We start from the raw sequence: 72,089 nt of genomic DNA, 5'->3' as shown, positions 1-72,089 counted from the left end.
CCGGCGTGACCCTCCCTGTCAGAGAGAAGCAGTAGCAGGTTGACTTCAACCAATCCCATGCGTTTTCCTTCAGGGCAGAGCTTCTTCCAGAACAGGATTCATCCCAAAAAAATGTCAACCTGCGAAGCAGTGGAGTTATTTCCGCAGCGGTTATTAGTCTAACACACTGACTTAATGTGAAGAGACAAGTGTGTAATGGTTATTATTTGGCCACACTCTCCTGTCCTGTCTTTCAGCTGAGGAGACAGCTATGGAATGTGTCACAAATTGCCCGTCCGTCCTAGTCGGAATGTAGAGAGACGCTGCTGGAGCGTGTTGTTGTTTTGGAGGGCGGTGGATGGGTCTTTGCATTTGTGCATATGTGTCTGCTACAGATTCCCTGGATCATCTTTTCCTCTCCTTTCCCTACACTCTTTGAAGAAGAAAAAAGTGCTGTCTAGAACTTCTTCGGTTCTTCGGCTGTCCCCGTATGATAACCCTTTTTGGTTCCAGGTAGGACCCTTTCCCCAGAGGGTTCTAAATGGAACACAAGAGTTCTACCTGGAACCAAAAAGGGTTCTCCTATAGGGACAGCCAACGAACCCTTTTGGAACCCTTTTTTCTAAGAGTATAAGGTAGACTTTTTGAGCACCATCAGTGCTTTGCCTGGCCACTTCTGAATTTCTAGATAATAGATGGTTAAATAGATGGGTAAATAGATAATAGATGGGTAAATAGATAATAGATAATAGACGGCTCACCACCTCAAGCTGAACCTCGGCAAGACGGAGCTGCTCTTCCTCCCGGGGAAGGACTGCCCGTTCCATGATCTCGCCATCACGGTTGACAACTCCCTTGTGTCCTCCTCCCAGAGTGCTAAGAACCTTGGCGTGACCCTGGACAACACCCTGTCGTTCTCCACTAACATCAAGGCGGTGACCCGATCCTGTAGGTTCATGCTCTACAACATTCGCAGAGTACGACCCTGCCTCACACAGGAAGCGGCGCAGGTCCTAGTCCAGGCACTTGTCATCTCCCGTCTGGATTACTGCAACCCGCTGTTGGCTGGGCTCCCTGCCTGTGCCATTAAACCCCTGCAACTCATCCAGAACGCCGCAGCCCGTCTGGTGTTCAACCTTCCCAAGTTCTCTCACGTCACCCCGCTCCTCCGCTCTCTCCACTGGCTTCCAGTTGAAGCTCGCATCCGCTACAAGTCCATGCTGCTTGCCTACGGAGCTGTGAGGGGAACGGCACCTCCGTACCTTCAGGCTCTGATCAGGCCCTACACCCAAACAAGGGCACTGCGTTCATCCACCTCTGGCCTGCTCGCCTCCCTACCTCTGAGGAAGCACAGCTCCCGCTCAGCCCAGTCAAAACTGTTCGCTGCTCTGGCACCCCAATGGTGGAACAAGCTCCCTCACGACGCCAGGACAGCGGAGTCAATCACCACCTTCCGGAGACACCTGAAACCCCACCTCTTTAAGGAATACCTGGGATAGGATAAAGTAATCCTTCTACCCCCCCCCCCCCCGAAAGATTTAGATGCACTATTGTAAAGTGGTTGTTCCACTGGATATCTTAAGGTGAATGCACCAATTTGTAAGTCGCTCTGGATAAGAGCGTCTGCTAAATGACTTAAATGTAATGTAAATGTAAATAGATAATAGTTGGGTAAATAGATAATAGATGTGTAAATGGTTGAATAGATGGGTAAATGGGTGAATAGATGGGTAAATGGGTAAATAGATGGGTAAATGGGTGAATAGATGTGTAAATAGATGGGTGAAAAGATGAATAAATAGATAATAGCTGGGTAAACAGATCGGTAAATAGCTGGGTAAATAGATAATAGCTGGGTAAATAGATAATAGATGGGTAAATAGATAATAGATGGGTAAATAGATAATAGATGGGTAAATAGATAATAGATGGGTAAATAGATAATAGATGGGTAAATAGATAATAGATGGGTAAATAGATGGGTAAATAGATAATAGTTGGGTGAATAGATGAATAAATAGATAATAGCTGGGTAAATAGATAATAGCTGGGTAAATAGATAATAGAAGGGTAAATAGATAATAGATGGGTAAATAGATAATAGATGGGTGAATAGATGAATAAATAGATAATAGATGGGTAAATAGATAATAGATGGGTAAATAGATAATAGCTGGGTAAATATATGGGTAAATAGATAATAGATGGGTAAATAGATAATAGATAGGTGAATAGATTAATAAATAGATAATAGCTGGGTAAATAGATAATAGATCGGTAAATAGATGGGTAAATAGATAATAGCTGGGTAAATAGATAATAGATGGGTAAATAGATGGGTAAATAGATAATAGCTGGGTAAATAGATGGGTAAATAGATAATAGATGGGTGAATAGATGGGTGAATAGATGAATAAATAGATAATAGCTGGGTAAATAGATAATAGATTGGTAAATAGATGGGTGAATAGATGGGTAAATAGATAATAGCTGGGTAAATAGATAATAGATGGGTAAATAGATAATAGATGGGTAAATAGATGGGTAAATAGATAATAGCTGGGTAAATAGATAATAGATGGGTAAATAGATAATAGATGGTAAATAGATAATAGATGGGTAAATAGATAATAGATGGATGAATAGATGAGTAAGTAGATAATAGATGGGTAAATAGATGAGTAAATAGGTAATAGCTTGGTAAATAGATAATAGCTTGGTTAATAGATGGGTAAATAGATGGGTGAATAGATGAGTAAATAGATAATAGATAGGTGAATAGATGAATAAGTAGATAATAGCTAGGTAAATAGATGGGTGAATAGATGGGTAAATAGATAATAGATGGATAAATAGATAATAGATGGGTAAATGGGTGAATAGATGGATAAATGGGTGAATAGATGGGTAAATAGATAATAGATGGGTGAATAGATGGGTAAATAGATGGGTGAATAGATGAATAAATAGATAATAGCTGGGTAAATAGATAATAGATGGGTAAATAGATGGGTAAATAGATAATAGCTGGGTAAATAGATAATAGATGGGTAAATAGATGGGTAAATAGATAATAGATGGGTGAATAGATGGGTGAATAGATGAATAAATAGATAATAGCTGGGTAAATAGATAATAGATGGGTAAATAGATGGGTGAATAGATGGGTAAATAGATAATAGCTGGGTAAATAGATAATAGATGGGTGAATAGATGGGTAAATAGATAATAGATGGGTAAATAGATAATAGATGGGTGAATAGATGAGTAAATAGATAATAGATGGGTAAATAGATGAGTAAATAGATAATAGCTTGATAAACAGATAATAGCTTGGTTAATACATGGGTAAATAGATGGGTGAATAGACGAGTAAATAGATAATAGATGGGTAAATAGATGGGTAAATAGATAATAGATGGGTAAATAGATAATAGATGGGTGAATAGATGAGTAAATAGATAATAGATGGGTAAATAGATGAGTAAATAGATAATAGCTTGATAAATAGATAATAGCTTGGTTAATACATGGGTAAATAGATGGGTGAATAGATGAATATATAGATAATAGCTGGGTAAATAGATAATAGATCGGTGAATAGATGGGTGAATAGATCGGTAAATAGATAATAGATATCCTGTTTCCTGTTTCCGGTCACAACTTGCAGACTTGTTTACGCTGCTGTGCGTTTTTGTTGCCGATCTTACTTTGCTACCTAACGGTTTTTACTTTTTCATTACCGTATATTTTTACTTTTTACCCTCACTCAACTCAAAACCCCGGAGGTTTTATCTGGACATGGTTCGTCAGGACTTCAAACAGCCGAAGCTAAGTTACATTAACATGATGCCTTCTAATTGCAGTCGTTGTACTTATAATATACAGGAGAACGATCGCCTTACGGCAAGGATAGCTGTGCTGCAAGCCCAGCTTCAGACGCAATCGTTAGGCAAGGGTAATTTCAGTGTAGGAAAGGATAAAACAGCATCTGTGCCACCAGCAAATACAGATAGTAACGTTAGTATAAACCCCCTCGCACGGTCCCCGCAGCCGGACAACTTTCTCATGGCTTCTGGAGGGAAACGCTGTAGGAATGCTCAACCGGTGTCGCTTATTCAGCCGACAGAAACTTTCAACCGGTTCTCCCCATTAAGTGAGTCGGAGGCCGAGCCTTCTCTGGTCTCTACTCCTCCCGCTGTGGGGTCTGAGACGCCGACGGCTCCCACCATTAGCTCTGACAAATTGAAAACCCTAGTCATTGGCGACTCCATTACCCGCAGTATTAGACTTAAAACGAATCATCCAGCGATCATACACTGTTTACCAGGGGGCAGGGCTACCGACGTTAAGGCTAATCTAAAGACGGTGCTGGTTAAAGCTAAAACTGGCGAGTGTAGAGAGTATAGAGATATTGTTATCCACGTCGGCACCAACGATGTTAGGATGAAACAGTCAGAGGTCACCAAGCGCAACATAGGTTCAGCGTGTAAATCAGCTAGAAAGATGTGTCGGCATCGAGTAATTGTCTCTGGCCCCCTCCCAGTTAGGGGGAGTGATGAGCTCTACAGCAGAGTCTCACAACTCAATCGCTGGATGAAAACTGTGTTCTGCCCCTCCCAAAAGATAGAATTTGTAGATAACTGGCCCTCTTTCTGGGACTCACCCACAAACAGGACCAAGCCTGGCCTGTTGAGGAGTGACGGACTCCATCCTAGCTGGAGGGGTGCTCTCATCTTATCTACGAACATAGACAGGGCTCTAACTCCTCTAGCTCCAGAATGAAATAGGGTGCAGGCCAGGCAGCAGGCTGTTAGCCAGCCTGCCAGCTTAGTGGAGTCTGCCATTAGCACAGTCAGCGTAGTCAGCTCAGCTTTCCCCATTGAGACCGTGTCCGTGCCTCGATCTAGGTTGGGCAGTATTAAAAATGGCGGTGTTCGCTTTAGTAATCTCACTAGTATAAAGACCTCCTCCATTCCTGCCATTATTGAAAGAGATTGTGATACTTCACATCTCAAAATTGGGTTACTTAATGTTAGATCCCTCACTTCCAAGGCAGTTATAGTCAATGAACTAATCACTGATCATAATCTTGATGTGATTGGCCTGACTGAAACATGGCTTAAGCCTGATGAATTTACTGTGTTAAATGAGGCCTCACCCCCTGGTTACACTAGTGACCATACCCCCCGTGCATCCGGCAAAGGCGGAGGTGTTGCTAACATCTACGATAGCAAATTTCAATTTACAAAAAAAAAAAACAATGACGTTTTCGTCTTTTGAGCTTCTAGTCGTGAAATCTATGCAGCCTACTCACTCACTTTTTATAGCTACTGTTTACAGGCCTCCTGGGCCATATGCAGTGTTCCTCACTGAGTTCCCTGAATTCCTATCGGATCTTGTAGTCATAGCAGATAATATTCTAATTTTTGGTGACTTTAACATTCACATGGAAAAGTCCACAGACCCACTCCAAAAGGCTTTCGGAGCCATCATCGACTCAGTGGGTTTTGTCCAACATGTCTCTGGACCTACTCACTGCCACAGTCATACTCTGGACCTAGTTTTGTCCCATGGAATAAATGTTGTGGATCTTAATGTTTTTCCTCATAATCCTGGATTATCGGACCACCATTTTATTGCGTTTACAATTGCAACAAATAATCTGCTCAGACCCCAACCAAGGAGCATTAAAAGTCGTGCTATAAATTCTCAGACAACCCAAAGATTCCTTGATGCCCTTCCAGACTCCCTCTGCCTACCCAAGGACGTCAGAGGACAAAAATCAGTTAACCACCTAACCGAGGAACTCAATTTAACCTTGCGCAATACCCTAGATGCAGTTGCACCCCTAAAAATTAAAAACATCTGTCATAAGAAACTAGCTCCCTGGTATACAGAAAATACACGAGCTCTGAAGCAAGCTTCCAGAAAATTGGAACGGAAATGGCGCCACACCAAACTGGAAGTCTTCCGACTAGCTTGGAAAGACAGTACTGTGCAGTATCGAAGAGCCCTCACTGCTGCTCGATCATCCTATTTTTCCAACTTAATTGAGGAAAATAAGAACAATCCGAAATTTCTTTTTGATACTGTCGCAAAGCTAACTAAAAAGCAGCATTCGCAATTGGAGGATGGCTTTCACTTCAGCAGTAATACATTTATGAACTTCTTTGAGGAAAAGATCATGATCATTAGAAAGCAAATTACGGACTCCTCTTTAAATCTGGGTATTCCTCCAAAGCTCCATTGTCCTGAGTCTGCACAACTCTGCCAGGACCTTGGCTCAAGGGAGATACTAAAGTGTTTTAGTACTATATCTCTTGAGACAATGATGAAAATAATCATGGCCTCCAAACCCTCAAGCTGCATACTGGACCCTATTCCAACTAAACTACTGAAAGAGCTGCTTCCTGTGCTTGGCCCTCCTATGTTGAACATAATAAACGGCTCTCTATCCACCGGATGTGTACCAAGCTCACTAAAAGTGGCAGTAATAAAGCCTCTCTTGAAAAAGCCGAATCTTGACCCAGAAATTATAAAAAACTATCGGCCTATATCGAATCTTCCATTCCTCTCAAAAATTTTAGAAAAAGCTGTTGCACAGCAACTCACTGCCTTCCTGAAGACAAACAATGTATACGAAACGCTTCAGTCTGGTTTTAGACCCCATCATAGCACTGAGACTGCACTTGTGAAGGTGGTAAATGACCTTTTAATGACGTCAGACCGAGGCTCTGCATCTGTCCTCGTGCTCCTAGATCTTAGTGCCGCTTTTGATACCATCGATCACCACATTCTTTTGGAGAGATTGGAAACCCAAATTGGTCTACATGGACAAGTTCTGGCCTGGTTTAGATCTTATCTGTCGGAAAGATATCAGTTTGTCTCTGTGAATGGTTTGTCCTCTGACAAATCAATTGTAAATTTCGGTGTTCCTCAAGGTTCCGTTTTAGGACCACTATTGTTTTCACTATATATTTTACCTCTTGGGGATGTCATTCGAAAACATAATGTTAAATTTCACTGCTATGCGGACGACACACAGCTGTACATTTCAATGAAACATGGTGAAGCTCCAAAATTGCCCTCGCTAGAAGCCTGTGTTTCAGACATAAGGAAGTGGATGGCTGCAAACTTTCTACTTTTAAACTCGGACAAAACAGACATGCTTGTTCTAGGTCCCAAGAAACAAAGAGATCTTCTGTTCAATCTGACAATTAATCTGGATGGTTGTACAGTCGTCTCAAATAAAACTGTGAAGGACCTCGGTGTTACTCTGGACCCTGATCTCTCTTTTGAAGAACATATCAATACTGTTTCAAGGACAGCTTTTTTCCATCTACGTAACATTGCAAAAATCAGAAACTTTCTGTCCAAAAATGACGCAGAAAAATTAATCCATGCTTTTGTTACTTCTAGGCTGGACTACTGCAATGCTCCACTTTCCGGCTACCCGGATAAAGCACTAAACAAACTTCAGTTAGTGCTAAATACGGCTGCTAGAATCCTGACTAGAACAAAAAATTTGATCATATTACTCCAGTGCTAGCCTCCCTACACTGGCTTCCTGTTAAGGCAAGGGCTGATTTCAAGGTTTTACTGCTAACCTACAAAGCATTACATGGGCTTGCTCCTACCTATCTTTCCAATTTGGTCCTGCCGTACATACCTACACGTACGCTACGGTCACAAGACGCAGGCCTCCTAATTGTCCCTAGAATTTCTAAGCAAACGGCTGGAGGTAGGGCTTTCTCCTATAGAGCTCCATTTTTATGGAATGGTCTGCCTACCCATGTAAGAGACGCAGACTCAGTCTCAACCTTTAAGTCTTTACTGAAGACTTATCTCTTCAGTAGGTCCTATGATTAAGTGTAGTCTGGCCCAGGGGTGTGAAGGTGAACGGAAAGGCTGGAGCAACGAACCGCCCTTGCTGTCTCTGCCTTGCCGGTTCCCCTCTTTCCACTGGGATTCTCTGCCTCTAACCCTATTACAGGGGCTGAGTCACTGACTTACTGGTGTTCTTCCATGCCGTCCATGGGAGGGGTGCGTCACTTGAGTGGGTTGAGTCACTGACGTGGTCTTCCTGTCTGGGTTGGCGCCCCCCCTTGGGTTGTGCCATGGCGGAGATTTTGTGGGCTATACTCGGCCTTGTCTTCGGACGGTAAGTTGGTGGTTGTAGACATCCCTCTAGTGGTGTGGGGGCTGTGCTTTGGCAAAGTGGGTGGGGTTATATCCTGCCTGTTTGGCCCTGTCCGGGGGTATCATCGGATGGGGCCACAGTGTCTTCTGATCCCTCCTGTCTCAGCCTCCAGTATTTATGCTGCAGTAGTTTATGTGCCGGGGGGCTAGGGTCAGTCTGTTTCATCTGGAGTATTCTCTTGTCTTATCCGGTGTCCTGTGTGAATTTAAATATGCTCTCTCTAATTCTCTCTTTCTCTCTTTCTTTCTTTCTTTCTCTCTCTCTCTCTCGGAGGACCTGAGCCCTAGGACCATGCCTCGGGACTACCTGGCATGATGACTCCTTGCTGTCCCCAGTCCACCTGGCCATGCTGCTGCTCCAGTTTCAACTGTTCTGCCTGCGGCCACGGAACCCTGACCTGTTCACCGGACGTGCTTGTTGCACCCTCGACAACTACAATGATTATTATTATTTGACCATGCTGGTCATTTATGAACATTTTAACATCTTGATCATGTTCTGTTATAATATCCACCCGGCACAGCCAGAAGAGGACTGGCCACCCCTCATAGCCTGGTTCCTCTCTAGGTTTCTTCCTAGGTTTTTGGCCTTTCTAGGGAGTTTTTCCTAGGGAGTTTTTCCTAGCCACCGTGCCTTTTTCACATGCATTGCTTGCTGTTTGGGGTTTTAGGCTGGGTTTCTGTACAGCACTTTGAGATTTCAGCTGATATACGAAGGGCTATAAAAATAAATTTGATTTGATTTGATAATAGCTGGGTAAATAGATAATAGATGGGTAAATAGATAATAGATGTGTGAATAGATGAATAGATGAATAGATGAATAGATGGGTAAATAGATAATAGATGGGTGAATAGATGGGTAAATAGATTACTAGATGTGTGAATAGATGGGTAAATAGATAATAGCTTGGTAAATAGATGAATAGATGGGTAAATAGCTGAATAGATGGGTAAATAGATGGGTGAATAGATGGGTAAATAGATGAATAGATACATAAATAGATGGGTAAATAGATAAGGAGTGTGTGAATGTTTGGCAGATGAAAAAGGTTTACATTACAGTTTCAGATTAGATTAGGTTTTACATTTACATTTACATTTAAGTCATTTAGCAGACGGGAAAAAGTCAATGACTGTCACGGCCGTCGTAGTGATTGGACCAAAATGCAGCGGGGATGTGAATGCTCATTTTCTTCTTTATTAAATAAATGAACACTGAACAAAAAGAACGACGAAAACAGTCCTGTCAGGCACACAGCTAAACAAGAAACAACTACCCACAAAACCCATAGAAAAACACCCCTACTAAATAGGACCTTCAATTAGAGGCAACGAGGAACAGCTGCCTCCAATTGAAGGTCAAAACAATAAACTAAACATAGAAATAGAATAACTAGAAAACAGAACATAGAAATACAAAACATAGAACACTACCCAAAAACCCCGACAACACAAAACAAACACACCCCTGCCACGTCCTGACCAAACTACAATAACAAATAACCCCTTTACTGGTCAGGACGTGACAATAACTAAACATAAGTTGAAACTCATCTCTTTGTTCTATATTCAAATCGGCTAAACAGAATACATGTGATGTTTAAATATAATCAGTTTTCATAAAGCTGTCATAAAACTATCTTTGAAATTAAACGTAAAACTAGTAAAACATATTTGACACATTCAGCTGAAGATGTATTTTGTTTCTAGCCATGTTCAGTACACTCCATCTGCTGTAGTGTACACTGTAAAGCAATTTCAAGGTGCGCAAATTGTCTCACAAACTATCAGCCTTTCCGCTTTTGTGTGTTGACATACAGTGGAGTGAATATTAAAAATGACGCCTCAGGTAAAAAAAATATATAATTATCTTCGTCTTCTGTCTATCTCCACCCGATCCCTTATTTCCGTTGTTCATAATCAAAGATAGCATTTCCAGCTGTGAACTATTTCACTTGTTTCCCACTAGGGAAAAGCAGATGGGGTATGGGGCATCGGGATCAGTAATATGCTATTTCCCAGAAATCCACTTCACATCCCCTAACGGGCCCAGCTGTGATTTGGCGTGATGTATCACGTCTTGTAGCCATTTGTGGATGATCTGTTCTTTCCAATCAGAGGCTTCGGTGGTGATCTGTAGTCAGCGAATGCAATCAAAGGCCTGTTGAGGTAGCTTTTGTTGATTGTGTGTGCGTGCTTGCTTGCATGTTTTTCCATGATATGCCTTTCTGTTATAGGCTTTTACATGAACGACAACAACACTATTGTTGTCAGTGAACCATCAATGGCCATGTTATAGTAGTTTTAAAATAATTCAAACGAGTAAAAAAAATTGGGTGGGGGGGGGTCACTATTCTTTACTACAACTCAATATGTGACCTTTGACCAGTAATAGCTCTCATCGTATCGGATCATACGATATATCAGGAATGTCTCAAGGGGCATAATCCAGTAATCTTACCTACACTACTTCCCTGTGGACACCGGTGACACTGAGAACTGGGCAACCAAGCTAAATTGGTCTTGTGAAGGGACAATACCGTAGTTGAATGGAGGTGGCAACATGGGTGTAGTGAGTGATGTGAAACGTTCTTAACGTGGCAGATAGAAATAGACTGAATAGAGCTGACACGACTGACAGACAATCGCATCTGTTATCTGAACGTTCTGTAACCTTAAAATCCTCCACGTCACGCCTGGTAGAACGGATAAAGCCAGGACGGTGCACACTGGGCTCCACTGAAGCCCAGCTAGATAAACACCATTTTAGATCAGTGGTCGCCAACCTTTTCAAGCCTAAGATCACATCCCAAGTCCATATGTAAACCAAGATCTACCACTTGCAAAAAAATGACGACAAAAACAAGGACACAATGTAGTTCCACTTTGACATTCTTTATTTCTGTTACCTGTCAGTCACAAGCAAAGTATTCATTTAATTATACAAATAGTATAATCAGAAGTAAGTGCAACTATCATTCAACATTTTATAACAGTCATATTACATTTTTCAATATTTCCACAGGCCTATTACTCATTCACCATTCATATATAACCTCAATAATCAGTCAATTACAGGCCTAAGCCAATCATGTATTGTTTCACTTTCCCTTTTTAAACATCATATTTCAAGACACTTCAAAATGACAACACTCAAGTAAGTGCAACTAGCATTCAAAATATTATGACAACAGTCAAATCATTCAATTGTTCCAAAATATTTTCACACAAATCACAGCCCTACTACCATTCATTACCTCAATAATCAGTCAATTACAGGCCTAAGCCAATCATGTACAGTACTGTCTCACTTTCCCTTCTTAAACATCATACAACACAGATCATATCCTATTGTAAACAATTTAGCCTACAACACATTTCAAACTGGCAATACTCACTCAGGCTGTGGATGAGATCCCCTCCCACACTCACACATTCAATGTGATGGCTGTGATTTCACACTATCAGCAAGTGCTCTGTAGTCTGGCTCATTGTATCAGCCTTGCTGCGTCACACTGTCTGTGAGATGTCTAGTAGTTAGACAAGACCTGTTCTTTGACTTGATTATTTTCATCTGTGAGAAGGCCATCTCACAGAGATATGTCGATCCAAAGTAGGCCTTCGCCCTAAGTGCGCAGGATGAAAGGAGGGGATACATTTCAGTGTTTACAGGACCCCAAAAGTCACTGTCTCGTGATCTTGCTTTCAACTCGATGTCATTTTGCAATTCAATTATCTCCATGTCAACTCCGATTGGTAAAGCAAATACTTGCTGGAATTTGGCAGCCACCTCCTGAATCCCAATGGGGATGAAAGGGTTTGAGAGAAATACAACAACCTCCCCTATGTCATTTAACTCCTGAAAACACCTGTTGACTTCAGATGCCAGTTTCTCCAGGTGGGCACAGAATTCTTGCGGGAGAAAAACACCTTTGTTTCCGATGTTTTGCGACATTTTCTCCAGGTTTGGGAAGTGCACCAGCCTTCCATTCCTCAGCTGAGAGGCCCACACCCCCACCTTGGCCTTAAAGGCATTGACAGCGCTGATCATGTGTGCCAAGTCTTTGTCTTTTCCCTGAAGCTCATAGTTGAGCTCGTTCAGTTTGGCTGTTATGTCCGTGAGGAAACCTCGGTCTAGCAGCCATGCATCATCAGACAGTTCCTCATGCTCCTCATTTTGTGACTCCCGAAACGATTTGATCTCGGGCAACAAGTCAACAAATCGCTGCAGTACTTTCCCGCGACTCAACCATCTTACGCAAGCGTGGAGAATCAAGTCACCGTATGCGGCATCAAGCTCATCTAATAAAGATTTAAACAAGCGGTGCTGAAGTCCTTTTGCGCGAATCGAATTAACAATCATAATGACAAGTGTCATAACATGAGACAAGTCCACTACTTTACTAGCTAGTGCTTACTGATGGATCACACAGGGATAGTTCAAAAACTCGGAAATCGGGATCACGACTGCCTGAATGCACCCCACGCATTGCCGGTGCCCGTCTGTAGTGATCGCTACCAGCTTATGAATGGGAATGCTGTTATCACGCACATAACGTTTAAACTCGTTGTAAATGTCCTCACCTCTTGTCCTCCCTTTTATTGGTAAGACTCCTTAGTAGTTGAATCCTTAAAAGCCATGCGAACAAACACCATCAGCTGTGTCTGTCATATCCTGGGATTCGTCAAATTGCAGCGAAAAGCAATCAAAGTGATATCCTTGAGCACTTGTTGATTCACGCCCTCCAATAACAACTCTACCCTTCTTGTCAAAGTGGCTGGGCCAAGTGGCACACTTCCGGTTAGCATGTTTAATGTCCTCTTTGTTTTTGAATTCTTTGAATAACGTCTCGGGGGCAACGGCCATTGCCTCCTAGTATAGCTCTCCATCAGTGAACGGGTTCTTATGTTTAGCCACGAAGATGGCTGACATGGAAGGATGCCTCTGTTGCAGCCTTACTTTTAGTTGTCGGTTTGGTAAAAAGCGACTGCTGTGCTTTCAATATAGACTTGAGCTCGTCAACTTTCTTTGAAAGAAGCGTTCTCTTTAGCGGGTAGGTTTCTTTGAACTTGGGATGGATGGTGTTGTGGTGCCCTCCATGTTACCCCTTTTAGCGAGCACTACAGCCTGGTGGCAAATCCCTTTGTCCTTAACTACCGCGAACAGAAAATCGTATTCCCATTCTACATGAAAATTATTTTCAAAATGGCTTTTTCCGTTGTGCATCCGCCATCGTTTCGTTAGTTTGATGCTTCCAAGATCGGCTTGTCGACTGCGATCGACGGGTTGGTTACTCCTGATTTAAATGGAGATGGGGTTGTGGATCCAGAGTTCCATGGAGCACTAGATGAATGGTATTACATTGTATGTCTATAGATTGGCCACCCTATGTGCCCCTGTAAATCCTCTATATCAGTCGCCATCAAGGCCCAATCTGACCCAATCACCGGAGTGAACCCCAAAATGGCTGTAAAGACACATTGTTCCGTTCTACTGGCTCATGGGAGACCCAACATGGGTGACAGCTTCATCTGATTTAGCCATTATATTGATTGATCATTACAAGTCTATGGATTCAACAGGAGAATATGACAGTACTGTGATATTGCTTGGTCTGATTAACAGAAATGTTAATCTCCAGATATAATTCAAATTGAACCTAACCTCAGATTATGTACCCATCTGTTTATGTGGAGGAAAAAAGACAGTCGTACAACCATATTAAAATGAGTTGACTCATTTTAGGCCTTTATTCATCTTGAGTCATTTTATTTCCACTCAACTTCTCCTCTCCTGAATAAGTGACTTCTTAGATGATGAAGTTCTGCAACGTGAGAAAAATCTTCAGGTGCATTTAGGTAGAGAAGAGTGACTTTGCAGTGGCTAGCTACACACACCCCTTCGTCTCACGCGTCATTTCACCTACATAACAGCAGGTCTGTCGTCTAAGACCTTGGTCACAGCGCTACAAAGACGTTAATGAGACGTTGTCACTTGGACACTAAAGACAGGGAAAGAGACGTGATCATTATTCAACACAGGTGCAGCGGTTGTGTTCGCTACTTAAGAGGAGAAAGGAAGAAGGGGAAAAAGAGAAGGGGTGGATAGAGACAAAGACAGAAAGGAAGAGATGCTGACAGGTGAGGCAAAGCAACAGGCAGACAGACGGACCCATACCAAAAAAACCTATGCTCAAAAAATGTAACAAATATAACGTGAAATATACACTGAGTGTACAAAACATTAGGAACACCTTCCTAATATTCAGTTGCACCCCCCCTTTTGGGATGCTGGCACATGTTGACTCCAATGCTTCCCACAGTTGTCAAGTTGGCTGGATATCCTTTGGCTGGTGGACCATTCTTGATACACACGGGAAACTGTTGAGCGTGGAAAAACCCAGCAGCGTTGCAGTTCTTGACACACTCAAAACAGTGTGCCTGGTACCTACTACCATACCCCGTTCAAAGGCACATAAATCTTTTGTCTTGCCCATTCACCCTCTGAATGACACACATACACAATCCATGTCTCAATTTTCTCAAGGCTTAAAAATCCTTCTTTAACCTGTCTCCTCACCTTCATCTACACTGATTGAAGTGGATTTAACAAGTGACATCAATAAGGGATCATAGCTTTCACCTGGATTCAACTGGTCAGTCTTTGTCATGGAAAGAGCAAATGTACCTAATATCTTGTACACTCAGTGTACAAACAATAGTACTGTAACAACCCTGGGTTTATACGCACGGATATCGACTCTGCCGCTTGAGCATGCTTTTGCGGCACAGTCGATAGCGCGCTGGACTTCGGGCTAGAAGGTCGAGGGTTCAAGACCTGCTCCCTGCTGTTTCATTACAGTACGCAAGAATAAACACCATGGGACCACGCAGCCGTCATACCGCTCAGGAAGGAGACGCGTTCTGTCTCCTAGAGATGAACGTACTTTGGTGCGAAAAGTGTAAATCAATCCCAGAACAACAGCAAAGGACCTTGTGAAGATGCTGAAGGAAACATGTACAAAAGTATCTATATCCACAGTAAAACCAGTCCTATATCGACATAACCTGAAAGGCCACTCAGCAAGGAAGAAGCCACTCCTCCAAAACCGCCATAAAAAAGCCAGACTACGGTTTGCAACTACACATGGGGACAAAGATCGTACTTTTGGAGAAATGTCCTCTGGTCTGATGAAACAAAAATTGAACTGTTTGGCCATAATGACCATCGTTATGTTTGGAGGAAAAAGGGGGAGGATGCCTACAAACCTGACTTAGTTACATCAGCTCTGTCAGGAGGAATGGGCCAAAATTTGCCCAACTTATTGTGGGAAGCTTGTGGAAGGCTACCCGAAACGTTTGACCCAAGTTAAACAATTTAAAGGCAATGCTATCAAATACTAATTGAGTGTATGTAAACTTCTGACCCACTGGGAATGTGATGAAAGAAATAAAAGCTGAAATAAATCATTCTCTCTACTATTATTCTGACATTTCACATTCTTAAAATAAAGTGGTGATCCTAACTGACCTAAGACAGGGAATTTTTACTAGGATTAAATGTCAGGAATTGTGAAAAACTGAGTTTAAATGTATTTGGCTAAGATGTATGTAAACTTCCAACTTCAACTGTATATACATTTGTATATGTGAAATATAAAGAATATATTTCCATACAAATGTATTACAAATACATTTTAAATGTATGTTATACATTTCAAAATGCATATTTTTGTATCCTAAAATGCATCCCCCAAAATATATATAAAAAAATCTGTATGAGACAAAAATAGAACCAGACAAGAGTGATCGCTCGTTGGCATGTCCACCTGTACCTCCACATGGAGCTCCACATGGAGCTAGCTAGTAATGTGAGTCCACTACTGCTCCTCAGCTCTCTTTCTCTCTTCCCTTCTCTCTCTCTCTCCCAGCCCTGGCTGCCCGGCGTGTCATTTTTATACGATAACTGCAGCAATCACTCTGGTTGGAAAACCTGAGATGCTCATGCCAACATCAGAAGTGAGCATGCAGGACGAAAGCAGTTCAGGTAATACTAGCAGGGCGATTCAGGGAAGCTGACGTGTAGACTTGAGACAGAGGATTCAGGGAAGCTGAGGTGTAGACTTGAGACAGAGGATTCAGGGAAGCTGAGGTGTAGACTTGAGACAGAGGATTCAGGGAAGCTGAGGTGTAGACTTGAGACAGAGGATTGTAAGTGGAGGCATCTAGAAAAACATGTTGTGGCTGCGTTCAGGGTTTATTGGTCAACAGAGGCCCTGACAAGCTGGAGGTAGAGATGCAGAGAGGGAACCAGGGTAAGATGTGCATGCACTGCCTTGCTCCTTTCCAAAGCTCTTGAACACAGCAGTCTCTCTGGGTGTACCTCCGTCAGAAGTCTTTCCCCTTGTTAATCTGTGGAGGATAGAGCACCTCAGAGGATGACACCTATTAAAGAGCATGAAGGGGGTCGCCTGAAAGGGTGGAGAGGAAAAGAGGTCGGGGAGAAGAGAACGAAGAAGAAAAAAAAGTGTTTTGAGTGTGGTGTCCCACAGGCCTCTCTGAACCCTCTCCTGAGACTTACCATATCAACACCCTCTAGATCAGACACAGGCTAATCAATTACCTTTTCATTCTACCTTCCTCTCCATCACACACACTTGTTTCAAGGCCGGGGAAAGATTTTATTACCGCTTCACGTGCTCTCTTTTTGTCAGGAGTGTGTGGGTATGATTTCATATTCTGTATACATGTCTACATGGAGGTTGTTTGAGTAGCACACCTAAAAAGGCATCTAATATGGAGTTATCCTTCTCCAAACATCTATTCCATTTCACTTTTTCTGTCCGGGTCCAACCACCTGCTCGATTTGCAAACCTGTTTCTTGGCAACGCAAGCAGAACATGGGGTCCGTGAAATTGCACAGCATAGTTTAGTGTGGGGCATTGAATTGACATGCATATTCACAGTATTACACACGCACACACCACTTCATGTCCAGCAGATCTCTGCTTGGATAATACGTGTCTTTTGAGGAATTGGAGGTTATGTCAATGTAGAGTACTTCTACCACCTGATTACACCTCTATTCAAAGTAATAACTAAAAAGAACGAAAGACAAAGCTAAAGCAGTTTCTATATTTTTGCATAAACACTGTACACTTGAATGATTTTAAAACATTGCTCAGTTTATTTGATTGACATTGCATGTGCAGCACACAATGTGTTTAGTGTTTCAGTACTCCCACCATTTGTGACATTGTCTAACATTTAGAATGACTAAAACAGTGACGATTGGAAGAGTATCCTGACTGTCAAAAAAAAAAAAAAAGGTTTCGCACTGAAAAAGACAAACAAAATCTTTACAATGAATGTTTATATGATTTAACATTTACAGTAGAGATATCCTTGAGTTCCTCTAGTCGTGGTAGGTTGTTTGGGGAGAAGTAGACATCAAAGGACCCACTCTTTCTTTCTCTCTTCTTTCGTTCTCAAGGTGAGTGTATTCAGCCTGTTCCGTTGAACATCTCAGAGTGGTTAATAGAATTAAAATCGATGACAATCTTGTTTCGCTTGGGCTTGAACTGCCTGCGAACAAACAGACACAGAGAAAGAGAGAGAGCGCGATGAGAAAAGGAGAGAAAGCAAGTCACTCTTTGTGAAGCTATGAACTTTTCCGGAACTTTTGAGTCAGAGACAGGAGAGGGGGAGAGGCAGCAGAGACAAAGATGAAGGGATGGGAGACAGGTAAAAAAAAAATTAAAAAGAGAGAAAGAAAGAAGAAACTCAGCTTCCAGATTTTCTTTCCTCCTGCGCCCAGGAAGGAGCTCTGGGGGATCCAATTACCCACAAGCCGCCTGGGGAGAAGGGGTGTAGGGTGGAGCGGCCGCCCCCTCGTAGAGGTAATGACAGGGACCAGGGAGGCATTCTGCCCCTTTATCGCCGCAACCCCCTGCCGAGGTCCCCAATACCAGCAGAGAGTAGACTCCTCCTGTCCTCATCACTCTCTTATGTCTCTTTACTTATCTCTCGCTGTCCCTCTTTCTCAGTCCCCATGCCTGGACTCCCCGTACAGACCTGAGGCTGTATAGTTAAATCAGGTCTATTAGCAGGACCCCTGGATCTGTCCCAGGACCCCTGGATCTGCACTCCACCCTGTGTGGCTCAAGCGCATCACAGGCTACATCCCAAATGGCACCCTATATAGTGCATTACTTTTGACCAGTGCCTAGGGTACCACTTGGGACGTAAAAAGTTTTGTAGCACAACAGCTACCATTACCGCAGTGAAATGGCAGGCCACTAGCCTTCTGGAGGCTTTTTATAAAGTAGTTTCTTAACACCTTGTCGTGGCGTACGTGCCCAAGCAGAAGAGAAGAGGCACTGTAGCGTGTCACAGTACACCACTGCACAACACACTAAAAGCCTTGCTGCCTTTTAAAATGCCACCACTATTAGTGCTCCACGACACCTTTCTTTCTGAAGACTGAGACCCACCGTACTGCACATACACACCCTTAGCCTGTTCACAGGCTGCTTGCCACCTGCCTTTAAATCCCAAGGCCAAAGACGTTCTCACTCAATCAAATCAAAATGTTATTTGTCCCATGCGCCAAATACAACAGGTGTAGACCTTACCGTGAAATGCTTACTTACAAGACCTTAACCAACAATGCAGATTTTTTTTTAAGTAAGAAAATACTTGCGAAAAAAAAAGTTAAAATAATGAGGCTATATACAGGGGGTACCGGTACCGTGTCAATGTGTTGGGGTACAGGTTAGTCAAGGTAATTAAGGTAATATGTAAAGTACCAGTCAAAAGTTCAGACACACCTACTAATTCAAGGGTTTTTCTTTATTTTTACTATTTTCTACATTGTAGTGAAGACATCAAAACTATGAAACACATATGGAATCATGTAACCAAAAAAAGTGTTAAACAAAATACATTTCATATTTGAGAATATTCAAAGTAGCCATCCTTAGCCTTGTCAGATTTTCACACTCTTGGCATTCTCTCAACCAGCTTCATGAGGTAGTCACCTGGAATACATTTCAATGAACAGGTACGCCTTGATAAGTGAATTTGTGGAATTTCTTTCCTTAATGCGTTTGAGCCAATCAATTGTGTTGTGATAAGGTAGGGGGGTATACAGAAGATGGACCTTTTTGGTAGAAGACCAAGTCCATATTATGGCAAGAACAGCTCAAATAAGCAAAGAGAAACAACAGCATCATTACTTTAAGACAGTCAATATGGAAAATTTCAAGAACTTTGAAAGTTTCTTCAAGTGCAGTCGCAAAAAACATCAAGCCCTATGGAACTGGCTCTCATGAGGACCGCCAAAGGTAAGGAAGATCCAGAGTTAGCTCTGCTGTAGTCCACAATCAGCTCGTCTAACTCACTGCCAGGTCTCTGACCTCCTCCCTGTAGGCTGTCTCATCGTTGTCGGTGATCAGGCCTACCACCGTTGTGTCGTTGGCAAACGTAATGATAGTGTTGGAGTCGTGCGTGGCCATGCAGTCGTTAGATGAACAGGGAGTACAGGAGGGGACTAAGCATGCACCCATGAGGGGCCCCCGTGTTGAGGATCAGCATGGCAGATGTGTTGTTGCCTACCCTTACCACCAGGGGGCAGCCCGTCAGGAAGTCCAGGATCCAGTTGCAGAGGGAGGTGTTTAGTGATGAGCTTTGAAGGCACTATGGTGTTGAACGCTGAGCTGTAGTCAACGAACAGCATTCTCACGTAGGTGTTCCTTTTGTCCAGGTGGGAAAGGGCAGTTTGGGGTGCAATGGAGATTGCATCATCTGTGGATCTGTTGGGGTGGTATGCAAATTGTAGTGGGTCTAGGGTTTCTGGGATGATGGTGTTAATGTGAGCCATGACTAGCCTTTCAAAGCACTTCATGGCTACAGACGTGAGTGCTAAAGGGCGGTAGTCATTTAGGCAGGCTACCTTGGCGTCCTTGGGCACAGGGACTATGGTGGTCTGCTTGAAACATGTAGGTATTACAGACTCGGTCAGGGAGAGGTTTGAAATGTCAGTGAAGACACTTGCCAGTTGGTCAGCGCATGCTCTAAGTACGAGTCCTGGTAATCCGTCTGGCCCTGTGTCCTTGTGAATGTTGACCTGTTTAAAGGTCTTACTCACATCGGCTACGGAGAGCATGATCACACAGTCATCCGGAACAGCTGGTGCAGTGTTGCTTGCCTTGAAGCAAGCATAGAAGGCATTTAGCTCGTCTGGTAGGATCGCGTCACTGGGCAGCTCGCGATTGGGTTTCCCTTTGTAATCCGTAATAGTTTGCAAGCTCCGCCACATCCGACGAGCATCAGAGCCGGTGTCGTAGGATTCAATCTTAGTCCTGTAATGATGCTTTGCCTGTTTGATGGTTTGTCGGAGGGCATAGTGGGAAAGTCTTGCAGCTTAGCATCCGCACCATCAGACCACTTCCGTAATAAGCGAGTCACTGGTACTTTCTGCTTGAGTTCTTGCTTGTAAGCAAAAACCAGTAGGATAGAATTATGGTCAGACTTTCCAAATGGAGGGAGAGCTTTGTATGCGTCTGTGTGGAGTAAAGGTCTAGAGATTTTTTTTTTTGCCCTCTGGTTGCACATCCTGGTAGAAATTAGGTCAAACAGATTTAAGATTTCTTGCATTAAAGTCCCCGGCCACTAGGAGCACTGTTTCTGGGTGAGCATTCTTGTTTGCTTATGGCCTCATACAGCTCGTTGAGTGCGGTCTTAGTCCCTGCATCGGTTTGTGATAACACTATTTACCAAGAGTTGTCTACAGCTTATCATGAGGTACTCTACCTCAGGCGAACAAAACCTTGAGACTTCCTTAATATTAGAGATCACGCACCAGCTGTTGACAAATAGACCACCACCCGTCTTACCGGAGGTTGCTGTTCTGTCTTGCCGATGCACGGAAAACCCAGCCAACTGTATATTATCCATGTCCTTGTTCAGTCATGACTCAGTGAAACATAAGATATTACAGTTAATGTCCCATTGGTAGAATAGTCTCGAACGGAGCTCATCCGGTTTATTCTCCAGAGATTGCACGTTAGCCAGTAGGAGAAATGGTAAAGGCGGATTATACACTCAAAGGCTACATTTCAGTCCACATAACATTTGACAAACTACAGTAAATTTTACAAAACACAAATTGTATTTTTCTGTAATGCCTATTTTTGGAAAGGGGAGGGTGCTCAACCAACGTGAGTCGAGGTTCTACCGAAGAAAAAAAAAAGTACTCATAATTGAGATTTTTTTTTATTTTAAGCAGGGTTAGAAGATGAATGCTTCAGCCTTCAATGAAGGCAATAATTCCTATCTACAAATAAAGGGCAATTCAACTGGTTATACTGCGTCAACACTGATTCACTCATTCGTGTATTTTGCTCAAGGTCAAAAATGTTCCTTGAAACTTCTATTGAGTATGCGATCCAGTTAATAGTAAATTTAATACACGCTTTCGGTCCAAAATGCCAACGGATAAAGACGGAAAATAAAGAAAGAGGGATGGTGGAAAGGAGAGGAATAAAATAGTCATTGCAAACTTTTAGGACGAAGTACATGATCAGCTAGCTCAGGGATTTGGCCTAGTTTCCCAAACTGGGTCCTGGGGACCCCCCTGGGTGCACATTTTGGTTTTTGCCCTAGCACTCCACAGCTGATTTAAAATAATCAAAGCTTGATGGGGGCACCAGGACCGAGTTTTGGAAACCCTGAGCTAGAGGACAACCTGAATAGGTGTGTGCGCGTGCGCATGTAGAGGACATCCTCAATAAAACCAGCTAGTGGAGGTAACCTCTACCCCATATGAACACATCTTCTAAGATTTCTATATATATATATTTTTTATCAGTGGAAGTGTATGGGTACATCCCAGATGGCACCGTATTCCCTGTAGAATGCACTACGTTTGACCAGAGCCTTATGGGTAGTGCCATAAAGTAGGGCACTATATAAGGAACAGGGTGCCATTTGGAACGCAAACCTATATATTTTGTATTTTCTGGCTTCTTGTCTCCAGCAGTAAAAGTCTTATTTGATCTAATGAGGATGAAGTATTAAGACTGTATTTAAATACCTGAGCTGCAACCTTGTGTGTGTGTAATGTGGCTCAGCGGGAGATTTGCAAGCATGTGTAGCAGCGAAAGACATTTCAATGGGAATCAATTAAAGAAAGTTCTGCTTGTTCATGTACCTGCAAATAAGGACATGTGTTGGTGAAAAATATGCTTAATTTTTCCCAGTGTGTATATGTGTATCTATAGAGTATGTATGTATGTGTTGTTTGTGGTCTATACAGTGTGTTAAAGTCCAGCAACGGGTCGGATACCCATGATTCCCTGCGGTTGAGCCGCAAAAAAAAAGTGGAATGAAAACATTCAACACGCGGATCAGAACAATTATATTGCGGGTCGGAAATGTTTTCAATCAAGATTAAAAATAAAATATAAACCCAGGAACTTATTGTGAAGATATATTTCTTAAAGAGGAGCTGAACTTCATGATTTGGTCTAGTTTTTCGGCTTGGTCATTAAGAAATGCTGCAGCTATGACTGAAGCGAAACGAGAGAGTTGTCTTGTGGGGACCATCAATAAATTAGTTCATTAGGCCCCATCTATGGATTTCACATGACTGGGAATACAGATCTGCATCTGTTGACCACAGATACCTTAAAAAAGGTAGGGGCGTGGATCAGAAAACCAGTCAGTTTCTGGTGTGACCACCATTTGCCTCATGCAGCGAGACACATCTCCTTCGCATAGAGTTGATCAGGCTGTTGATTGTGGCCTGTAGAATGTTGTCCCACTCCTCTTCAATGGCTGTGCGAAGTTCCTGGATATTGGCGGGAACTGGAACACATCGATCCAGAGCATCTCAAACATGCTCAATGGGTGATGTGTGAGTATGCAGGCCATGGAAGAACTGGGACATTTTCAGCTTCCAGGAATTGTGTACAGATCCTTGCGACATGGGACATTGTATTATCATGCTGAAACATGGAGGTGATGGTGATGGATGAATGGCACGACAATGGGCCTCAGGATCTCATCACGGTATCTCAGTGCATTCAAATTGGCATTGATAAAACGCAATTGTGTGTGTTTTCTGTAGTTTATGCCTGCCCATACCATAACCCCACCGCCAGCATGGGGCACTCTGTTCACAACGTTGACATCAGCAAACCAGTTGCTCACACAACGCCATACACGCTGTCTGCCATCTGCCCAGTACAGTTGAAACCGGGATTCATCTCCAGCGTGCCAGTGGCCATCGAAGGTGAGCACTGCGGTCAGGTCAAGACCCTGGTGAGGATGATGAGCACGCAGATTAGCTTCCCTGAGACAGTTTGAACAGAAATTCTTCAGTTGTTCAAACCCACAGTCTGGGTGGTTGGTCGGATGTGGAGGTCCTGGGCTGGCGTGGTTACAAGTGGTCTGTGGTTGTGAGGCCGGTTGGACTTACTGCTAAATTCTCTAAAAACAGAGACGGCTTATGGTAGAGAAATGTTTTTCTCCGGCAACAGCTCTGGAGGACTTTCTTGCAGTCAGCATGCCAATTGAACACTTCCTCAAAACTTGAGACATCTGTGGCATTGTGTTCTGTGACAAAACTGCACATTTTAGAGTGGCCTTTTATTGTCCCCAGCATAAGGTGCACCTGTGTAATGATCACGCTGGTTAATAAGCGTCTTGATATGCCACACCTGCCAGGTGGATGGATGATCTTGGCAAAGGAGAAATGCTCACTAACAGGGATGTAAACACATCTGTGCATAACATTTGAGAGAAATAAGCTTTTGTGAGTGTGGAACATTTCTGGGATCTTTTATTTCAGCTCATGAAACACGAGACCAACACAACATGTTGCGTTTATATTTTTGTTCAGTATAGAATATGTAGAGACAGAGACATGACACAATGCATTATCAAAATATCTATCTGTTCCTTTCATCACACCTCTTTCCACCCACTCACCACCCCTCTCTTCCCCCCCACCACCCCTCAATCCTGTGTTGTTTGTGAGAGCAGATTGGCAGCAGGTAGTTAGTTGTAGGCTGTATGGGGTCTGGTGCAGTCTGGAACTGCTGACCCCCCCAGTAGTCCCAGGACAGCTCGTTAGTGGGTAGGGTTTACACCCCTGAAACAACCTCCATATCCAGGCACTAACCCCCCCCATCACACACCAGGCCTCAACCCTCTGACACGCATGTATACAGGTTCAAAAAGACACATGTAACTCCGAGGGGAACGCCATCTAAGCTCAACCCTGTTTGTTTGGAACCTCTTCTCACAGAACTGTCAGCCCTCTCTGGCTGGCAGATGTCAATTAAGTCATCCACACTCCTCTCCCCTCCATCCAGGAGCAACACACACACACACACACACACACACACACACACACACACACACACACACACACACACACACACACACACACACACACACACACACACACACACACACACACACACACACACACACACACACACACACACACACACACGGCGGCTCAGGAGACTCACTTGTATTCGATCCCTGCCAAGTTAAGCAGCCGTCTGGAGGCAGTCATTTCAGGGATGTCGTGGTACTTGTCTGACAAATAAATCACATCCTTTATACCTGTAGGTAAGAGACAGCGAGGGGAAAGAGGGAGGGATGAATGGAGGAGAAAATAGAGGGAGAGAGAGAGTCAATTATCTATCGGACAGGCTCGGGATGATGGTGAGTGGTGACTAAGGGAGGGAGGCCTCAGTAAACCCTGCAGAGTAGAGAGGGAGGAGGGGTGCAATTTTGAGTGTGTGTACTGTATGGGGGCGGTCGATAAACCCTCAACAGCAGGCCGAGTCTAATACCGAGAACTAAAGACGAAGCAGGAAATCTACCAACCCCAGCTGTCATCTTTAAAAGCACCCCCTTCCCGCTTAATGGAGGTGTGTGTGTGTGTGTGTGTGTGTGTGTGTGTGTGTGTGTGTGTGTGTGTGTGAGAGAGAGGGACTAAGCGGTATACAACAGGGCCTGGCTCAATTAGTATATCTACCGTACCATCATGCTTGGGAGGTCCTCGGCTCCCTACACAAACACAATATACACACACACACACAATATCACTCTGGCAAAAAGGTCACATACAGCGGGTGCCCGCCTTATCTGCCAACACCCCACTGAAACCCCCCTAAACTGCAGAGATAGGATTGGTTGTCCCCCATGGCTCTGTGCTGGGCCCGCCTGATATCTTCCCCGCATCATCAGAGCTTTAGGAGCCGCTGGCTCAATCCGGCTCAGCGTTACCCAGCATGGCTTCCCAGTCTCACCTACCCTGTATTATCGGACAGTTTCATCTGCGGGAAACTGTGAAAGAACCGGTATTTATCCTGTGATCCGCTGAGGGGAGACCACGCAGAGTGAATTCTATTCACCACAGTAGATAAAGAGCGACTGACTATAGGGCTGGCTGGTGCTGTTAGCAGCACTATCTATACAGGAAGTGAAAGACAGGCTAGCCTCTAGCATAGTGGTTTACCCCTTCCAACTGGACTGTTTTGCTCATCATACTCTCTTCACTTTGTATCACACCAGTTGTTGTACAGTTACTACTCCGATCGCTGATGTTAACAGAAGAGAAACGTCAGCATGTGGAGCTACTGAAATCTAACTAATCACAGTAAAGCAGTGGTTCTTCATTCTGGTCCTGGTAATCCAGGGTGCATATGTGTTTGCCCTAACACTACACCACTACACTACACCACTACACTACTACACTCGTCGTCAAACCTTTTACTAGTGGAATCAGGTGTGTAGTGCAGAAACACTGGTCGGAACGACTACAAAAGCGAAGCTTACTTCACAACAACTATACAGACTATTCAAAAGAAACATTAGCAGCGAATAAACATGCACGAAAAAACAACAAAGCATTTGTGAATGTGTGCAGCGATGCTGCCTGGCCTAACAATGGATCAGATAAATAGATAAAACACACAAAGCCTCGTTTCTCCCGAGTGGAAGTATTGTTTGCAGCCGAAGAAGGCCACAGAGTGCAGAGTACGTGGGCCGAGTTCCTTTATTCATAAATCACCCGCTGAAAATAATATCTCTGATATTTGGATTTGCATATAAGGTATTATCATTATTCCTAGGCGTATTGGTTTTGAAAAGCACAGAGATGCAACGAGTGTGAATCAACATCCTTAAAATAAAAATAAAAACACCTATGACATTCTTGGGAAGAACTTGAACACCGCTAAGAAAACAAACGTAAGAAAAAAAACGGTTCCCCGCAAAAATAAATAACCGCACACATATAAATAAAACATTTAATCAAACTTGCTTACTTATTGAAGTAATGTCCGGGTGTGAGTTTGCATACGGTAGCAGTCTGAAAGGGGATACTGCCAGTGTTCCAAATGTATAGCCAATAAACAAACGATGAATAAAAATGCACACACAATGGACTGTCAATATTCCCTAGTGAGAGATCTGCAGGATTTGGCATTCGCGCTTGGCTGACTCCGCTGGGGTGTGATGGAAGGGGAATAATGATTGGTGACGGTGAGGGTGAGGGCCACAGGGTGTCTGTGTGCTCCAGCAGTAGGTGTTGCTCATGCTGTCAGACCACCATGACTCTTAAGTAGCACAGAGGGGGGGGGGGGGGGGGGGGGGAATCAGGGAGATGGCTTGAAATTACACTGGTTTATTTTGGCAGAGAAATGCGTGTGTGTGATGTCCTTACTATGTAATTGGGCAACTGGGAATTTTGTTTTGATGTGTGTAAGGAAGGCTCGGGCTGCGTGTGTGTTCTGCGGGCCGAGATATGGTCGTTTGGGGGTGCAGTGGTTATGAAGTGGGGCTTCACTGCCTCACAGCTCTAATAAGAAGGCAAAGCCTCTAGAGGATCCAAGATCAGCCCAACCAACAGCCTGGAGTTAACAGGCTGCAGCATGGAGAAGTGGTGTGTGTTTCTGTTTGAAAGCGCTGCTCCCAAGAGAGAAAAGATCCAATATCCGCACTGCTTGAGACAGACACCGTTTCAGATAACCTTCTGCACCAAACGGGGAGCTTTACAAGTCGCCAAGGACAAGAGCTTTAGTCTAGCGTACGGTAGCCGATACACATCATTTAAAAAGCAAATGGGATGAAATTAAACTAGTCCTTCTAAAACACATCCTTCAGAGCCAAGTTGGGGGGGGGGGGGGTGTAATGGGAGGTTTGCTTTACGACCATAGAGATGGGGTTGTGAGTGTCGGAATCTGGTCAAGCAGCAGCGGCCAGCCCAGTCTCAGCCAAGCTTCTGCCTATGCTTCTACTATCGGTCTCCCTGTCGCTGTGTACTGTCCAAATACGGACAAAAGAAATCCAACAGAGATCAGATGTTCCTAGATGGGGTTCTGAGTCTGACAGCTTGAGACGCCAGTCGTTGTCATGTTAGAAAAGGAGGTGCGGAATTGAACAAATGTACTATTGAAAATCACCCACCACAATTTCTCTTTCCACTGATCTATAGTGAAGCAACAGAGGAAAACAGATCCAGATTTTAAATATAAAACGTAAAGGAAAATATCTTTAAATAAAGCACATTTGTTTTCTCTATGTCGGTGAGATATATTTTTGTGAAGTATACTGAAGGTGATGTGCACATCCCAACCTTTAGAAAACCGATGTAACTGTAGAAGCCCTGCACGGCACAATGTATAATTTATCATGTCTGTAAAAACATAAATAGCCCTTTATCCATCTCTACCCGTTGCCAAGACAACAGACTAGCAATAAAGAAAAGAAAATGTTATAGATTGAAGACTGAGAAACAATACATTTGAACTGATAATCGACCGCAAAGCATGGTGGACTACCCAGTACATCACTGAGGCCGAGCTCCCTGCCATCCAGGATCTCTAGATCAGGCGGTGTCAAAGGAAGGCCCGAAATTGCCAAAGACTAAAACAATAAACTGTTCACTCTGCTACCATCCGGCAAATGTCACCGGATCATCAAATCTCGGACCAACAGGCTCCGAGGCAGCTTCTACCCCCAAGCCATAAGAATGCGAAATAGTTAATTGAATGGTTACCCTGAGTATCTGCATCGACCCCATCTTGCACCGACTCTATGCAGACTCACAAAGACGAATATATTGCAGCTCAAAAATGTATGTACTGTAATTTCCAGACTATAAGCCGCAACATTTTTCCCACGCTTTGAACCTCGCGGCTTAAACAATGACGCGGCTAATATATGGATTTTTCCCGCTTTCAATTTTTTTTTTTCAAAAAAAAAACACATTCTGTGATGTGCTCAGTTTTTTGGCGGCACGAAGCTTTCATTAGACAAATGAAATTGCCGAACGGGTTAAGGTCAAACAACTTTTTTGTTTACTGTTTAGATTAAATCGAGCGCTCTCAAACTTCCCATCATTCTGATTATGGTAGTCATTTTGTCACCCTCATCATGGCAAAGACACAGAGAAATGCATATGATGCAGCTTTCAAGTTGAAGGCGATAAATCTGGCTGTTGGAAAAGGAAATAGAGCTGCTGCACGGGAGCTTGGTCTTAATGAGTCGATAAGACGTTGGAAACAGCAGCGTGAGGAATTGACTCAGTGCAAAAAGACAACTAAAGCTTACTGCTAATTTTTTATTTTTTGTTACAAGCCGTGTTTTTACATTTACATTTAAGTCATTTAGCAGACGCTCTTATCCAGAGCGACTTACAAATTGGTGCATTCACCTTATGATATCCAGTGGAACAACCACTTTACAATAGTGCATCTAAATATTTTAAGGGGGAGGGGGGGTTAGAAGGATTACTTTATCCTATCCCAGGTATTCCTTAAAGAGGTGGGGTTTCAGGTGTCTCCCGAAGGTGGTGATTGACTCCGCTGTCCTGGCGTCGTGAGGGAGCTTGTTCCACCATTGGGGTGCCAGAGCAGCGAACAGTTTGGACTGGGCTGAGCGGGAACTGTGCTTCCTCAGAGGTAGGGGGGCCAGCAGGCCAAAGGTGGATGAACGCAGTGCCCTTGTTTGGGTGTAGGGCCTGATCAGAGCCTGAAGGTATGGAGGTGCCGTTCCCCTCACAGCTCCGTAGGCAAGCACCATGGTCTTGTAGCGGATGCGAGCTTCAACTGGAAGCCAGTGGAGAGAGTGGAGGAGCGGGGTGACGTGAGAGAACTTGGGAAGGTTGAACACCAGACGGGCTGCGGCGTTCTGGATGAGTTGTATGGGTTTAATGGCACAGGCAGGGAGCCCAGCCAACAGCGAGTTGCAGTAATCCAGACGGGAGATGACAAGTGCCTGGATTAGGACCTGCGTCGCTTCCTGTGTGAGGCAGGGTCGTACTCTGCGAATGTTGTAGAGCATGAACCTACAGGATCGGGTCACCGCCTTGATGTTAGTGGAGAACGACAGGGTGTTGTCCAGGATCACGCCAAGGTTCTTAGCACTCTGGGAGGAGGATACAAGGGAGTTGTCAACCGTGATGGCGAGATCATGGAACGGGCAGTCCTTCCCCGGGAGGAAGAGCAGCTCCGTCTTGCCGAGGTTCAGCTTGAGGTGGTGATCCGTCATCCACACTGATATGTCTGCCAGACATGCAGAGATGCGATTCGCCACCTGGTTATCAGAAGGGGGAAAGGAGAAGATTAATTGTGTGTCGTCTGCATAGCAATCATAGGAGAGACCATGTGAGGATATGACAGAGCCAAGTGACTTGGTGTATAGCGAGAATAGGAGAGGGCCTAGAACAGAGCCCTGGGGGACACCAGTGGTGAGAGCGCGTGGTGCGGAGACAGATTCTCGCCACGCCACCTGGTATGAGCGACCTGTCAGGTAGGACGCAATCCAAGCGTGGGCCGCGCCGGAGATGCCCAACTCGGAGAGGGTGGAGAGGAGGATCTGATGGTTCACAGTATCAAAGGCAGCAGATAGGTCTAGAAGGATGAGAGCAGAGGAGAGAGAGTTAGCTTTAGCAGTGCGGAGAGCCTCCGTGACACAGAGAAGAGCAGTCTCAGTTGAATGCCCAGTCTTGAAACCTGACTGATTAGGATCAAGAAGGTAATTCTGAGAGAGATAGCAGGAGAGCTGGCCAAGGACGGCACGTTCAAGAGTTTTGGAGAGAAAAGAAAGAAGGGATACTGGTCTGTAGTTGTTGACATGGGAGGGATCGAGTGTAGGTTTTTTCAGAAGGGGTGCAACTCTCGCTCTCTTGAAGACGGAAGGGACGTAGCCAGCGGTCAAGGATGAGTTGATGAGCTAGGTGAGAAGGTCTCCGGAAATGGTCTGGAGAAGAGAGGAGGGGATAGGGACAAGTGGGCAGGTTGTTGGGTGGCCGGCCGTCACAAGACGCGAGATTTCATCTGGAGAGAGAGGGGAGAAAGAGGTCAAAGCACAGGGTAGGGCAGTGTGAGCAGGACCAGCGGTGTCGTTTGACTTAGCAAACGAGGATCGGATATCGTCAACCTTCTTTTCAAAATGGTTGACGAAGTCATCCGCAGAGAGGGAGGAGGGGGGGAGGGGGAGGAGGATTCAGGAGGGAGGAGAAGGTAGCAAAGAGCTTCCTAGGGTTAGAGGCTGTTTTGTTAAAGCCTATTTATTTTTGTTACAAGCCGTGTTTTGTTAAAGCATGTGTAAAGTTAATTTGTTTCAATGTACCGGTAGGCACCTGCGGCTTATAGACATGTGCGGCTTATTTATGTTCAAAATAATATTTTTTTTTAAATTCAGTGGGTGCGGCTTATATTCAGGTGCGCTCAATAGTCCGGAAATTACGGTATGTAAACTCTGCAAAAAAAGAAACGTCCCTTTTTCAGGACCCTGGCTTTCAAAGATAATTCGTAAAAATCTAAATAACTTCACAGATCATTGTAAAGGGTTTAAACACTGTTTCCCATGCTTGTTCAATGAACCATAAACATTTAATGAACCATAAACATTTAATGAACATGCACCTGTGGAATAGTCGTTAAGACACTAACAGCTTACAGACGGTAGGCAATTAAGGTCACAGTTATGAAAACTTAGAACACCAAAGAGGCCTTTCTACTGACTCTGAAAAACACCAAAAGAAAGATGCCCAGGGTCCCTGCTCATCTGCGTGAACGTGCCTTAGGCATGCTGCAAAGAGGCATGAGGACTGCAGATGTGACCAGGGCAATAAATTGCAATGTCTGTACTGTGAGACGCCTAAGACAGCGCTACAGGGAGACAGGACGGACAGCTGATCGTCCTCGCGGTGGCAGGCCACGTGTAACAACACCTGCACAGGATCGGAACATCCGAACATCACACCTGCGGGACAGGTACAGGATGGCAACAACTGCCCGAGTTACACCAGGAACGCACAATCCCTTCAGCAGTGCTCAGACTGTCCGCAATAGGCTGAGGCTGGACTGAGGGCTTGTAGGCCTGTTTTAAGGCAGGTCCTCACCAGACATCACCGGCAACAACGTCGCCTGGACTCACCGTCGCTGGACCAGACATGACTGGCAAAAATTGCTCTTCACTGACGAGTCACGGTTTTGTCTCACCAGGGGTGATGGTCGGATTCGCGTTTATTGTCGAAGGAATGAGCATTACACCGAGGCCTGTGCTCTGGAGCGGGATCAATTTGGCGGTGGAGCGTCTGTCATGGTCTGGGGCAGTGTGTCACAGCATCATTGGACTGAGCTTGTTGTCATTGCAGACAATCTCAACACTGTGCATTACATGGAAGACATCCTCCTCCCTCATGTGATACCCTTCCTGCAGGCTCATCCTGACATGACCCTCCAGCATGACGATGCCACCAGCCATACTGCTTGTTCTGTGCGTGATTTCCTGCAAGACAGGAGTGTCAGTGTTCTGCCATGGCCAGCGAAGAGCCCGGATCTCAATCCCACTGAACACGTCTGGGACCTGTTGGATCGGAGGGCTAGGGCCATTCCCGCCCCAGAAATGTCCGGGAACTTGCAGGTGCCTTGGTGGAAGAGTGGGGTAACATCTCACAGCAAGAACTGGGATATCTGGTGCAGTCCATGAGGAGATGATGCACTGCAGTACTTAATGCAGCTGGTGGCCACACCAGATACTGACTGTTACTTTTGACCCCCCTTTGTTCAGGGACACATTATTCCAATTCTGTTAGTCACATGTCTGTGGAACTTGTTCAGTTTGTCTCAGTTGTTGAATCTTGTTATGTTCATAGAAATATTTACACATGTTAAGTTTGCTGAAAATAAACGTAGTTGACAGTGAGAGGACGTTTCTTTTTTTGCTGAGTTTATCTATGTATGTATGTTTATGTGTATATATGCATGTGCATGTATATATGCATGTGCGTGTATATATGTGTATTTATGCATGTTTGTGTAGATATGTATGTGTATATACATATATCTCACTCTCTCACACACACACACACGTTCAAAAGTTTGGGGTCACTTAGAAATGTCCTTGTTTTTGAAAGAAAAGCACATTTTTTGTCCATTAAAATAACATAAAACTGATCAAAAATACAGTGCAGACATTGTTAATGACTATTGTAGCTGGAAACGGCAGATTTTTAATGGAATATCTACATAGGCGTACAGAGGCCCATTATCAGCAACCATCACTCCTGTGTTCCAGTGGCACGTTGTGTTAGCTAATCCAAGTGTATCATTTTAAAAGGCTAATTAATCATTAGAAAACCCTTTTGCAATTATGTTAGCACAGCTGAAAACTGTTGTCCTGATTAAAGAAGCAATAAAACTGGCTTTCTTTAGACTGGTTGAGTATCTGGAGCATCAGCATTTATGGGTTTGATTACAGGCTCAAAATGGCCAGAAACAGAGTACTTTCTTCTGAAACTCGTCAGTCTATTCTTGTTCTGAGAAATGAAGGCTATTCCATGCGAGAAATTGCCAAGAAACTGAAGATCTCGTACAACGCTGTGTACTACTCCCTTCACAGAACAGCGCAAACTGGCTCTAACCAGACTAGAAAGAGGAGTGAGAGGCCCCGGTGCACAACTGCGCAAGAGGACAGCGTGTCTAGTTTGAGAAACAGACGCCTCACAAGTCCTCAACTGGCAGCTTCATTAAATGGTACCTGCAAAACACTAGTCTAAACGTCAACAGTGAAGAGGCAACTCCAGGATGCTGGCTTTCTAGGCAGAGTTGCAAAGAAAAAGCCATATCTCAGACTTGCCAATAAAAAGAAAAGATTAAGATGGGCAAAAAAACACAGTCACTGGACAGAGGAACTCTGCCTAGAAGGCCAGCAACATTAACAATGTCTACACTGTATTCCTGATTAATTTTATGTTATTTTAATGGACAAGGACATTTCTAAGTTACCCCAAACTTTTGAACGGTAGTGTGTGTGTGTGTATATATATATATATATACCAAAAATGTATATATATATATGTATATATATACCAAAAAACAAAAAATGTGTTAAACAAATCAAAATATATTTTATATTAGAGATTCTTCAAAGTAGCCACCTTTTGCCTTGATGACAGCTTTAAAAGACTTATTTTTTAACTCTGCATTGTTGGGAAGGGCTTGTAAACAAGTATTTCATTGTAAAGTCTAGACCCGTAATATTCGGCGCATGTGACTAATCAAATGTTATTGGACATTGTTGTTATGTAACTAACCAGTAACACCGGAATACTAGCGACCAGTCATGAATGGGATGGAAAACTCTAGTTGGAACCAGAGGTAGTTTGAGTTGTAAAAAACGCAACATTCTGGAACGTTTCACAACAGTGACTTAAGTGGACGGGAGGGCAGCTTAAGTAATTCAGAAGAGAGGGAGGAGGGTAGGGTAGCTAGCCATTTGGGACCAGACTAAAACTTTGGAACATTTCAAATTAGCCCACTCTCTGCGAGAGTGGTAGTTGGTGACAGACACTGTGAGAGAGTGTGTGTGTGCGGGTGAATGCCTGAGAGCGTGTGCCTGTGACAGACATGCTCGACCCCTCGTCAGCGTCAGCCCAAAGTGACAAGATGGCAGAGAAGGATGGCAGGCAGGCGCTGGGGAGTCAGTCCAAGCCCAATAGACTGAGGAGGCTCCCATAAATCCATGTTTTACGCATCCTTTTGACCAGCTACGGAAAGAAAAGAGGGAGTGAAGGAGAGAGCAAGGAAAAGAGAGGAATATCAGGCAAGGAAAGTAAAAGAAAAAAGGAGGAGAGAGGGCGGCCTAATAAGTGGCAGTCGAGAGACCAAATGAGAAAGAGGAGAGAGAGAGAAGGCAAGGGAAATCCGAAGTGAGGAAGAAAGCGGCCTCTCGATATGGCTAAGTGGAAGGATGGGCATCATCTTACGAGTTCCAACATAGTGACTTGTACCGTGATTATCTTTACTTTTTATGTACAGAAAGCTCATATTATTGTCACAGATGACCGCCGAAGCACTTCTGGACATCAGATCGACAGCTACTAACCTAGATTTTGACTTCAACTCCGACTCAGCTGTTCCACTGTTCATACCGAACCCTATTCCTTTGTTCCATGGCCTACCATGGGCTACCAAAACGCTGCAGGCATAGACGTGGGAGGCGAGGTGGAGTCCTGGTGAAATTGAGGCGAAGTGAAAACCGAACGGCGCTCCCTTCCGTTCGATTTGCAAATCACTTGAGAATAACATGGATGAGCTTCGTTCGAGAGTCTCCTATCAGAGAGACTTGAAAAGCTGTAACATATGTCTTACTGAAACGTGGCTGAATGATGACGCTATGCACGTAGTACACTGTGGATTCTCCATGCAGCGGCAGGATCGGACGGCAGCGTCGGGAAGTCGAAAGGAGGTGGATTGTTTTTTCAAAAGTAACTGGTTCTCCTGCTTCAAGTGTGAAGGAAATCTCTAGCTTTTGCTCACCTGGTATATTGTTGTATATTGTATATTGTATAAGCTGCAGACCCTTTTACCTACCAAGAGAGTTCTAATTTGTAATTATCACAGCTGTCTACATCCCTTCTGGCACTCAAACTGTATGGGGCCATAAACAAAAACTGCTCACCCAGAAGAAGCATTTCTGGTGGGCGGAGACTAACGTTGGGAGACTTGAAACTGTTCTACCACACTTCTACCAAGACGTCTCCTGCGCCACTAGGGGCGCTAAAACTACCCACAGAAACGTACACAAGGCCCTCCCTCGTCCACCTTTCGAAAATCTGACCATGACTCCATTCTCCTGCTTACAAACAAAAGCTCAAACAGGAAGTACAGTGACGCACTCAATACGGATGTGGTTGGATAAAGCAGACGCGAGGCTACAAGACTGTTTGCTAGTACAGACTGGGATATGTTCCGGGATTGATCTGATAGCATTGAGGAGTTTACCACAAAAGTCACAGGGTTCATCAATAAGTGCATAGATAATGTAATCCCCACAGTGACTATAAGAACGTATACAAACCAAAAACCATGTATTACAGGAAATATTAGAGCTGGGCTAAAGGCTAGAGCTATTGCTTACAAGGAACAGGACATGGACACATATAAGAAAGCCCGCTATGACCTCTGACAAGACATCAAACATGCAAAAGGACAATATAGGAAGGTGGAATCCTATTATACCGTCTCTGATGTTCGTCAAACGAGCTACATGCCTTTTATGCTCGCGTTGAGGAATATAACACTGTGCCTTGCGTGAAAGCCCATGTTTTTCCGGATTACTGTGTGAGCTCGCCCTTTGTGAACGATGTGAGCAAAACGTTCACAAGGTCGCCGGGTCAGACGGAATACCAGGCCGTGGTCACAAAGCATGCGCAGACAAGCTGGCAAGTGTCTTCACATACATTTTCTCTCCTTGTCCCAGTCTGTAATCCAACATGTTTCAAGATGACTACCATTATCCCTGTTCCCAAGAGCTCCGAGGTAACCTGCCTAAATAACTATCGCCCTGTAGTCATGACCCAAATCAACACCATCATCCTAGACACCCTAAACCCACTAGAATTAGCATACTGCCCCAACAGATCCACAGATGATGCAATTTCTGGACAAGAAGGGAAATAACTTTGAGGATACATAGTCCCCTCCAAGCTAGGGACACTGGGACTGAACCCCTCCCTCTGCAACTGGATCCTGGACTTCCTGACGGGCCCTGTGGTGAGGGTAGGCAACAACACCTCCGCCACGTTGACCCTCAACACGGGGGCCCCTCAGGGGTGTTTGCTCAGTACTCCCTGTTCACCCACGACTGCGTGGCAGTGCACGACACGACAGTGGTAGGCCTGATCACGGACGGAAATGAGTCAGCCTACAGGGAGGTGGTCAGAGACTTAGCAGTGTGGTGCCAGGACAACAACCTCTCCCTCAACGTCAATAAGACCAAGGAGCTGGTTGAGACAATAGGGGAAACAAGGGAGTGCACGCCCCCATCCACATCGACAGGGCTGTTGTGGCGCGGGTCGAGAGCTTCAAGTTCCTTGGCGTCCACATCACTAAGGACCTAACATGGTCCACACATACCCGTGAAGAGGGCACGGCAGCGCCTCTTCCACCTCAGGAGGCTGGAAAGATTTTTCATGGGCCCTCGGCTCCTCAAAGTTCTACAGCTGAACCATCGAGAGCATTTTGACAAGCAGCATCACCGCTTGGTATGGCAAATGCACCGCCCTTGACAGCAAAGTGCTACAGAGGGTGGTGCGGACAGCCCAGTACATCACTTGGGCCAAGCTTCCTGCAATTCAGGACCTCTATATCAGGCGGCGTCAGAGGAAGGCCCCAAAAATTGCCAAGACTCCAGCCACCCAAGCCATAGACTGTTCACTCTGCTACTGTCCGGCAAACAGTACAGGCTCCAACAAATCTTCTACCCACAAGCCATAAGACTGCTAAATAGTGAATTAATGGTACCTGAACTATCTTCCAATGGCCCTATGCACACTCACTAGACTATACACTGAGTGTACAAAACATTAGGAACACCTTAATATTGAGTTGCACCCCTTTTGCCCTCAGAACAGCCTAAATTCTTCTGGGCATGGACTCTACAAGGTGTCGAAAGTGTTCCACAGGGATGCTGGCCCATGTTGACTCCAATGCTTCCCACAGTTGTCAAGTTGTGGGAAGCAGATTTGGATGGTGGACCCTTCTTGATACACACATGAAACTGTTGAGTGTGAAAAACCCAACAGCATTGCAGATCTTGGCACACTCAAACGGTGCGCCTGGCACCTACTACTTTACCCCATTCAAAAGGCACTTAAATCTTTTGTCTTGTTCATTCACCCCCCGAATGGTACATCTCAATTGTCTCAAGGCTTAAAAATCATTCTTTAACCAGACTCCTACCTTTCATCTACACTGAGTGGATTTAACAAGTGACATCAATAAGTGATTGTAGCTTTCACCTGGTCAGTCTTTGTCATGGAGAGAACAGTGTATACACACACTACACTGACACTCCCACACACATTAACTACATACGCGCACACAAACATTCTGTCAAAATACATAAACATCTAGTGGAAAGCTACTGCTACTCTGTCCTTTATTTTATTATTATTTATCCTGATTCCTAGTCACTTCACCCTGCCTTAATGTATATACACTACATGACCAAAAATGTGTGGACACTTGCTCATCAAACATTTCATTCCAAAATCATGGGCATAAATATGGTGTTGGTCCCGGTTTGCTGCTATAACAGTCTCAACTCTTCTGGGAAGGCTTTCCACTAGATGTTGGAACATTGAAGCAGGAACTTGCTTCCGTTAAGAAACAAGCATTAGTGAGTTCAGGTACTGATGTTGGGCGATTAAGTGTGGCTCACAGTCGGCGTTCCAATTCATCCCAAAGCTGGTTGATGGGGTTTAGGTCAGGGCTCTGTGCAGGCCAGTCAAGTTCTTCCACACCGACCTCGACAAACCATTTCTGTATGGACCTCACGTTGTGTACGGGGACATTGTCATGCTGAAACAGGAAAGAGCCTTCATCAAAATGTTGCCACAAAGTTGGAAGCACAGAATGTCTATGCTGTAGCGTTTAGATTTCCCTTCAATAGAACTAAGGGGCCTAGCCCGAACCATGAAAAACAGCCCCAGACCATTATTCCTCCTCCACCAAACGTAACAGTTGGCACTGCATTTGGGCAGGTAGCGTTCTCCTGGCATCCCCCAAACCCAGATTTGTCCGTCAGACTGACAGATGGTGAAGCGAGATTCATCACTCCAGAGAACGCGTTTCCATTGCTCCAGAGTCCAACAGCATCGAGCTTTACACCACTCCAGCCAACGCATGGTGATCTTGGGTTTCCATGGCCGAGCAGCTGCACACAAGCCTATTTCATTAAGCTCTTGACAAAACAGTTCTTGTGCGGAGGTTGCTTCCAGAGGCAGTTTGGAACTCTGTAGTGAGTGTTGCAACTGAGGATAGACGATATTTACGCGCTACGAGCTTCAGCACTCGCCGGTCCCGTTCTGTGAGCTTGTGTGGCCTACCACTTTGCGGCTGAGCCGTTGTTGCTCCTAGACATTTCCACTTCACAATAACAGCACTTACAGTTGACTGGGGCAGCTCTACCAGGGCAGAAATTTAACAAACTGACTTGCCACGTTGAAAGTCACTGAGCTCTTCAGTATGTTTGGCTGTGGAGATTGCATGGCTGTGTCTCTCGATTTTATACACCTGTCATCAACAGCCAAATCCAGTCATTTTGAAGGGGTGGCCACAATTTTGAAGGGGTGTATATATAGTGTATCTACCTCATACCTCCTACCTCTCCACATTGATCTGGTACTGGTACTCCCTGTGCAGTTGAAAGCGGAAGTTTACATACACTTAGGTTGGAGTCATTAAAACTCGTTTTTCAACCACTCCACAAATTTCTTGTTAACAAACTACTTTTGACAAGTCGGTTAGGACATCTACTTTGTGCATGACAACAATTGTTTACAGACAGATTATTTCACTTATAATTCACTGTATCACAATGCCAGTGGGTCAGAAGTTTACATACACTAAGTTGACTGTGCCTTTAAACAGCTTGGAGAATTCCAGAAAATTATGTCATGGCTTTAGAAGCTTCTGATAGGCTAATTGATATCATTTGAGTCGATTGGAGGTGTACCTGTGGATGTATTTCAAGGCCTACCTTCAAACTCAGTGCCTCTTTGCTTGACATCATGGGAAAGTCCCAAAAGCCAAGACCTCAGAAAATAAAATGTAGACCTCCACAAGTCTGGTTCATCCTTGGGATCAATTTCCAAACGCCTGAAGGTACCACGTTCATCTGTACAAACAATAGTACACAAGTATAAACACCATGGGACCACGCAGCCGTCATACCGCTCAGGAAGGAGACACGTTCTGTCTCCTAGAGATGAACGTACTTTGGTGCGAAAGTGCAAATCAATCCCAGAACAGCAGCAAAGGACCTTGTGAAGACGCTGGAGGAAACAGGTACAAAAGTATCTATATCCACAGTAAAACGAGTCAGCAAGGAAGAAGCCACTGCTCCAAAACCGACATAAAAAAGCCAGACTACGGTTTGCAACTGCACATGGGGACAAAGATCGTACTTTTTGGAGAAATGTCCTCTGGTCTGATGAAACAAAAATAGAACTGTTTGGCCATAATGACCCTCGTTATTGTCGGAGGAAAAAAGTGAGATGCTTGCAAGCTGAAGAACACCATCCCAACCATGAAGCACGGAGGTGGCAGCATCAGGTTGTGGGGGTGCTTTTCTGCAGGAGGGACTGGTGCACCTCACAAAATAGATGGCATCTTGAGGATGGAAAATTGTGGATATATTGAAGCAACATCTCAAGACATCAGTCAGGAAGTTAAAGCTTGGTCGCAAATAGGTCTTCCAAATGGACAATGACCCCAAGCATACTTCCAAAGTTGTGGCAAAATGGCTTAAGGACAACAAAGTCAAGGTATTGGAGTGGCCATCACAAAGCCCTGACCTCAGTCCTATAGAACATTTTTGGGCAGAACTGAAAAAAGTGTGTGCGAGCAAGGATGCCTACATACCTGACTCAGTTACACCAGCTCTGTTAGGAGGAATGGGCCAAAATTCACCCAACTTATTGTGGGAAGCTTGTGGAAGGCTACCCGAAACGTTTGACCCAGGTTAAACAATTTCAAGGCAATGCTAGCAAATACTAATTGAGTGTATGTAAACTTCTGACCCACTGGGAATGTGATGAAAGAAATAAAAGCTGAAAGAAATAATTCTCTACTATTATTCTGACATTTCACATTCTTAAAATAAAGTGGTGATCCTAACTGACCTAAGACAGGGAATATTTACTAGGATTAAAATGTCAGGAATTGTGAAAAACTGAGTTTAAATGTATTTGGCTAAGGTCTATGTAAACTTCCAACTGTATATAGCTCCATTCTTGTGCATTTTATTCCTCGTTACCATTTTATTTTTAAACTCTGCATTGCTGTGAGGAGTTGTAAGCAAGAATTTCACAGTTAAGTCTACAACAGTTGTATTTGGCAAATAAAATGTTATTCGATTTTTTTTATTTCAAGTGACTTACAGGTCTTGTAATAGGCCAGTGATAAACAGGAGAGGGAGACACTATGGAGGAGCATTCCAATGGGATTAGGAAAGCAACAAAAGGCCTCCAGATTAGGTAATGGGAATACAATGGGAGCGAGGCTGCTGGGAGGAGAGGGGTGAAGAGGGGCAACCAGTGAATTAGCTATGTAGACTCAGAGGACGGATAACCTGCTAGGTGTTAGGACAGTGCCGCCCGCTTGTCAACACAAATATTCTTCATTTTCTTAAAATGGATAATGATTCCTCAATTTAAAATCCATACTGAGGCGTTAAAGCTAAATGCACCAACGCATGACTGAGCTGAGGATTGAGGAGACAGATGATGTAACACAGCTCTCAGTATTAAAGACATAACAATACTGCCTGCGTGGGAGTCAGGCCGGACCACAGCACTGCCAGCGTGGGAGTCAGGATGGACCACAGCACTGCCAGCGCGGGAGTCAGGCCGGACCACAGCACTGCCAGCGCGGGAGTCAGGCCGGACCACAGCACTGCCAGCGCGGGAGTCAGGCCGGACCACAGCACTGCCAGCGCGGGAGTCAGGCCGGACCACAGCACTGCCAGCGCGGGAGTCAGGCCAGACCACAGCACTGCCAGCGCGGGAGTCAGGCCGGACCACAGCACTGCCAGCGCGGGAGTCAGGCCAGACCACAGCACTGCCAGCGCGGGAGTCAGGCCGGACCACAGCACTGCCAGCGCGGGAGTCAGGCCGGACCACAGCACTGCCAGCGCGGGAGTCAGGCCGGACCACAGCACTGCCAGCGCGGGAGTCAGGCCGGACCACAGCACTGCCAGCGCGGGAGTCAGGCCAGACCACAGCACTGCCAGCGCGGGAGTCAGGACGGACCACAGCACTGCCAGCGCGGGAGTCAGGCCGGACCACAGCACTGCCAGCACGGGAGTCAGGCCGGACCACAGCACTGCCAGCGCGGGAGTCAGGACGGACCACAGCACTGCCAGCGAGGGAGTCAGGACGGACCACAGCACTGCCAGCGCGGGAGTCAGGCCGGACCACAGCACTGCCAGCGCGGGAGTCAGGCCGGACCACAGCACTGCCAGCGCGGGAGTCAGGCCGGACCACAGCACTGCCAGCGCGGGAGTCAGGCCGGACCACAGCACTGCCAGCGCGGGAGTCAGGCCGGACCACAGCACTGCCAGCGCGGGAGTCAGGACGGACCACAGCACTGCCAGCGCGGGAGTTAGGCCGGACCACAGCACTGCCAGCGCGGGAGTCAGGCCAGACCACAGCACTGCCAGCGCGGGAGTCAGGACGGACCACAGCACTGCCAGCGTGGGAGTCAGGACGGACCACAGCACTGCCAGCGTGGGAGTCAGGCCGGACCACAGCACTGCCAGCGCGGGAGTCAGGACGGACCACAGCACTGCCAGCGCGGGAGTCAGGACGGACCACAGCACTGCCAGCGTGGGAGTCAGGCCGGACCACAGCACTGCCAGCGCGGGAGTCAGGCCGGACCACAGCACTGCCAGCGTGGGAGAGAGGAGGGGTGGAGAGAGAGGGTGAAGGGGAAGAAAGGAGGAGAGAGGAGTGAGTCAAAGTAATTGGGTGAATAAAAGAGTGCCAGTGAAAATTGGAGAAAAACAGAATGATTGAAATAGAAAAGAAAAGCGAACGATAAAAAGGTGGAAAGATATTGGAGGGAGAGAGAGTGAGTTCTGGGTGGCTCCACATGGTTACTGAGAAGCAGCGCAACTCCTTTGAACTCCAGTCCAAAAATAAAAGTCAACTGAGAGATTTGTTGAAACGTTGATTGAATGGGTGGCCTGCTGGAGACCGAGAGGAAAGGAAGGGGGGAGCGGTGAGAATGATAAGACCACAGTGCCCCCTAAAGCCAGAAGAGTACTCTTTCTCCCTCCATCTCTCATCTGAAGCGCCTGTGTATTGAGAGGCCAAGAGGGTTTCGTTCAAGGCGCGCGCGCACACACGTTGAGGGGCCCAGAGGCTAACGTTCAAGGCCTCGCAAGCGTTACTTAAAAAAAAGGACTCCGAGGATCCCTTCTCGTTCTTAGAGAGCTGAGCCGTTCTGTTCGACCGGTACGCGAGGCGCATTTATTAAACACACAAACGACCCAACGACCCCACAAATGTAGAAGTTGTAATCAAGGCTGAATGGAAATAAGTCCATTTCTAGAATGAGCGATTAAAACCAGACGAACAGGTGCAGCGCTAAGGAGCGTTGTGGAATTGAGCCCAACTGCCTTCCGTAGGCCTATCGGATTGACTGACACGTTTCACGGTAAATAGCAAACACATCTAAATACATCTATTGTTAAACCCTCTGATTCTCCTCATGCTGTTATGACAGTGAGACGGATAGATAGGAGGGAGAGAGAGAGCGAGTCGGGGGAGAAAAAGGGAAAGAAAAAGAGAATTAGTAAGACAGAAGCAGAGGGGGAATAAAAGAGAGCTTTTTCTAGTGGCGGGGCGGAGTGAACAGTCGTCACACGCCACCTTTGTGAAACACGGCAGTTGTTGCTAAGCGTTTGACGAGCCAGGTTGAAACTGCATCACAAATTAGGCTGGCTTGTTGCTGTTCAGTTTCCTACTCTCCTCTTGAAGGTGCAGGTGAACGAGAAGTGTGTGTGTCTGTGTGTATAAACCCCCTCCTTAATGAAGTAGGAGCCTGGAGATGGAGCTTACACCCCACTGTGCCGGGGAGAGAAGAGGGCCTGGCAAGCCCCGCTTGTGATCAGAGCAAAATAGTGTGTGTAGGAGTGTGTCGGAACTATGAGTGTGTGTATGCATGCCTGCATACATGTCAGTATATATAGCTCTGTGTGTGTGTGTGTGTGTGTAGGAGTTGAGTGTGTGTGTGCCTGTGTGTGTCTCACTTCGGTATGCAGCTCCAGGAGGGCCTCTTGCCTAAGGAGCAACAGCAGGGGGTTGTGGGAAGATAACGGGGGAAGGAAAGTTTTTCGAGCGAGGGCAGAAAGCGGTAGAGAGGGAGCGAAGGAGAAAGAGAAGGATAGAAAGAGGGGGGGAAGCTGTGCTTGCTGTTCGTGTTGCTATGTTTGAAAAAGGCAGAGGTTGCGGAGTATAATAATCCTGTTTTCTATCGTAGGTGGGGGGGAGCGGAGGGGTAGGGGTACGGGTTGCACCCAACAAAACGCACCCAACACACTCTGCTGAGAATCTGTTGAGATTTGCTCCTGGGCGCAATCGCCGCAGTTGAATTAGTATTAACAAATATATATATATATGTTACTGCCATTTGGTAAACAAACGCCAGTACAGCAGGAAGCTAAATCAAAAGGGAAGACGAGCAGATATCTCCTACCTGCGTGGTTGTAGTGGGTTGCCGTGTGGTCTGCCCATCCATCAAAGCTAATCACGTAGGCGTTAGTCTAATACCTGAATAACTGATACTGCACAGAGTGAATACTGTATGGCACTTAGGCTAAACACAATGTGAGGGAAGCTAAACTGCTATACATTGTGGTTGTCAACCGGGATGTATAGAGGGAGAAAAGATGGAAAGAGGATGTGTTTAGTGGAAGAGGAGGAGAGGTGTCTCGCTGTGAATAGCTGAGTCAAGGACGAGAGGGAGGAGTGTGTGTGTGTCCCTGAGAGGAGAGGTATAGAAAGAGAGGAGGAGGAGTGTGTGTGTGTCCCTGAGAGGAGAGGTATAGAAAGAGAGGAGGAGGAGTGTGTGTGTGTGTGTCCCTGAGAGGAGAGGTATAGAAAGAGAGGAGGAGGAGTGTGTGTGTGTGTGTCCCTGAGAGGAGAGGTATAGAAAGAGAGGAGGAGGAGTGTGTGTGTGTGTGTGTCCCTGAGAGGAGAGGTATAGAAAGAGAGGAGGAGGAGTGTGTGTGTGTGTGTCCCTGAGAGGAGAGGTATAGAAAGATGGGAGGAGGAGTGTGTGTGTGTGTGTGTGTCCCTGAGAGGAGAGGTATAGAAAGAGAGGAGGAGGAGTGTGTGTGTGTGTGTGTCCCTGAGAGGAGAGGTATAGAAAGAGAGGAGGAGGAGTGTGTGTGTGTGTGTCCCTGAGAGGAGAGGTATAGAAAGAGAGGAGGAGGAGTGTGTGTGTGTGTGTCCCTGAGAGGAGAGGTATAGAAAGAGAGGAGGAGGAGTGTGTGTGTGTGTGTCCCTGAGAGGAGAGGTATAGAAAGAGAGGAGGAGGAGTGTGTGTGTGTGTGTCCCTGAGAGGAGAGGTATAGAAAGAGAGGAGGAGGAGTGTGTGTGTGTGTGTCCCTGAGAGGAGAGGTATAGAAAGAGAGGAGGAGGAGTGTGTGTGTGTGTGTGTCCCTGAGAGGAGAGGTATAGAAAGAGAGGAGGAGGGGTGTGTGTGTGTGTGTCCCTGAGAGGAGAGGTATAGAAAGAGAGGAGGAGGAGTGTGTGTGTGTGTGTGTGTCCCTGAGAGGAGAGGTATAGAAAGAGAGGAGGAGGAGTGTGTGTGTGTGTGTGTGTGTCCCTGAGAGGAGAGGTATAGAAAGAGAGGAGGAGGAGTGTGTGTGTGTGTCCCTGAGAGGAGAGGTATAGAAAGAGAGGAGGAGGAGTGTGTGTGTGTGTGTCCCTGAGAGGAGAGGTATAGAAAGAGAGGAGGAGGAGTGTGTGTGTGTGTGTCCCTGAGAGGAGAGGTATAGAAAGAGAGGAGGAGGAGTGTGTGTGTGTGTGTCCCTGAGAGGAGAGGTATAGAAAGAGAGGAGGAGGAGTGTGTGTGTGTGTGTCCCTGAGAGGAGAGGTATAGAAAGAGAGGAGGAGGAGTGTGTGTGTGTGTGTCCCTAAGAGGAGAGGTATAGAAAGAGAGGAGGAGGAGTGTGTGTGTGTGTGTCCCTGAGAGGAGAGGTATAGAAAGAGAGGAGGAGGAGTGTGTGTGTGTGTGTCCCTGAGAGGAGAGGTATAGAAAGAGAGGAGGAGGAGTGTGTGTGTGTGTGTCCCTGAGAGGAGAGGTATAGAAAGAGAGGAGGAGGAGTGTGTGTGTGTGTGTCCCTGAGAGGAGAGGTATAGAAAGAGAGGAGGAGGAGTGTGTGTGTGTGTGTCCCTGAGAGGAGAGGTATAGAAAGAGAGGAGGAGGAGTGTGTGTGTGTGTGTCCCTGAGAGGAGAGGTATAGAAAGAGAGGAGGAGGAGTGTGTGTGTGTGTGTCCCTGAGAGGAGAGGTATAGAAAGAGAGGAGGAGGAGGAGTGTGTGTGTGTGTCCCTGAGAGAGAGGTATAGAAAGAGAGGAGGAGGTAGAAGAGAGGAGGAGGAGTGTGTGTGTGTGTGTCCCTGAGAGGAGAGGTATAGAAAGAGAGGAGGAGGAGTGTGTGTGTGTGTGTCCCTGAGAGGAGAGGTATAGAAAGAGAGGAGGAGGAGTGTGTGTGTGTCCCTGAGAGGAGAGGTATAGAAAGAGAGGAGGAGGAGTGTGTGTGTGTCCCTGAGAGGAGAGGTATAGAAAGAGAGGAGGAGGAGTGCATCATGGGAAGAGCATGAACGAAGGAAGAAATTAAAAAAGGAATGCGGAGAGAAGAAACACGACAACACCAAAAGGTACGGAACGAGAGAAGGAGTGTGCGACCCTGAACGGATGAAAAGGAGCGGAGAAAAGGTATCACAAAGAGAGAGATGAAAAAGAACGTGAAGGGTGGAGAAAAGCAAAGGCGCTTGTGAGGGAGGGCAACAGTTGGGAGGAGGCTCACCTGTTTGGAAACGGAGAACAAAAATGACAGAACAGAGGGATGGGTGAAGGAGAGGGAGGGGTCTCATGTGTGTGTGTGTGGGGGGGGGGGTCCCACCTGCTTGGATGATGAGCTTGGCACACTCGTTGCAGGGGAACAGAGCCACGTACATGGAACAGCCCTTCACGTCCGCTGAGTTCTTATTCATGATAGCATTCAGCTCCGCATGGCACACTGGAGGAGAGAGGGGGAGGAAGAGAGAGGGAGGAAGAGAGTGAAAATCTGGTCAACACACCAGGGGTGGCAGTGAATCAAAAGAGACATTAATATGCAGATGATACAGGTTTCCTAGTTCCAACAGCCACATAAAAAAAGTCCACTGGTCTAGGATCAGGTCCCCCCCTGTCCATATAATCTCATTCATTGATCTAAAAAGGCTAAACTGATCCTAGTTCAGCAATTCCACTTTGAGACTCAATACAGGCCTTAATTCCCATTGTCCAGTGGAAAGTGATGCACTGAGAGTGAACAGATGCCTCCTCTCCGCTCCACCCTGGCAGCCATAAAATGACTCCTTCCTAGCGTTAATTACGGGAAATGAATTGCCCCCATCAGCGACGGTGGCCGATTACAGAGGACCCCCGCCAACCCCCAAACTGTAGTGTGATTACCATTACCCCGCCACTAGCCCCATGCCAACCACGCCGCCACCCGCTACTGTGGCGGATTTGCTTTGGCACAACATCAGAGCACGGCACGGCATGCACGTTGGTCCACTGCGCTCACAGCAAGCAGGCAGAACTCATTCGGGAGAGAGAGAGAGAGCCGAGGGATGGTTAACTTGGAGAATTTGTGACAAACAGTTGTCATGGCAGCATGTCTTCGGTGGGGAACATGATATTATCCTGAGCACTGTTTAATGTTACAGTCACTGGTCTCAGTTACTATTAGAACAGTGGTAGTTACCATTACCACCACTGGTCTCAGTTACTATTAGAACAGTGGTAGTTACCATTACCACCACTGGTCTCAGTTACTATTAGAACAGTGGTAGTTACCATTACCACCACTGGTCTCAGTTACTATTAGAACAGTGGTAGTTACCATTACCACCACTGGTCTCAGTTACTATTAGAACAGTGGTAGTTACCATTACCACCACTGGTCTCAGTTACTATTAGAACAGTGGTAGTTAACATTACCACCACTGGTCTCAGTTACTATTAGAACAGTGGTAGTTACCATTACCACCACTGGTCTGTTACTATTAGAACAGTGGTAGTTACCATTACCACCACTGGTCTCAGTTACTATTAGAACAGTGGTAGTTACCATTACCACCACTGGTCTCAGTTACTATTAGAACAGTGGTAGTTACCATTACCACCACTGGTCTCAGTTACTATTAGAACAGTGGTAGTTACCATTACCACCACTGGTCTCAGTTACTATTAGAACAGTGGTAGTTACCATTACCACCACTGGTCTCAGTTACGATTAGAACAGTGGTAGTTACCATTACCACCACTGGTCTCAGTTACTATTAGAACAGTGGTAGTTACCATTACCACCACTGGTCTCAGTTACTATTAGAACAGTGGTAGTTACCATTACCACCACTGGTCTCAGTTACTATTAGAACAGTGGTAGTTACCATTACCACCACTGGTCTCAGTTACTATTAGAACAGTGGTAGTTACCATTACCACCACTGGTCTCAGTTACTATTAGAACAGTGGTAGTTACCATTACCACCACTGGTCTCAGTTACTATTAGAACAGTGGTAGTTACCATTACCACCACTGATCTCAGTTACTATTAGAACAGTGGTAGTTACCATTACCACCACTGGTCTCAGTTACTATTAGAACAGTGGTAGTTACCATTACCACCACTGGAATCAGTTACTATTAGAACAGTGGTAGTTACCATTACCACCACTGATCTCAGTTACTATTAGAACAGTGGTAGTTACCATTACCACCACTGGTGAATAGCATAAATGAACACTGATCCGCAGTGTGATCCAACAGCCAGCGCCCCCCCCCCTTTAAAACTGCTCCTAAAATTGACTAATAATGTGGACCTCACAAAAGCCTTTTGTTGTCCCAATTAGCTGCAGAGTTGCTTGAAATCAGAATGGCCTTCCCAGGTAGAGGGCAATTATCCCCAGTAACCATGAGCGAGAGTTTCTGAACAAGAGGGATGTTAAGAAAGTGTGTGTGTGTGTGTGTGTGTCTGTGGTCTTGGCTAAGAAGACTGCTGTTCCTTGTAATTGCATATTACAGCCTTTATTATGGCCAATTATTTCCCTTTGAAGATGATTAGACATTTTCTACGAGGGTTTTTGTTTTCCTTTACCCAGTTTCACAAAGCAATTGCTGTGTAAAAAAACCCTTCACATTGTGTCTAGCATCATGCTACAACCTGGACAGCAAATGTACACAAGGACCTGGATAGTGGAAACCCTAAGAGGGCTTTTAAAGATACCCCTGGATGGGATGAGGAGAAAAATGAAATCTTGCGTTTGAAGATACAATCTCATTCTATTTTTCTAACGAGAAGAGGATGCAGAGCAGAGAGCGTAAGAGCGAGGAAGAGGGGAGAGAGAGAGACCCATTGGCCAGAAAGAGTGGGAGAGAAATAGATTAGGGGAAATAAGGGATTCTTCACCTAGCTTTGCTAACAGCACGAGAAGACTTGGGCATATCTGCATCACAGCTATGCACAGTATGTTGCCCAATATACTCCCATCTGCAAAAACATAAACGTATCTTTATGAAAGAGCTTGGAGAGAGTTAGGGAGAAACTAGACAAGAAAAACTAGGGTGTTTCTCTAAAACCTTTAAATTATTCTGAAGTGGACTGGAAGAAGAAATAGGCCTACATCCTTTGAATGTAAAAAAAAGGCTGTCTGGAGAGTCGCCAACTCATTTACTGTCGGCAGTTCGCTCTCTCTCTGTCCTCCAAACTAAGCAACCCCCCCCCTAACCTCTGCATATTAACTGGAGACATCCTTAAAGCTTCAGGTAACACACACACACACACACACACACACACACACACACACACACACACACACACCTACCTTCAGGTCTCAACTCAAAACTGCTTTCAATTACCGGTGAAACTCAAAGAATTCAAAAAGAACTCCTTCAAAAATTAATAACTGGGCAGTTAGTTTGACTTTCCATATTTTCTGTAGAACCCTCTCTCCTGAACTCAGGAGATTAATTCTCTGGTTCCCGTGGCCATTAGAAAAAGCTGTGATGAAACAGTGATGTTGTCTAATGTAAAGTCTGTCTGGGAATGTTGGAATGGAATATTCTGGAACACCTGTAGCCAATTACATGTGGATGTTGGGCTGCCAGTGACCCAACGGCATAGTGTATAGGGTTTCTGTAGGAAGCCAGAGAGGGAGGGGTCTGGAATTGAGAGGATAGGCTGGAGTGCACTGAAGGGTTAGGACTATACATTGTCAACCTATAAAGCCCTGTAGAAGTTTTTACAAGGCTACAATTGTAATATCAGTAGTAGTAGGCTTTGGGCTATTAGGTCAAATAAACTATACACATACAAAGTCAGTGTGTGTGTGTGTGTGTGTGTGTGTGTTCTGGCAGATGGTCAGTTAGGTGCTCTCTGACCACTGTAGCCAATTAGAGAAGCTATTGAGAGGTCAGAGGTCAAGATTGGCCACCTGCCAACCGACATTTTTTTTTTTAAAAACACACACACACCGTGTCCGAATACCCATACTAGCGTACTACATGCTTAAACTGCATACAATGCATGTACTCATCGTCGCATACTATTTAGCACGATCTGTTTAGTAAAAAGTATGCAGTATGCCACGGCGGCTCCTGACTGGTTGAGTAGGTGGGGCGGGGCAGTATGCCACGGCGGCTCCTGACTGGTTGAGTAGGTGGGGCGGGGCAGTATGCCACGGCGGCTCCTGACTGGTTGAGTAGGTGGGGCGGGGCAGTATGCCACGGCGGCTCCTGACTGGTTGAGTAGGTGGGGCGGGGCAGTATGCCACGGCGGCTCCTGACTGGTTGAGCAGGTGGGGCGGGGCAGTATGCCACGGCGGCTCCTGACTGGTTGAGCAGGTGGGGCGGGGCAGTATGCCACGGCGGCTCCTGACTGGTTGAGCAGGTGGGGCGGGGCAGTATGCCACGGCGGCTCCTGACTGGTTGAGCAGGTGGGGCGGGGCAGTATGCCACGGCGGCTCCTGACTGGTTGAGTAGGTGGGGCGGGGCAGTATGCCACGGCGGCTACTGACTGGTTGAGTAGGTGGGGCGGGGCAGTATGCCACGGCGGCTCCTGACTGGTTGAGTAGGTGGGGCGGGGCAGTATGCCACGGCGGCTACTGACTGGTTGAGTAGGTGGGGCGGGGCCGAGTGCAGGTGGATTTTTCTAAATTCAACAGACATGCATCACATTAAGCACCCTGATAATAGCTCATTTCGAATTTGATTCATTTCTCTAAACTCTGAATGGAATAGGTATGGAGTTAAAGGCTTACACAGGATGGTTATAAGCAGACTATCACATTCAACCTATACCGTAGGTAAATATGTTCAATTTAAACATATTTATTAGTGAAACCAAAGTGCTGTAACATAAATAAATCAAATCAAATCAAATTTTAACAGTTGAAAAGTTTGTGTGCATGGCAAATTCAGAACCGCTGGACAGCAACATAGTAAACTAAAGCACTGGTCATTGGGAATGAGATCAGAATGACTGCTAAGGCTTGTCCCCGGTGCCGACATTGTCAGAAATCCAAAGATGGTTTAGAAGGCCAAGAGAAAAATAAAAACTTTTCAAATGAGAAAACCAAAAACCACTATTTACTTATTTTTAAAAAAAATATGTTTTCAAAGTTATAGCCGACGATGCAATACTCAATCATTTTAAGGATAACAAAATCTACTTAGCCTACATTTGAACACCGCCGCAGAAACTTCGCTATTCTACATCTTCCCAATTAAGTAGCCTAGTTTTGTTGTTTGGCTACTTGAAGAGAACTAGGGCCTATCATTCGCAGCCCACCGCTTCCAATGCATTGTGGAAAAGTGTGCATCTAATTCTACTAGATAAAGAGCTGAGATGAGTATAACATCCTGGCATTTAAACCGTCTCGATTTTTGAAAATTCACATACCATAAAACATATTTTCGCCTACTGAGAACGCGCCATTGCGTTGTTTCACGGTATTCAGTGGTTTCGGTAGCGCATCCCCTTATCTAATTGATCAGCTGTTGTCAAAGCCAACATGAGTATGATATCCGGACATTTAAAGTATACTCGATTTTCAAAACGTCGCATACTATTAAACTTACATTTTTTTGTGCATACTCAAAACGGCCTACTATTTAGGACGCAACTATGGGTATTCGGACTCTCTCCCAGAGTCAACACACTCAGGCAAACACAAAATGTGCTAATATAACCACTGCAGCACAAAGTATTGCGGCACTGCAGCCTACGACCTATTAGCCAGTCACCCACAGGCTTGTCGAGTCATGTGACTTCTAAAGCTCCACTAGATTCTGTCTGCGTCTCAAATCGCACCCAATTCCCTATAGGCCCTGGTCAAAAGTAGTGCAATATGTAGGGAATAGGGTGTCACTTGGAACATAGATTCTGTTCTCCGCTGCCAGGGGACACCAGAGAGAGTGCCTGGCCCCTAGCCAGAGATGCCACAACCCCGAGGAGAATGGAGAGAGGGAGGGGGGAGATAGAGTTGGAGAGAGGGCATAGGGAGGGAAGGCAGAGAAAAGAGATTGAGGGAGAAAGAAAGAGGAAGAGCAAAAACGAAAGCAAGAGTGTGCCCAGTGGGAGAGAGGCTGTAGAGCCGACCGACACAGCAGACAAATAGAGGGCCGTTAACTTTGCTACATCGGCTCAAGCAATTACATGGCTATTCCTTTGTGTTAGTAGGGAAAAGAATGGGGACGAATTAGGCATTAGGAATGAACCGGGTCGGGAGCAGAACAGAGTTACGGGCTGAGGACCGAGTTTCTATTATTCCTGGATAGTTTTGCTGAGTGTGTGTGTGTGTGTGTGTGTGTGTGAGAGAGTCACTGCCAAGGGAGCGGTTTGATTTCCTCTCCTCTCATTCTCTTTAATAACAGTACTTAAAGAATGCTTCATCTACAGAACAGAGAGAGACAATAGTTACTGGGCTAAGGAAGAAAGGGATGAGGGTTTTCTGAATGAGCTTCTAGAAAAGGTTGGATGCAGTATTAATCGTGTTGAATATACTGTCCCTCTCTGTATATTATAGTATGATCATACATTCCCTCTAGTTACACAAAGTGGGACAATGCAACATATTGTGATATTCTAGAGGTAGAAAGTAATTTATCTGAGACACACATGCACTTTGTAGGGTCAGGAAGAGTTTAAAAGATCAGCCCCCCAAAAAATTGACAAAATGCTCTTAGTGCTTTGCCTCTTCACACCCTCGCCATGGCAACCGTTGATAGTCTCCCACGCTGGCATCTGCTGCCCGCAGTCTGCCAACTGTGCCCTCAGCCCTCGCTCCCCGTCCCTCTCTATCACTCTCCCCCCCATTCTCTCCCAGTGGGCCTTGTCCCCATAGCATTCAGAATAGTCTAGCCCCCCCCCCAGAGTTCCCCCAAAGTGGCCTACACTGTATATAAACAATTCAAAACTGTATGCGATTGCAGTAAAAAGTATGACTCTGAAAGAAAAGCCCTAGGGAAGGTGACCAGATTTAGGAAATTAAAAAGTGGGAATTGTATTTATTTTATGTATGGCTGCACGAAAATAAGAAAAAATTAAAAGTGGCCTCGGAACTATATTTAACTACCAATTTTCGCTATAGTTCTTCCAAATGATTTAATTGTAAAACACAAAATGGATTACCCCCCAGTTCTTAATCTTTGCCCATCTAATAATTCAAAAACGACCCAAGTCTGGTAGCCTATGCTGTTAGAGACACTTTGGTTATTCATGAGATGGTTACAATGCATCACCGATCAAACGTTCTTATAAAAAAGGTCCAACCAGGCCATTTTACAGGGACAGGCCACCAAAACCGGGGACTGTCAGCGGAAACCGGGGATGTTCGGTCACCCTAGATATCTCTAACAGGTTATAATTGCATGTGATTACAGTAAGTGCTTATGTCCTAGGGATGGACTTGTTTCACTTCACAAACTAACTGCCCCCGCTGGTCCTATTACCTTATCATGAGCTCTCAAGGCTTACAAATCAAACTTTTCTACATTCCAACCAGAACGCTCAATAGATCAGGACCTGATTAGAATAGCGTCTGGTACAAGAGGCGCAGCTGCTGCTGCACTACTAATGTGGTTGACACACACACACACACACACACACACAAAAATACTGATCATTTGGTTCACAGCAACAACTAAAAATGTTGAAAATATGCCAGTCATGGTTGCCAGAGTCGGGGCTAATATCATCATTAAAATCAGAAGTTGGGAGAGAAAACACTAGTAGCAAGTTCCCTCTAGGTTGTGTGTGTGTGTGTGTGTGTGTGTGTGTGTGTGTGTGTGTGTGTGTGTGTATATATTCGCTCTGTGAGCTTTGAGAGGACATGTAGACTAACTGGAAGTTGTAGTCTCCAGCGCCCTCTTCAGGTGAAACAGTCACTCCTTCTAGTTCAGATGTCCAAGGGCTGAGACAAGAATCAAGATGTCCTCGTAGAACAAGAGGTACAGCTACTGAATCATCTCCCTGTAAAAGCTCTCCCTCGGACACGCTCGCTCTCTCTCGCTCGCTCTCAGAAGTAGAAACGGAGAGCACGAGCGAGCAGTTGAAGGAGACAGGATTCCATCTTCCATCCGGTTAGTCTATCGTTTTTTCGAAGAAATACATTTATTTCCCAGCGTGTGCCATCTGCTCTCCTTTCACCCTCAAACTACCTGGTTTCCATGACAACTGCACAAAAACATCTCTCCTTTCCCGCTCGTTGGGGTTAAGAGCACCAGCATCCGTCGCCGGTGTTACATTAAAACCCCATCTGTGCTGCCGAGTCGTCGCTCTCTTCCTCGTTGGCCTCAGCTGTGTTCTCTGAGCGAGAGACGCCCGTTAACAAAACAACTGCCTTAAGCAACAACAGATGACTGGCTACTGCTTATTGTCAAGGGCTTGTCTGGTTTGAAAGAGGCTGTGCACTGTAATGAGAGGCAACTACGAGGTGAGGTGAGAATGAGAGTGAGGATGAGCGTGAAAAAGCACACCATGTGGTCCGGTGAGGAAAAAGACGGCCTCGGCAGGCCCAGACAGATGGAGCCTAGCGTCTGTCTTGAGTGCGAGAGAGAGGGGGCATCGGGGGGGGGGGGGGGGGTGAGAAGGCAGGAGTCAATCACCGCACACACTTCACATGTTGGACCGGCTAGTGCTGTTCAAGTGGCTAGTGTGATTATGGCCTAGCAGCATGTCAGCTGGGGTTCACAGTTCAGTAGCTGCTGAAGTGGCCGGCATGTTGCCCAGGCCTTGGTTCAACCCTTCACTTCCCTTCAAATGCTTTAGTTAAGATTGATTGAGCTTGTTTGGAGAATTGGAACCAATGGAATAGACCCAGAAATGCTAACACCGCTAATATGGCACTCCAGATAGGCTGAATCGAATGCTCTTAGTATTTCAAGGAAAGCTCATGCTGTTTTAAACCTAGTTCCAACTTACATCAAGTTATGGTACCAGCATACACAGCATACAAAACATTAAGAACACTTGCTCTTTCCATGACAGACTGATCAGGTGAAAGCTATGATCCCTTATTGTCACTTGCTAAATCCACTTCAAATCAGTGTAGAGGAAGGAAGGGGACATATTATAGAAGGATTTTTAAGCCTTGAGATAATTGAGACATGGATTGTGTATGTGTGCCATTCAGAGGGTGAATGGGCAAGACAAAAGATTGAAGTACCTTTGAACGGGGTACGGTAGTAGGTGCCAGGCGCAACGGTTTGTGTCAACAACTGCAACGCTGTTGGATTTTTACAGACACAACTTGATACAATTGTGAGAAGCATTGGAGTCAACATGGGCCAGCATCTCTGTGGAACGCTTTCAACACCCTGTAGAGTCCATGCCCTGACAAATTGAGGCTGTTCTGAGGGCAAAAGGGGGGGTGCAACTCAATATTAGGAAGGTGTTCCTAATGTTTTGTACACTCAGTGTATATAGTTGAGTTTTCACCTAGGGTTCCTCATTGTGGTGATATTACTAAAGTAAATCTTACCGCAGGGATAGTAGGTAGTGGTACCATAGCGATGTTCCTAGGTAGATTCTACCATAAGGAGACTTGGTAGTGGACTGTGGTACTATAGCGATGTTCCTAGGTAGATCCTACCATAAGGATACTTGATAGTGGACTGTGGTACTATAGCGATGTTCCTAGGTAGATTCTACCATAAGGATACTTGGTAGAGGACTGTGGTACTATAGCAATGTTCCTAGGTAGATTCTACCATAAGGAGACTTGGTAGTGGACTGTGGTACTATAGCGATGTTCCTAGGTAGATCCTACCATAAGGATACTTGATAGTGGACTGTGGTACTACAGCGATGTTGCTAGGGAGATTCTACCATAAGGAGACTTGGTAGTGGACTGTGGTACTATAGCGATGTTGCTAGGGAGATTCTACCATAAGGATACTTGGTAGTGGACTGTGGTACTACAGCAATGTTGCTGGGGAGATTCTACCATAAGGATACTTGGTAGTGAACTGTGGTACTACAGCAATGTTGCTAGGTAGATTCTACCATAAGGATAGTGGACTGTGGTACTATAGGGATGTTGCTAGGGAGATTCTACCATAAGGATACTTGATAGTGGACTGTGGTACCATGGCGATGTTGCTGGGAGGATTCTACCATAAGGATAGTGGACTGTGGTACTACAGCGATGTTGCTGGGGAGATTCTGCCATAAGGATACTTGGTAGTGGACTGTGGTACCATAGCGATGTTGCTGGGGAGATTCTACCATAAGGATACTTGATAGTGGACTGTGGTACTATAGCGATGTTGCTAGGTAGATTCTACCATAAGGATACTTGATAGTGGACTGTGGTACTATAGCGATGTTGCTGGGGAGATTCTACCATAAGGATACTTGATAGTGGACTGTGGTACCATAGCGATGTTGCTGGGGAGATTCTACCATAAGGATACTTGATAGTGGACTGTGGTACTATAGCGATGTTGCTGGGGAGATTCTACCATAAGGATACTTGGTAGTGGACTGTGGTACCATGGCGATGTTGCTCGGGAGATCCTACCGTAGGGATATTTGGTATCCAGTCTGTCGTTGGCAGAGCAGGACCAGGGCAGCAGGTCATCATCACAGCCGTTGGGCATGCCGTTGTAGCCGATGCCCACTATCTTATTCTCCCGGTTAACAATACATGCTCCAACCTAGCAGAGAGAGAGAGTTAATTTAACGTTCAGACAGAGTGCACATATTATTTCTCAACTGTGTTGCATCTAGGCTAGAAGATGTGACTGGGAGTACCATTGGTCCCCCTCAAAAACAAATGACAAAACATCATGTATTTGGGTGAGAAAATATTTTCCTACCCAATCTAGCCTAGCATGTAGGCCTAAGAGTTTAACATTTATGCAAGTAGAGGCAGAGCAACTTGGAATGAAAAGTGAGGTCAATGTTCAGTGGTTTAGAGAGTTGCAGAAGAGAGGAGAGAAGAGAGGGATGTCCAGCTGAGCGCTAGGCCAATTAGAGATGGAGCGAGCGAGAGAGATGAGAGAGACATCAACTTTATCAGGAATCGCATGCAAGCACAAAACCTCTACTCCACCGTAACTAACACAGTGGAACAGGCAATCAGGAGGGATTCTAATCTAACTCACAAAAACATCGAAGTTTTCTAACCACTTCTTCTCTAATAACGATCGGTCATCCAACCAATGAGGGTGCGGCGGCGGAACCGTACCGCATGCCCTTCACTGTACTATTAGTTGCTTTTCTCCAGATGAACTGGCATAGCTCCAACACATCAAACGACCCAGAGAGCCCACCCCCCGCCATGGCTCTCCCCAGGACGCTGTGCTTTGATCAGGGCTAGAAACGCTTCGCCAGGCCCCTTATCACTTTAAAAAGACCCATGCACCACCTTCCTCCGCTCGCCCCCCCCCTCTCCTAGCCTCACCCCATCCATCGATACATCAACCCCCCCAATACCCTCCACCCAGCCCCATCACTCATATGTTAGAATGATAGAAGTGTGTCAGAGAAATGCGTGAAAGACAAAGTCAGAGAGACAGAGAGAGAGAGACAAAAAGACTAGAGAGCGAGCGAGTCAGAGAGGGAGAGAGAGCGAAATGATCGAGGGTCCTTCTCTGTGTCACAGGACTGACTAAGACAAAGTCAGACGAAGCTTGAAGATGATACGCAAGTGTTGCTGTTCAGATCACAGATCAAATTAAGTTCAGCCTCGACTCGCATCCCCTTGGCTTTGTGCTGTGTGCACACATGCGACTGTCTAGAGAGCATTGCTGAATTAATGTAGGGGGGGGCTATTTGAAGGGTACATCTGACGAGGGTAGAGACTAGAGAGAGAGCTGAGCCTTAAAACAGAGGCTGTAGCGTACACACGACCACATCGACAGAAGAGGGGGGAACTAAAAAAGGGGGGACTAAGAAACAGTGGCTTCTTGAGAGAGAGAGACACAGAGAGAGAGACAGAGAGAGAGAGAGAGAGATAGATAAGCTACCATCCTTTCTTGTGGGTGGACTGCATCAGCTAAGGTGGTCAGATATCAACGGGGGGAATTGTGGCAAAAGCGAAAGGCGGAAGCTTCCCCCCCCCCCCCCCCGTGGCGGTCTGTAAACACAGAGGCCTCGTGAGGACCCGTCGCTGAGAGACATGAAACGGCGCCAGATATCCCTTTCTTCCGAGAGGGAAAAAGGAGGAGAAAAATAAAGGAAGGATAGACGACTAAAGCTCCAACCCTCTGTTTCATCCTCACACTGTTTTGATCAGGGAAGGCTTGGCTGGCTTAAAAACTTTTCTTTCTGTCGTTCTTCTAATCCCCACCGCCTCCACCTCTCTCTCTCTCTCCTGAGGTGGAGACAAGACAACATCCTGAACTAGTTTGGAAATGAGAGGTCATTAGAGAAGGCTTGTGTTGAAATTTCCTCCCTTTCTCGGTCTCGGTCTCTTGACTTTTTCCACATTTAGTTGTGTTACAGGCAGAATTTAAAATTGATTACATTTAGATTCTCGGTCACTGGCCTACAAACACACACGCAAAATACTCCATAACGTCAACGTAGAATCGTTTTTAGACATGTTTACAAATTAATAAATGAAAAACTGAAATGTCTTGAGTCAATAAGTATTCAAACCCTTTGTTATGGCATGCCTAAGTAAATTCAGGAGTAAAATTTTGCTTAACAAGTCACAATAATAGTGTTTAACGTGGTTTTGGAATGACTACCTCATCTCTGTACCCCACACATACAATTATCTGTAAGGTCCCTCAGTCGAGCAGTGAATTTCAACCACAAAGACCAGGGAGGTTTTCTAGACAGTCGCAGACACGCACCTCGTGCACTCACTCACAGACAGAACACAGACACACAGACAGAACAAAGCCAAGGTGACTTTAAAACAGAGTTAAATGGCTGTGATCGGAGAAAACTGAAGATGGATCCACAATATTGTGGCAAATAAATATACTTTATGTCCTGAATATAAAGCGTTATGTTTGGGGCAAATTCAATATCTCTGAGTACCACTTCATATTTTCAAGCATGGTGGTGGCTGCATCATGTTATGGGTATGCTGGTCATCGGCAAGGACTAGGGAGTTTGTGATAAAAAGAAATTGAATTTTCCACTTTGTCATTATGGGATAGTGTGTAGATAGGTGAGAGAAAAAAAAAATCAATTAAATCCAGTTTGAATTCAGGCTTTAACACAATAACATGTGGAACAAGTCAAGGGGTGTGAATACTTTCTGAAGGCACTTACTCCCAGCAGCAGGTGTGGAGTCAGTGGGCACCTGGATAGAGAGAGATGGAGTGAGGATTACTGGATCCATAGACCCCCTGCTGTGCCCCACTGGTCTCTCCCCCCTCTGTCCCCATTCCTTCCCCTGGGGTTGAGCTCATCACAGAGGAGCAGAGCCAGCTCTCATCGAGGGCTGGGCGATATGGCCAGCATATCATGGTATTTTTCTAATGTTTGACGGTATTTCATTAGGATCCCCATTAGCTGTTGCAAAAGCTGCAGCTATTCTTCCTGGGGTCCACACAAAACATGAAGCACGACATAACACAGAACATTAATAGACAAGAACAGCTCAAGGAGAGAACTACATAAAAGAAAATGTAAAGGCACACGTAGCCTACATATCAATACAGACACAAACTATCTAGGTCAAATATGGGAGAGGCGTTGTGCCATGAGATGTTGCTTTATCTGTTTTTGAAACCAGGTTTGCTCTTAATTTGAGCAATATGAGATGGATCAGAGTTCCATGCAATAATGGCTCTATATAATACTGTACACTTCCTTGAATTTGTTCTGGATTTGGAAACTGAAAAGACCCCTGGTGGCATGTCTGGTGGGGTGTGTGTGTGTGTGTGTGTCAGAGCTGTGCGTAAGTTGACTATGCAAACAATTTGAGATTTTCAACAATGTTTCTTATAGAAAGAAGAAGAAGTGATTCAGTCAGTCTCCTCAATTCTTAGCCAAGAGGGCATGCATAGTATTTATATCAGCCCTCTGATTACAATGAAGAGCAAGGCGTGCCAACCTGTTCTGGGCCAGCTGCAGCTTAACTAGATCTTTCTTTGCAGCACTCGACCACGTAACTGGACAATAATTCAGATTGACAAAACTAGAGCCTGCAGGACTTGCTTTGTGGAGTGTAGCGTCAAAAAAGCAGAGCATCTATCACGGACAAACCTCTCCCCATCTTTACAACCATTGAATCTATATGTTTTGACTAGAGGTCGACCGATTATGGTTTTTCAACGCCAATACGATACCGATTATTGGAGGGCCAAAAAGGCCGGTGCCGATTAATCGGCCGATTAAAAAAAATATTTGTAATAATGACAATTACAACAATACTGAATGAACACTTATTTTAACTAAATATAATACATCAATCAGATCAATTTAGCCTCAAATAAATAATGAAACATGTTCAATTTGGTTTAAATAATGCAAAAACAAAGTGTTGGAGAAGAAAGTAAAAGTGCAATATGTGCCATGTAAAAAAGCTAACGTTTAAGTTCCTTGCTCAGAACATGAGAACATATGAACGCTGGTGGTTCCTTTTAACATGAGTCTTCAATATTCCCAGGTAAGAAGTTTTAGGTTGAGGTTATTATGGGACTATTTCTCTCTATACCATTTGTATTTCATATACCTTTGACTATTGGATGTTCTTATAGGCATTTTAGTATTGCCAATGTAACAGTATAGCTTCCGTCCCTCTCCTCGCCTTTACCTGGGCTCGAACCAGGAACACATCGACAACAGCCACCCTCGAAGCATCGTTACCCATCGCTCCACAAAAGCCGTGGCCCTTGCAGAGCAAGGGGAACAACTACTCCGAGTCTCAGAGCGAGTGACGTTTGAAACGCTATTAGCGCGCACCCCGCTAACTAGCTAGCCATTTCACATCGGTTACACCAGCCTAATCTCGGGAGTTGATAGGCTTGAAGTCATAAACAGCGCAATGCTTGAAGCATTGCGAAGAGCTGATGGCAAACGCACAAAAGTGCTGTTTGAATGAATGCTTACGAGCCTGCTGCTGCCTACCATCGCTCAGTCAGACTGCTCTATCAAATCATAGACTTAATTATAACATAATAACACACAGAAATACGAGTCTTTGGTCATTAATATGGTCGAATCCGGAAATTATCATTTCGAAAACAAAATGTTTATTCTTTCAGTGAAATACGGAACTGTTCCGTATTTTATCTAACGGGTGGCATCCCTAAGTCTAAATATTGCTGTTACATTGTACAACCTTCAATGTTATGTCATAATTATGTACAATTCTGGCAAATGAATTACGGTCTTTGTTAGGAATAAATGGACTTCACACAGTTCGCAACGAGCCAGGCGGCCCAAACTGCTGCATATACTCTGACTGCTTGCACGGAACGCAAGAGAAGTGACACAATTTCCCTAATTATAAGAACTTCATGTTAGCAGGCAATATTAACTAAATATGCAGGTTTAAAAATATATACTTGTGTACTGATTTTAAAGAAAGGCATTGATGTTTATGGTTAGGTTTGGTACAACGACAGTGCCAAATCCTCACCCGTTCGGCAAAGTAGGCTGTGATTCAATGAGAAATTAACAGGCACCGCATCGATTATATGCAACGCAGGACACGCTAGATAAACTAGTAACATCAACCACGTGTAGTTAACTAGTGATTATGTGAAGATTGATTGATTTTTATAAGTTTAATGCTAGCTAGCAACTTACCTTGGCTTCCTGCTGCCCTCGCATACCAGGTAGTAAGCCTGCCACGCAGGCTCCTCATGGAGTGCAAAGTAAGGCAGGTGGTTAAGCGTTGGACTAGTAACTGGAAGGTTGCGAAAACGAATCCCCGAACTGACAAGGTAAAAATCTGTCGTTCTGCCCCTGAACAAGGCAGTTAACCCACCGTTCCTAGGCCGTCATTGAAAATAAGAATGTGTTCTTAACTGACTTGCCTAGTTAAATAAAGGTGTAAAAAAAAAAAAAAAAATGCCAAATCGGTGTCCAAAAATACCTATTTCCGATTGTTATGAAAACTCGAAATTGGCCCTAATTAAATCGGCCATTCCGATTAATCGGTCGACCTCTACTTTTGACCATGACAGTTTACAATCTAAGTAACACCTAGTAATTTAGTCTCCTCAACTTGTTCAACAGCCACACCATTCATTACCAGATTCAGGTCTAGAACTTAGGAGATGATTTGTACCAAATACAATGCTTTTAGTTTTAGAGATGTTCAGGACCAGTTAATTACTGGCCACCCATTCCAAAACAGACTGCAACTCTAAGGGTTTCAGTGACTTCATCAACTGTGCTTCATTTTGACGTTATTTGACGGTATTTTATGTTTTTGAATAACGCAAATTCAAAATTGTATTTATGAGTAGTGTGTGACCCTAGGATGGCAACACATACATTCTAAGTGATTTCAATGGGTCTCTCTCCCCATTCTTATTGTTTTATACTGTTCAATTAAACTTCAACTCAGAATTGTTCAGCATTTTCTGCATTTCCTGTACTAATTTGAGATCATATCCACACTGCCACATGGGGCTGCACAATATTGGCAAATGTTCCAATTGCGATTTTTAACCAAATGTTGCAATTGCTGATCAAAACTCTTGGGTGAACTATTGGAATCATGGAAATATTATTCTTATTTTAATTCTATAGTTAGAATATAATAGTGGGCATACAGTGTTTGACATGACAACAAATGAAAATGCCATGGAGGAGTTATTGTGACAGGGTAGGAACCAAAGTGTTGGTCAGTATTCGCTTCGGGACACTAATATCTTTGGCTACATGAAATGTTGTTTTCTCTTCGCTACTTCATGTAGCTAACATACTCATGCTTCGCCTAATACTCTTTGGTTTAGAAGCATATTGCACAAAAAACATGCTGATTTAGGCCTAAACCGTCACTGGTATCAGGCTGTATAGCTAGCTATGTTTGCACTGACTCAATACATTTATTAGCTAGCTATAACTAGCAATTAGCATTAGATGTTAACACGATTTAGTGGCAACTTGCTAAGAAAAGACAGACTAGCTGTTTGCAGATGTAAGAAACAAACTAATAATGTAATTATAGAATGCTTGTGGATTTATATTACTGAATGCAAGTGTTTCGTGGTCAAGCAACAACAAATGCGCTCGAGTGACAGGGGGCGGGGCTAGGGCGAGAGACTTTTGTACTCACACACACACTAACGTGCACAATGCACATACACTTTCATACAGCTGTATCGAATAATTAAAAATTCCCAAATAAACCCTGCATAGTCCAGATTTCCCACAAGACATCTCTTTTTGACCAAATACTTTAGGAACCATTAAAAAAAGTATTGAAAATCTCTGCCCTGTAGCCATTTTCCCCCCTCCATTTCTCCAATATCCCTCACTCTCCCTCCATCCACTTCTGTGGGTCAGAAATCCATTTCAAAACAAGCTCTAGGTCGATCATCAAACTAGACAGCACAGTACAGACAGGGGGTATAGGTGTCGAAACAAATCAAAACTGACATCCAACTTGGAGCTAACAGGCCTACACCAGACAACCAATCCCTGACTAAGGCAGACAAGGGCTAAGGCCCCCGACCGCTTGAATCACCCCCCACCGCCAAACCGGGTGCTGGCCCCACAGCCGGGGAACTCTGGGAACTCAATCAAATACCCGCCGCCATCTTGACCGGCAGCGTCAAAGAGTGGCGTCCGTGCCAGGGCCTGATCAGAAAGGCAGGGGGGCTTTATTGATGGCGAAGGGCCTGGCATCTGGATTAATATTTAATAACAGGCGAGGCTGTGGACGCCTTGCACAGCCGTGGTGGAGGGAGAAAGGGAGAGAAAGCGGGTTAGAGGGCTGTGGGGGTCAGGATCAATGAAGAGGTGGGGTAGGGGGTGGTGATGTTGTTACCAAGGATCTCGAATGCTTCTTTGAGCTGTGTGTGTGTGTGTGTGTGTGTGTGTGTGTGTGTGTGTGTGTGTGTGTGTGTGTGTGTGTGTGTGTGTGTGTGTGTATGCGTTTACCTGTGAGCTGGGATCCTTGCTTCTCTGAGCTGACAGGAAGGCTACGGCCATGAAATAGTCAGGCCACTCCAGGTAGTCCTCACGCTTTTTCGTCTGAGCAGAATCAGAGGCCGGGGTCCTAATGGAGGGGAAGAAAGGAGAAAGAGATGGATGGAGAGAAAGAAAACGGAGAAAAGGTCAGAATGGGGGGGATAGAAGGGGAGACAAAAACAAGGAGACAAAAGAAAATGGAGGTCAGAAAAATGGTCGAAAGAAAGGTGAGGAAGAGAAATAGAGGAGAGAAGGGGAGAAGGAGAAGACAAAAGGAGGGAGGATGAGGGATGGAGAACGGGTGAGTCATAGGCATAAGAGAAGACAATAGAAGGAAAGTGACAAGGTAGGGAGGGATGGATGGAGTAAAACAAAAATAAAATCTTCGAAAGGCTCGTTGGTCAAAAAGGAGCAGTCAGGGGCATCGGTCGCGTGTTTCACTTGAGGGCAGCATGATGTAGTCTCGGTCGCCGTCCTCTTGCTTTACAAAGGAACACGCATGCCGGCGTGAACGCCAACACACACGGACAAGTTCAGACAGACACTTCACACACATCGATTCAAAGGGCTTCAAACCTGGGTCTTAACCCCACGGAGAACAGACGCCCACTCCTTATAATTACAACACCCCTGTCTAGAGCCCTCACTATCCCAGCGTACCTTCTTCGCATTTTGAAAACCATTATATCCTCTCTTCACTGCTGTGCTCCAGGCCACTCACCCGCCATTACGGATCCAGACACAGGAACCGGGAGCTATTATGGGTACAGTCGCAGAAAGTCCCACTGGGTCAGGCTGGAGCACCTTGGAAACTGAAGCAGCAGTACCCAGCAATTAAACACTACCCATCTGGCTGTCACGCCAACCTAGGGCGGATCGTGCCATAGATCTAGGCCTAGATACCATGTCTGCCTGTCTACAAAGCACTCTTTGAATCCACACTAAAGTGGATTCAAAGACACAGCGACGGCAGAAGAGGAAGGGATACTTTGAGCTCCTCCACAGTTTGGAGTGTGATCTCTCGGCCATGCGTTTCGACCTGGCAATTAAACCCTACCCACCTGGCTGGCACACGACAAAGAAATGAAAGAGTGCCAACCTAGGGCAATAGGGCCAATCGAGACCCATTGCTGTCCGGCAACGCACCACGTCTTGCCTGTCTACAAAGACAAGATCGGTGACGTCTTTCGCCCATACCCCCCCCGCAGACACGACTGGCCTCGAAAGAAATGAAGGGATCAGAGAAAGAGATGGAGGGAGAAAGAGGGATGCGTTCGGAGTCTGACACTGAACTCCTCCACAGCTCAGACGGAGATATCTTGTCCCTACGTTTCAAATTGGCTAATGGTTGCCAGCATGCGGAGCAAGACTGTCAAACGGGGACAAACTTTAAAGTGGCATTTCCAGGCGTTCGGACGCATTAAGTGGCGCACATCATAGGGCAAAGGGGCCGTCAACGCTCAAAAGGCAAAAGAAACTACTTGTGTGCGCCTTTTCATTGCGGCTTGATCAAATGATGTGGCATTTGTATTTAATTAGGCCGAGAGAATCTAGTCAGAGAGGCTGTTGTAAAATCATTCACAGTTGATGTAGCGATTTGATTTGTTCAAATGTTTAATAAAGCAAGATGAGAGGAATAATACATGAAATGAATCATAAAACATGAATCGAAACACATTTTCAGTTGAGTAGGCCTCCACCTTCCAATGCAGACTTTCAATCTGGTCCAGCTTTTTAGGGAGAGCATCTGACTCTTCCTTGATACATCTAATTAAGCACTGGTCTCCGGGGAAGCTTTGGCAGCTTAAACGTCTTCTGTTGTCAATTTGTGCAGATGGGTCCTCCTTCTCATCATTCATTAAAGCATCACCGCACCAGCCTTGAACCTTAACAATCGCCCCACCTGAGACCTGACACCTGGCGGTGTTCATGCGGTCTTTCAGAACCCTGGAATCTTCCTGCTGCCATATGTTTAAATGCTGACATAGAATTACAATGACTAGAACAGTCAGACATTCCAGTCCCCAATCGCATGCCGCTCAAGTTCAATTCATTGTAATTCTACGGTTCTCCTACGCTACTCCAATGCCAGCTGTTGCTGTGGTCTCACAGTCACCCTTCCCTCCGGGACATTAGTCCTTTAAATGAGATGCAGATGAGTGTGTTCGCTCCCCTGGGCTCTACTGGCTTTCCCAGACACCAGATTGTCATATCAGAGGTCCTACTCTCTGCAGAACGGTGGCCAGCCTTCCTAAACAGGATTTTCAGCCGTACAGCTGCTGGGAGAAGAGATAACATGCCATGGCATAATGCTTCCCGGGCGTTCTCCCTTCTGGGGTTTATTATTCCCGAAAATGCCCATTCCTTATTGGCTTAATGAGCGGGAGGATTAGGCTATCATCGCGCTTTCCAAGCAGCACGTCAAAAATAGGACTTTCGTGGTTATACTCGGCCCTACATCGTAGGCTCTATCTGGGAACAGAGTTTTGAAAATTAAGGCATTAGGCTAGCTGGTTTAGTGAAAGTGCAGAAAGCCTGTCCGAAAGGGACGGTCGACATAGTGAGTGGTATTAGGGAAGGCAGGAAGGCACCTCGGAATGCCAAGTTTGCCAACGTGCATGTTGCGTGGGGATGGAAAGGTCAGAGGTACGTGACCAAACTGTCAACTCCATACATGCACCCTATGGTTGCTACCATAGAATTAGGAATTTAATAGGACATTTATGGTTGCAACCAGTTCAGAGTTGATATGGAATAGGCCGGCCTATATGCCTAGCCTTCAGCCTCAGCATTCTTCACAGCAATGATGAGAATGCAAACGCAGAGCTTGGTCAGAAGAACATGACCAAACTGTCAACGCGATGGCAAGCAACAGTTACTCTGAAGGCAGCCTAAAGAGTTCAGGCTGAGGATTAATATGGAAAAGGTATAGGCCTTCAGCCAAAGCATTCTTCACATCAATGAAGGTGATACAAGTGTAAGCAGGGTGGAGAGTTGAATCCATTCGAAGGCTGAACTAGTAAAAATAGACAGAACAGCGGTGTGCCGTACACTGAAAAATATCTACGATGAAGGCTAAACCTGATGCAACCAGTCTCAAAATGCCATCCAGATTTCAATCAACCACATCCGGAACTCAAGCCTTCATAACAGCGTGAAATCACTGTGCAAAGAGACTGTTATCGAGCTTGTAGAAAGGCCCTGGGAGGCACCGGCTCATTTTGGGGGATCAAAACAGCCAAAGTGGGCCCTCAGCCAGCTAAAAGGGGTGGTGAAGAGAGCCAGGGGCCATAGGGATTGGCCCAGGTCCCCTTAACCTTTCTGGGCCCCTGGCACTCTGCTGGGCGATGGGAACCCCTCCAGGTGTGTGCGAGACAGTTGAGGGCATGTTACTGGTTGAGCTAGAGTGCTCCTCGTGTTTGACATTTGACACAGAGTCAGACTGACAGTGTGGTTGGGACTGGGAGCAGTGTGTGTGGGATGTGTGTGTTTGTCCTCATTGCCCTCCTGCTCGTTAGCTTATGCCCTGTGCCAACACTGCTGCCATTCCATGGGCACACCCTCAAATAAGGATGAACGGGGGACACACACCTGAGGGCCACGTATTCATATTGTACTATTTTCAGCTGAAGAGAAACTCCGTGTGTGTGTGTGTGTCATGACTTATGCAGGATCCGTATTCTACATCTTACACATCCCATCCCCATGTCTTTCACCAAGATGGGCTCGGGAACTAAGGGGAGTAGGAAAGATATTACCTGATGCTAAATATTAAAAAAAATAATGTCTGAAGAGGATAGATTATATTTTATCCTGATAATGAGGACAGCTACAGTGGTTTCTAAGATGTGAAAATCATTTTTCTGACTGTGTCCACACACACACGACTGTTGAAGCTGCCAACCCTCCCCAGTCTCGCACACACACTTTTCCCTCAACTCTCACTAAATGCCTTGATCCCAATGAAGTTAGTTTGTCGCTAGGTATATATTATAGCTAAGTGCCTAGCTTGCATGTGACCTTATTTCAATATACTGTACTGTACTGTAATTTAGCTAGCTAGCTATCTATCTTACTAGTTAGCTACATTGCTAATGACTTTCTGAATATGCTGCTAACAACAAACGCGATCTATGTTTATGTATTGAAGTTGTGTGTTGCTATCAGAGAACTTGAAGGAGCTAGCTAGCTACTACTACTACTTAGCCTAGCTAGCTAGTACTCCTGTAAAACGCATGCAACCAAACAACTGACAAATCGCTGCTAACTTCAAAGTGAAACCATAAAAGTTACCCATTCAGTTGGGACGCCTCGTTCTTAATTTCCTGGCTCATCTTTGCTTCTGCGCTAGCAAGCTGCCAAGCTGATACTGTACAGATGATGGGTAGGTCGCCTTTCTTTTCCCAACACAGTTGAACCAAACCCACGCCTTGTTATTCAGAGGGCTGTGCTACAACGCGTTGAGCGCTCTCCAAGTCTGGAAGTGAATATCACCTAGCGCCTAATTTCAGTCACTGATTAATAACGTTTCCCCTTATTTCAAGGTTGAAATATATAATAACATAACGTCGTGGACCGAGTCAGCCATTTAACGTCCATTAACGCTCAAAAACAGATTCAATGGGTGTAGCATAGTGTATTCAACTGAAGGATTAGCTAATCAACATTTGAGAAATTATGAATAATAAGCATATTATTTTACCTGATAATAGACTACTACTGATAATATAGCAGCTTCAAATTCCCGAGCTAAGTAACGTTAAGTAGCCTAGGTTAGCTGACCTTCAATTGAGTGAGTTCAGCAGAGTTCTCCGAGACATTTTTACAACTCATTAAAACTCTGAAAATAAATACATGTGCAAATGTTACCAAACATTGGGGGGGCGTTGGTTTTGGCTTAATAACTGCGTTGGGGAAAAGAAAGACGCGGACGTAGGACACAGCACAAGCATAAAAATCTCCCATGCTGGAAATTGTAATGAGATCCAACCCCCCATCCTATATAAGTGAATGTGTAAGTACATGTGGTTGTCATGTTGAACAAACATCTGTAGAGCATGCCAAACTAGACTTCGTCTTCCAAGGTGGACTTCCGTGAACAATATGTATAACCTGCGAAATGTGTGCTCTCTGTCACTGTAAACTGAAGATTCATTCAGAATTGCTGCATACGACCAAAAACCAGTAAAGCGAGGGACATAATATATCCTCCCCGGCCACTACGTGGCAGTCATGTGTCTTATTCAAACCACAAGACAAAACAAGGAGTTAGCTGTGTGGCTTTGTGTGTCGTCACAGAGAGTCAGAGGTGTTACTGTAACTGTTCTTCCCTGATGCAGATGTCAAGTTTGGGAATAGAATTATGGTCCAATCTCCCTTCTTTTTTTTATGCAGCTAAATTTTCCGAAAACGATGTTAAATATCTGCTCTGGATTAAGATTCAAAGACGTCTGCAGAAAGAATGGGGTGTAAGCTGTGACATGACACCTTGAGTTTGAAAGAATATATTTTGGTTATTGAACTACAGTAAGTGAAGTGGATTTCCACTGGTAACTGAATTGCGTTAACAGAATTACATCATGGGTCCCTAATCTGTACTACACAGAAATTCATAATTAAAGATATGAATGTCATTCTGCATGGTGATGTATCCTGAATAGGTACACAAAGGGAGAAATATACAATATCTTCCTTTGCATATATGACTATTATTCTACAAACGGACTATTATTCTAATGAGTTCTGTCCCCAAACAAGACCACATTTGTTTTTTTGTTTTTAACCTTTATTTAACTAGGCAAGTCAGTTAAGAACAAATTCTTATTTACAATGACGGCCTACAGATTTGGTTGGTCCGGACCAGACCAAATCTGAACCAATCATAGACGTCTAATGTTTCACAAGTTTGGACATCACAGTACAGCACAGGAGAGTACAGTATAGTAGAATTCAGTACAGCACAGGAGAGTACAGTATAGTAGAATTCAGTACAGCACAGGAGAGTACAGTATAGTAGAATTCAGTACAGCACAGGAGAGTACAGTATAGTAGAATTCAGTACAGCACAGGAGAGTACAGTATAGTAGAATTCAGTACAGCACAGGAGAGTACAGTATAGTAGAATTCAGTACAGGACAGGAGAGTACAGTATAGTAGAATTCAGTACAGCACAGGAGAGTACAGTATAGTAGAATTCAGTATAGCACAGGAGAGTACAGTATAGTAGAATTCAGTACAGCACAGGAGAGTACAGTATAGTAGAATTCAGTACAGCACAGGAGAGTACAGTATAGTAGAATTCAGTACAGCACAGGAGAGTACAGTATAGTAGAATTCAGTACAGCACAGGAGAGTACAGTATAGTAGAATTCAGTACAGCACAGGAGAGTACAGTATAGTAGAATTCAGTACAGCACAGGAGAGTACAGTATAGTAGAATTCAGTACAGCACAGGAGAGTACAGTATAGTAGAATTCAGTACAGAACAGGAGAGTACAGTATAGTAGAATTCAGTACAGCACAGGAGAGTACAGTATAGTAGAATTCAGTACAGCACAGGAGAGTACAGTATAGTAGAATTCAGTACAGCACAGGAGAGTACAGTATAGTAGAATTCATTACAGCACAGGAGAGTACAGTATAGTAGAATTCAGTACAGGACAGTAGACTAGAGCAGTGGTTCCCAACCTTTTTGGTTACTGTACCACCAACTATTTTGCTCTGCCCGGAGTAACCCTGATTTACCCCCTCATGTGCATTTTACCAGTATCTGAGTCTTCTCATGTACCACCTGTGGATAGGCTAAATACCCCCTGGGGTCCTGGTACCCCTGGTTGGGAACCACTGGAGTAGAGTATAGTTCAGTACAGTAGAGTACAGTACATTATACTGTACTCTACTCTATTGTGCTCTACTGTACTGTAACGAACTCTACTTTACTGTAGGGCTACTGTACTGAACTACACTCTACTTTTCTTTACTTTACTGTACTGCACTCTACTGTGCTTCACTGTACTGTACTGTGCTTTCCAAACTTATGAAACATAGACGTCTATGATTGGTTCAGATTTGGTCTGTGGATGTTGAAATCAAGGCCGGTCCGGACTAAAAAAACGATGTCTGTGGATGATGAAATTAAGGCCAGGGCGGACTGACCAAATTTCACCTACTTTTCAACGTCCATGGACGTCCGGTGTCGGTCGGTGCTCAGTGGGTGCAGAAGCTGGTTACAGTAAATGGAAAGCGAGGATGGGTGTCGGTAAGTTCCAGGAGAGGTCAAATTAACTGGATCTGAACACAACAGTATGCCAGTGGAAGGGAAGACAGTAGCAAGTGACCTAGCTATGGTTTGTGGCTACTATGATTTTACAGATTTGGTAACAGAATTACGAGTTTTAATCACTTAATAATTCATGAGCAAAAATGTATATCAGTAAAAACACTAGCTAATTGGTATGTCTATCTTTACTTGTTACTTCTGTGAACTTTGCCTTGTGCCTTGAAATTAGAAAACATCTTAAAGATACAGTATGTGGGAGTTTGGTAAAGGAATTTCAAAGCACAAGGCATTGTTTCTTAAACTTGCAGACGGCAAATAATTTATCCCAAATTAAATATGGGTTGATATTAGTTGGCAGGTGGACTTTACTTCAACATTATTGTGTTTTGATGTATTTCTAATACCTTTAACCTCTACGGGAGCGATGACCCCCCCCCCCCCCCCCCTGCAGGGACGGTTGAGCTAATGTGCGCTAATGTGATTAGCATGACGTTGTAAGTAACAAGAAAATTTCCCTTGAAATTCGCTCCTATGAACTTCTCATGTTGGTGCTCATGGGTCCTTTTATGGAAATGACCTACTGCATTGTGGGTAATAGGCCCGATGCTCAGTTGGTCTGGCATATGGTATGGGCCTCTCTCTCAATTCAATATAAGGGCTTTATTGGCATGGGAAACACATGTTAA

General features: G+C 45.0%; 1 protein-coding gene across 1 annotated transcript; it reads right to left on the bottom strand.

Moving 5' to 3' along the window:
* Nucleotides 1–17,348: 17,348 nt before the first annotated feature.
* On the bottom strand, nucleotides 17,349–68,606 carry LOC115202195 (deoxycytidylate deaminase-like). Its single transcript, XM_029766157.1, has 6 exons — nucleotides 68,418–68,606; nucleotides 64,095–64,212; nucleotides 56,590–56,725; nucleotides 46,421–46,537; nucleotides 24,726–24,822; nucleotides 17,349–17,769 (listed from the first exon to the last, which is right to left on the bottom strand). Exons 1-6 carry the CDS (start codon nucleotides 68,456–68,458, stop codon nucleotides 17,688–17,690), a joined length of 591 nt encoding a protein of 196 aa, XP_029622017.1. The 5' UTR covers nucleotides 68,459–68,606; the 3' UTR covers nucleotides 17,349–17,687.
* Nucleotides 68,607–72,089: the final 3,483 nt, after the last annotated feature.

The sequence above is a fragment of the Salmo trutta genome, chromosome 11, assembly GCF_901001165.1.
Source record: "Salmo trutta chromosome 11, fSalTru1.1, whole genome shotgun sequence".
Classification (NCBI taxonomy): domain Eukaryota; kingdom Metazoa; phylum Chordata; class Actinopteri; order Salmoniformes; family Salmonidae; genus Salmo; species Salmo trutta.
This window is presented reverse-complemented; position numbering and strand designations above follow the sequence as displayed.

Excerpts from the sequence above, each read along its gene's own strand:
- LOC115202195 (XM_029766157.1), bottom strand. The coding sequence starts at position 68,458 with ATGAGCCAGGAAATTAAGAACGAGGCGTCCCAACTGAATGG. Across the intron at positions 24,823-46,420 it reads CAAGCTCATCATCCAAGCAG|GTATAAAGGATGTGATTTAT; the intron begins GTGGGACCCCCC and ends TCTTACCTACAG. Across the intron at positions 17,770-24,725 it reads TTGGCAGGGATCGAATACAA|GCAGTTCAAGCCCAAGCGAA; the intron begins GTGAGTCTCCTG and ends GTTTGTTCGCAG.